General features: G+C 37.8%; 2 protein-coding genes across 2 annotated transcripts; both read left to right on the top strand.

Annotated features, from left to right (window-relative positions):
• The first annotated feature begins 37,474 nt into the window (after window positions 1–37,474).
• Window positions 37,475–41,734, top strand: LOC141605966 (palmitoyl-acyl carrier protein thioesterase, chloroplastic). The gene is made up of 7 exons (XM_074424907.1): window positions 37,475–37,817; window positions 38,306–38,959; window positions 39,065–39,198; window positions 39,922–40,035; window positions 40,141–40,312; window positions 40,440–40,508; window positions 41,246–41,734. Exons 2-7 carry the CDS (start codon window positions 38,453–38,455, stop codon window positions 41,516–41,518), a joined length of 1,269 nt encoding a protein of 422 aa, XP_074281008.1. The 5' UTR covers window positions 37,475–37,817; window positions 38,306–38,452; the 3' UTR covers window positions 41,519–41,734.
• Window positions 41,735–46,242: 4,508 nt separating this feature from the next.
• Window positions 46,243–47,233, top strand: LOC141608245 (uncharacterized). The gene is made up of 2 exons (XM_074427609.1): window positions 46,243–46,310; window positions 46,420–47,233. The coding sequence occupies exons 1-2, from the start codon at window positions 46,243–46,245 to the stop codon at window positions 47,231–47,233; spliced, it is 882 nt and encodes a 293-aa protein (XP_074283710.1).
• Window positions 47,234–68,741: the final 21,508 nt, after the last annotated feature.

The following is a 68,741-nucleotide window of genomic DNA, read 5'->3' on the forward strand; positions in this document are numbered from 1 at the left end:
TGATCCCCGTCTTCTGGGCCTTGTTGAGCAAATGGAGCTGCGCAGGAGCCCAGCTTGTTTATGCTTAGGAGAGATCCTGTTGGGCTTGGATAATAGGAAAGCCAATCGTGACCTACCGTATTTGGGAAGTCCCGTCATTCTGCAGGTAAAAGACATTTCTTTCTTTTCTTTTTGTTTTCTTTTTTTTTGTTTTTTTCGTCTTTTTCTTTTTTTTTCGTTTTTTTTTTCGTCTTTTTTGTTTTTTTGTTTTTTCGATTTTTTGTGATGCCTAATGCCTGCTTTTGGTAGGTTTGGCTTATGGAACGGCTCCGATTGATCGAGCCCCCAGTTCATGTTCCTTCCTATCATGCTCGTTCAATTGCAATGAGGACTAGGCTTTACATGGTGGATTTCACCCGAGTCTGCAATTATTGGGAGAACAAACTGAAGAGCGATGATGGTCCCTTGATTAGGTGGATTGTTCCATGGTGGCACCTCAAATCTGTTACTGGAGTGTCTTCTTTAGATCCTACTCGGTCCGTGCGCATTCCTAGTTTGGAGTTTATGGTGTGCATCTTCCCGGAGAGGCTGATGAGACAGGTGGGACTAAAACAGACAATCCCGAAGCTTGATACTATCCAGCAGACTGCTGTGGCGCTTAGTACGGAAAGCCGAAGATAGTGGGCCATTAAATGGGCTCAAAGAAATGTATGGTTCATGAGCTCTTCTGCAAATGCCTTGTGGGTGTCGGATTCTTATCTGCGATGGAGGAAAGCTACTACTCCGGAAGAGCGCGATAGATTGAGGAAGCGCGAGCCCGTTGACTACAAGGTGCGCGAGATAGAGAAAGAAAAAGAGAAGCATTTGACTGAGGGAGAGGAAGAAGCCGGGTTTCGAGTCGTTCATCCTTCGAAGAAACCGAAGACCTCTCCTATCGTAGAGATGGTGATTGGCAAGAATGGAAAGTCTAGGCCTCGAGAAAGACCTTTGGTGATTAGGTCTGAAGTGGCGCAAGAGCGTCCGGCTCGAGGTCGTGACAAGAAGTATGACAAGAATGACAAGGGCAAAGGGAAGATGGAGGAATAGCCCGAGTCTTTATTTATTATTTGTTATTATTATTATTTATTGTTGTAATAAAAGGTGGGGTTTTTATAATCCTAGCCTATTCTATTTTTATTATGTAGCGTACTATTATTATTAGAATGAATGAAATAAAAAGGTTAAATGGTTATGAAACCGTTATGATTTTTTCTATTGATTATTCTTGTCGAATTCCAAATGCAATGCAAATGTTCTTCTATTTACATTTTAAATATAATGGGTTGTATCCTGTGAAGGATTGCCTACGTATTCACTTAAAAAAAATGAAATCAAACCCTTGCGTGTAGTTCGAGTAAATATAAAAGAATAATTGTTCTAAGCAAGAGCTTGTAATGAACTTTAGAAAATAAGCATGAGCTTTTTGCTTACTCTGCAGGTGCAAATTTAGTTTATTTGATGACATGAGGATGACAAATTTGTCAAAATGCAAGAGCCCAGTGATATTAGCTTATTTCAGCTTGGCCTGGGGCCGTTTATTTAGTGCCACAAGAGCGACACGTGGGGTTACGCGAGGCGCGTTTTTGTTCCTATTCTAGGCATAGTACCGTTTTAGTTGGTCAAGATTTGTTGGGTTTGAAAACTCATTCCCGTCTAGGTCAGTGATTCTAACTGCACCCCCTGGAAGTATGGATTTGACTAGAAATGGTCCGGACCAATTAGGTTTGAATTTTCCCCGCGGGTCGACAGGTAGAAAAGCTCTAACCGATTTAAGTACTAAGTCTCCTTCCTTGATATTTCTTGGCCTAACCCTTTTGTTGAAAGCTCGTTTGATACGTGCTTGATATGTTTGGACATTATGCAAGGCGCGTAGCCTACGTTCATCCAGGAGGATGAGTTCTTCATATCTATCCCTTTTCCAATCAGCTTCCGGGATTTTACTTTCGAGTAGGATACGCAAGGATGGTATCTCTAGCTCGACCGGTTGTACGGCTTTCATGCCGTAGGTCAAATAGAAAGGAGTAGCCCCAGTGGGCGTCCTAACAGATGTACGATACCCCCACAAAGAAAAGGGTATCTTGCTTGGCCAATCTCGGTAGTTGTCAATCATTTTCTTGAGAATCGTGACAACATTCTTGTTTGCCGCCTCTACCACGCCGTTAGTCTGTGGTCTATAGGGCGAAGAGTGGTGGTGCCTAATCTTGTACTTGGCTAGCAATTGCTCAGTCTCAGCTTGGAAATGTGATCCATTATCACTAATGATTTCATGTGGGCAACCGTATCGACAGATGATATTGTTTTGTATGAACTTTGCCACATTTTTGGCCGTGAGACTAGTGTAGGAAGCCGCTTCTACCCATTTGGTGAAATAGTCGATTGCCACTAGGATGAAACAGTGACCTCCTGTTCCGGCTGGGGTTATCTTCCCGATTATGTCAATTCCCCAAGCAGAAAATGGCCAAGGAGATGTCATCGTATTGAGTAATGAAGGAGGGACATGTTGTACATTCCCGAAGATTTGGCAATTGTGGCAATGTCTTACATATTTGATGCAATCGGATTCCATTGTGGTCCAATAATACCCCAAACGTGTTATTTTCTTTGCCATCATGGGCCCACTCATGTGAGGGCCGCATTCTCCATCGTGGACCTCTTCCATCACTTTCCGCGCATGTGAATGATCAAGGCAACGTAGGATTACACCAAGAGGTGTTCTTTTGTATAATTCTCCTTGCATGAGAACGTATTGGGAAGCTAGCAGGCGTATAACACGTTGTCCCCTCTTGTCCATATCGGGTGGATAGGTACCATTGAGCTTGAAATTCAGGATTGCTTGGAACCAGGGTTCCTGCGCGATTTCCTCTTCATCGGTGATTTGGTGAACATAAGCCGGCTCTGACCGTCGTTCGATGCACAAAGGCATTTCCACCATGTGATCTGGCATATTAATCAAAGATGCAAGTTTCGCAAGAGCGTCTACAAATTGATTTTCTTCCCGAGGTAGGTGTAGATATGTCACGTGATCAAAGAATTGGGCAACTTGGTCTATTCTAGCTTGATAAGGTGCTAGGCTTTCGCTTCGAATTTTCCAAGATCCCGTAACTTGGTTGATGATCAAGGATGAATCCCCATGTACTCGGAGGTTTTTAATGCCTAAGCTCACTGTCGCTTGTAGTCCAATGAGACAAGCTTCGTATTCTGCAGCGTTATTTGTCACCTCGAAGTCGAGTTTGACAGCAATTGGTGTATGCTCGCCTTCAGGAGAAATGAGCAACACTCCTATTCCGAATCCTCTTAAGTTTGATGCTCCATCAAAATAAAGGTCCCAGGAGTCTATGTCAGTTTGAAGTATATCCTCGTCTGGAAATGACCAAGTGTCTATCGTTTGTGCGTCGTTGATGGGATTTTCTGCGAAGAATTCGGCAACGGCGCGCCCTTTTATTACTTTCAGAGGCACGTATTTGAGGTCAAATTCTGAGAGCATCAGAGTCCATCTTGCTAGGCGTCCGTTGAGGACGGGTTTCTCGAAGAGGTATTTGACTGGATCCATTTTGGAGTATATTTTGACGGAGTAGCTAAGCATGTAATGGCGTAGCTTCTTCGTTGCCCACACAAGAGCGAGACATGTCTTTTCGAGTTGTGAGTATTTGAACTCGTACTCCAAGAACTTCTTACTAAGGTAGTAGATAGCTCTTTCTTCACTTCCTACGGTTTGAGCTAGCATGGCACCCATGGTCGTTTTTGATTCTTGTGAGATATAAACCAAGAGGTTGATCTCGTTGTGGCGGCATGAGCACTGGTGGTTTAGCCAATATCTCTTTGATTCGGTCAAATGCCTTCTGACAGTCATCATCCCACATGGTGTGATCTGTTTTCTTGAGCTTCTTGAAGATAGGCTCACAAATCATGGTGAGTTTCGATATGAATCGACTTATATATTGCACTTTTCCCAGGAATCCTCTGACTTCTTTTTCTGTTTGAGGTTGTGGCATTTCGATCAGAGCCTTGATCTTGGAAGGGTCTATTTTTATACCTCGTTGGCTAACGACGTATCCCAGGAGTTTGCCAGATGTTACTCCGAATGTGCATTTCTGAGGATTGAGCCTCATGTTGTACTTTCGTGACCTTGTGAAAAATTTGCGAAGGTTCGCAATATGCCCTTCTCTATCCTTGGATTTGACAATCATGTCGTCTACGTATACCTCAACTTCTTTGTGCATCATGTCATGTAAGAGTGTAGTTGCGGTGCGTTGATATGTAGCTCCGGCGTTGATCAATCCGAATGGCATGACTGTATAGCAATAGGTTCCCCATTGAGTGACAAAGACGGTCTTATGCATGTCTTCTATGGCCATCTTAATTTGATTATAACCCGCATACCCATCCATGAAGGATAGTAATGCGTGGTCTGCAGTATTGTCCACCAATATGTCGATGTGTGGTAGAGGGAAGTCATCTTTAGGACTTGCTTTGTTTAAGTCCCTAAAGTCAACACAAACACGGATTCTCCCATCCTTTTTGGGTACGGGTACTATGTTGGCTACCCAGTCAGAATACTCGGAAACTTTGATGAACCCGGCTTTGAATTGCTTGTCAACTTCTTCCTTAATCTTGAGAGCCCATTCTATCCTCATTCGTCGAAGCTTCTGTTTTACAGGTTTGAAACCTGGCTTAATCGGGATTCTATGTTCGGCGATATCCCTGTCGATCTCTGGCATATCTTTGTAGGACCAAGCGAAAACGTCTTTGAATTCATTTAGGAGGTCTATGAAATCGGCCCTTTCGGTAGAGCTCAAGGTAGTCCCTATCCTAAGTTCTTGGGGTTCTAGTTCGGTTCCTACATTGATGGGTTCGGTGTCCTCTATTACTGGTTTTCCTTCCCTTTCCTGTAGTATTTCTTTGGCTACGTAGGGAGGTATTTCGATTGAGTCTGGGTCTTGGTCATCCTCAGTATCATCGTAAACAGAATTGCACTCAAGATAACACAAAGAGTAAGCAGAACCTGATTTATTCATATTAAAATGTGAGTAGAGTTGAAACAAAGAAGCCAACTGATCCATGGTCAGTGGCGGCGAAGGGACAGTGGTTGGGACATTTCCCGAACTACCGTGACTACTCGAGGCTAAGCTAGGAGAAACGAAGGGAGTGGGGATGACGACAGGAGGAGACTCTCTAGTGACTTCTCTAGACTCCGACTCTGACTCCGACTACTCGAACTCATCGTCTTCTGGTTCTCCTTTGAACATCTCTCCTTCTCCAATGGTGAGCTTGAAGAGTCTTCCTTGATTGTTGGTCCACTTGATTGATTTTCTCCATCCTTTCTGCTGACTTGCGTTGGTTTCTGTGATTAACGCGGTGGGGTTGAAGCGATCATCTTGAAGTATCATGGTAATGATCTCATCCTGCGCGGCTCTAACAAATCGATCTTCTCCGAATAATAGATTCATGGTGATGGTTGGAGAAATGGTGGAGTAGTTCCCTTCACTCTCGATTGCATGGATTGCATCTTCTATTGGAGAAATGAGGTGTGAACAATCTAAGGTAGATTCGTCACTTGTAATCACTAGAACTCCAAGAGGATTCTCAGTGTTGTTGGGTTTACCTCCCGGCGGTATTGGTAGTCGACCATCTTCAATCATATCTTGGAGCACATTTTTCAATTTGTAGCATTTTTCTGTGTCATGCCCCTTACCCCTATGGTATTCACAGTACGAGTTCTCGTCCCAAAACTTGGATTTCTTTTCAGGTTCGGGAGTAGGTCCAATGGGTTGGAGTTTGCCTTGCTTCATTAACCTTTTTAGAGCGTTGGAATAAGTGTCCCCAAGATTTGTGAATTTCCTTGGTGGGGTACTTTTCTTGGATGGGTCGAGAAGGTTAACTTCATCTGTCTTGCTAGTGGAGCCGTATGAACGACTTGTTGAGCCCTGATATCCTCGACCTACCGTTTTGGACAAGAGTCCTTTACGGATGTCATCTTCAATCCTTGTCCCTAGTACGGTTAAGTCCTTGGAAGTTTTGATATTTTGGTATCTCAAATGATTGGCATAGATGGGTTTGAGATTGTCCACAAACTTTTCCACAAGGGTAGCCTCATCCGGGCGTTCAACTAGTTGGGTACTAGTCTTCCTCCACCTACTTAAGAAGTCAGTGAATCCTTCTTTGTCATTTTGGGCAAGAACCTCTAGAGTGCGCATGTTAACTTGGATCTCGGCATTATCCGCATATTGTTTAGAAAACGCGATTGCGGCATCTTCCCAAGTAGCGACCTTCTTGTGTTCTAAGGAATAGAACCATTGCTTCGGGATGGTGTCAAGAGATGAAGGAAAGATCCTTAAGAACATCTCGGGTTTGATGTCTTTGATAGACATGTAATCCTTGAAGGCACGGATGTGGTTCAAAGGGTTCTCGTGCCCCTTGAATTTAGGGATATCCGTCATATTGAAGTTGGTTGGCAATTTGGAATTGACGGCTTCATACTTGCAATTGTTCTCCCTATAAATGTCATCCCCTTTAAGGTACATCAATTGCTTTTCTAAGTATTGGAGTCTTTTCTCAGCTACAGTTAGTCCCATGGGAGGATTTTCATCCCTGGATTCATCCGCGGAGTCACCTATTACTTCACTTTCATGGGGAGGCAATCTTCCCTCTACGGCAAAGATCCGTCCCTCGATGGTTTCAAGGCGATCATGGACTTGGTCTTGGGTAATTTGGATTTGGGCTAGCGCGGCTAGGATTCGATCATTACCATCTTGAAGTTGGTGGATGTTTGTTTCGCTGGATCCAGGCATCTTGAAAACTGGATAAGAGATCGATGACGAATCAAAACACGATCGACCGTTCTAACACATTTGCTAAAAGAAGAAATGTTTTGACTCGTGAAGTGGGTGTGTGCCACTTGTGTTGAGTGAGGTTTGAAGAAAGACAAGGTTTTTGAAAATGTGTATCCTAGTCAACGATAGTGTAGTTGTAGGAGTGGACTCAAAGTGAGGTTTTGAAATGGGCTTGTGGCCCGAATTTTGACTCGACAAACGGACAGAGTTTCGACTGGGTTTTGCGCTAATCAAAGGCCTATTTTTTTCGAAATTTTCATTAAAAGAGGGTTTTGATTTTTGCAAAATCATCATGGTTTTGTTTAGAAATGGTGATCACGTAAGGTACAAACATTCATACAAGCATTATAACGGGATGCTGAGTGCATTTAAAAGGGTTTTGGTTTAAAGGGTGGGTTGCCATACCGAACCATCAAACCCGAAGTCTGTGGAGAGGCTCGTACCAAATAAGAGTAAGGCCGATTCCTAGTCCATTTCCTCAAGTAGTGAAGGCCCTTGATACAAACAAGAGTAAGCATCATGGTATGGATGACGTCAATCACTATCCATCCTTAGGCCCAAATAAGAATTAGGACCGTTTATGTAACACCCCCATACTCCAAGTGTCTTACCAGGACCACTCAGGTATAAGGATACTACCATCTCGGTTGCCCGAGGTACTGAATATCATAAGACAATAAAGAAACGTACTTTTAAAGTAATTATAGATTAAGTGATTACATGTTCAAACCAAAACTAATAAAAGGAATTACAAGGTTCTCATACGGTCTACAGCTAAAACTATCAAAGCTACTAGACTTCGTCGACACAAATGAAGACTTCTAACTGCCACGTGATGACTCATCCCAGCTATCCCATACGCGTCATATCACACCTGCTCAATAACTGCTCACCACCCCCGAATGGATCACCACAGTTTTTAAAACATTTAAACGGGGTCAGTACTAATCACACAATTCCATACATATATCAACAATAAGATAAACAGACAGACTTAATCACACACACACACAACCAACCAATTCCAATCATCTCAATCATCGACCGTCCACTTTGGACCCGACCACCGCTGGGGGGACGCAGCCGTTCCCACCTAAGCCCCGCTCATCATACCGAGCGATAACCCTGTCCATTAATGTGCACATCCCCTTCCGTGGCGGGTTCCACGAAGGGCGAAACTAGGGCGTGAAGCCACTCCCGCAAGTGACTCCACTCAGCCGAGAACGCATCTCGAGAACCATAGACAACCAATCACAATCACAATCACAAATAGTCACAATACAATTACTACATCAAACAATCAATCTCAACACATTAACAATCATCCCATTATGGGACTAATACGAGTAGGAAATCCTACCCGAAAGCACAACAATGATCAGACGGTATCAACAAATTTGTATCAAAAAGTCTCTTCTACGAACCCTCCTCCTATCATATAACACATAGAGGCTACACATCACAAACTACACACAAAACCCCAATCTCTAAATTAGGGTTTAACCAAACTTAACAAAACATTATAAAAATTATATTAAAAGCTTACCCTCGACGCAGGGAACTCAACGATACGAATAACGACAAGAACCGACCGCCCAACTCCGGAATTGCTAAGGATGCGATTAGGAAGATGAACTTGTTGCTTTCTCTCTTAAACAGGGTTTTAGGTTTTGTAAAAGTGATTTAAAACAATGACGACTATGTTTAAATACCTTAATCGCATAATTAACAAAACCCGAGAAAACTCCCCGTAAAACCGGACACTCGATCGAGTACCCAAGGTACTCGATCGAGTACCCCCTTACTCGATCGAGTACCCCAGCTACTCGATCGAGTACCCAACAGGTCAGAAACTATTTTATCTCGCAACTTACCCTTACTCGACAGAGTAAGGGCTACTCGATAGAGTACCCCAAGACTTATAAATACGGAGTATTACAGTCTTCCCTCTTTAAAAGGAACTTCGTCCCCGAAGTTCAACCCATACATAAAAACAACCATACAGACTCGACCAAGACACAACAACTTAGCTAAGGACTCAAGAACTCGACCGAACATAGAACATGAACTCTTAACACCCACTCCACCAACTATGTTTACTTCCACAACATGACTCACTATATCGTATCTACCACATATATATCTCTCACGACACCAACTCCATACATAACCAACTACCATCCTCTAATGCTGCTAGCTCCATAATATCATCAACTATCAAATCCAATACCAAGACACTCATAGACATCAAACGGAATGTTACATTCTACCAACCTTAAAAGGAACTTCGTCCTCGAAGTTTACTCACACTCGTAACCTCATCATCCAACTGTCAACACTAGCGAAATATTCTCACACCCCTAAACATCACGCTACTACAAGCACGGTCATGACCTTTAATAAAATCACCCACAACACGAATCGATCTTTTATTCTACATCAAGACTCAACTTCCGAATATATTACCATATGTACAACCATCAAAATCTGTTTTATCGCATCCTACTCCTCTTAAGACAAATGTTACGTTCTCGTAACTCACTAATACCAAACCATATCTATATCTCATTACCCTTTGTACCACCACATGTCAAAGATAACCGTCTATAAACCAAACACTCACCATTCTTATATCCAAGGCTCCCATACATAAACATTTCCCATTCCTCAACTCATTCGGCATAGCACCTAACCTATACCATAAACTCGTAGCAAATCACCATACCCACTCTTCATTATTACTGCCAAACAACATGCCTCTCTATGTAAGGCACTTATCTCCCAGAAGCATAACTCACGATCCGCACTCGTTACGTGCACGCACACTAGATCCTCAAGTTCTTTCTTTCATTACCGCAAAATTCATACACAACTTATCATGACACTAACTTCCCCAACACCCTACACTCACTGTCTCAACAAAAGATTATGAACTACCTGCCGCTTTCAGATCATTACAACACATGTTCCACGAATCATTTTCCATTACCATGTCTACCGATGTCTCATCAACCGATTATCACTATACCATGACAACAACGAAAACATATACAACTCTATTTCATATCATACTCTACCTCATTCCCGACTTAACCTGGTAAAGAAAACATGAATAAACAAGACAACTGTCTATCAGCACAAACTGAAACTCGCAGAGAGCAACATCAAACAAAACAACAATCTATGTATAACTGGTATGTACTTTCGAAACTCGAATCGTAATCATCCCGCCTACTCCACCACAACCGGTGACGGCATCACAACACCGCCACCAAAAGCCACACCGTAGTGCGAAAATACCCGCATCACAGCACTATGTACCGTGCCCGGATCACCACCCGAGGCACCTCAACCACACCGATAGACATCACAACTGCTTACAATTCCCATAAATACTGTCTTAGCATAACTTCTCAGACAAGAAAAACTTACTCAAATCCACTTTATTAAATCACCACGCAACATATTATATGGATAAACAGATAAGCATCTCATGAACATCATCTCTACCATTTCCCGGAATACACATGTGTTATCAATACACATAAAATTACAACTAGCCATGTCAAATCAATCAAATTATTACCTTTTTGGATATCATTCAATTAAATTACCGTGTCCAACATATATATTACCGAACATTCATAAAACAATTTTATAAATATCACACCATACCACTTTTTGTGAGGTCAGAACCTCACACAAACATTTACACATATCACAGACCCGTAATCACAACCAACTAGTCAATCCTGACCACGTAAGTCACCACTCGAAAAAGGTTACCTGCCGCCCGAGTTTAACTCATATGCCCCTCATAACATATTCCCCCATTCGCACAACCATCACTTCCTGCCAAATATAATCACACCTCCACTATTCAACTAATAGCGTCCGCCTCATCTAACCACATCTTATACCCTCTCACAATCATACACAACAATCAGGTCCCTACCAAATCAACCTCTTTAGAATTGCTACCTTTCTAATATTCCATCACTCTTAGCCATTAGTGATAACACCACAATGCCACCGCTGCTCGTATATCAAATCTCTTACACTCATATCAAAATAACATGGTTTTTCTCCTATTTTTGGTTAACATTGCAAATAACGAACATCAAACCCATCCACAAAATTACCTCAACATTATTCCCAATACTATCTTATTTGTATTGTCATCCAACTCTCCACCAAATATCTCGTATCGTGCCAATACTCCACCAACTTTTTACTCCCTTAATTCCTCGAAACTCATTATCAATTATGTTGTCCTGAAATTCCTATATAACCTTTAGCTAACATCCTCGTGATACTATCACACATTTCGATGATTCCTTACCTTTATATCACATAGCTCCGGTGAACATTTTCCTCAGCTTACTTTTATCCTTCTTTTCTCTTTACACTCAATAATACCAATTAATAGTTCAACTCCTTATTCCTTCTAGCTAACTCTTTAGAAATCTGGTTACCCCTTCGTTGCTCCAAAACTTAATTCCGTTATTTTCTACCGACATCATCTCACTCTTTCTTACCATGGATCTTCTCTTATTATGCTATCACTCATACTTGCCACTAATCTATCCATAGAACCAACGTTTAATGTTCAAACAATTGCATCTCCCTTTTTACATCTCTAGAAGTCCGAATTCATTTAATACCGTTAATTACCCAAGGAAATCACACAGTAGTTTCATCTTTTAATAAACCAAACCTCCCAAACTCACTCACTGTCTACAAATACACCTCACGACATGTCTCCACAAAGTTCACTATATATTACTCTTCTCAACCCCTTTAAACGAACTTTCACTACATAAATCCATAACCCACACGACTCCTAACCATTTCCCTCCTTAACTCTTTACACATCTCAAGCTGCCACTATCCACATTCTTACTTTCAATCTTTTCATTCTCACGTTCATTATACTCACATCATCCCTTGTCTATATTCACTTATTTTTACATTACTCAACACACAATCATATCACTCATCCCGTCTCGCAAAACGTGCGCCATGCCTCAATAAACTATACCAATCTTCCTTTTCTTTTTCCACCATCTATCATAATCACATATAACTCATGTCCTCCCCACCGAACTCATACTCATCATAGTGCCACTCTTTACATCATAAGATTGGGTAACTTACGCTTCAGGACCAACCTATACGTAAAACAATGCATAAAGAAGTAATACAACACCTTTGAATTAAACATAATATGCAACGAATGTCAAAAGACAAACTTATGACCCGAAATACGCATATGACCTGCACAGACCCCACTCGATCGAGTACCAGAACCTACTCGATCGAGTTGAGGCTACTCGATCGAGTGCCCAACATGCTCGATCGAGTGCCCCGACACCAACCCAAACAGACCTTGATCTCGACTTACTCGACCGAGTAGTAGCGGCTACTCGATCGAGTGACCCCATACTCGATCGAGTGCCCGAGGTACTCGATCGAGTGCCCAAAAACACGATTCTGGTCAAAATAACGACAAGTACCCACTCGATCGAATCAAACCCACTCGATCGAGTCATGCAGACTCGTGAATACTACCCGAATGTTATCTCACATACCTTAACGTACTATGCATTCATTATTATTTCAACATTATGATTACAACTACGCATTCAAATCTGCGCGACTCCTCATACAATTAACAAAATAATCTACTTCGTGTTATCAAGTGCCACGTTATAAACAACCATCATGCTTTTCATCCAATTCGTTATATAAAACACATATCATTTAACCTCTATTCTTCATGTTACTACTTACCAAAAGTCAAACATTACCATCTATCATGCTCATATAACATTCAACTTTCAATCATGTATTACCCGCATGTTTTAAATTTTCATAACTTTTCATAACACAAACCACACCCATACACTACAAATCCTATTTCCATGTTGCTAATACAACAACATTACAAATCCACTTCATCACACATCATCATATACGAACTACTTTCTTTTTCTACCATATCATTCATCATTCTCATATACTTTTCCAACGATTCCAACCAACATGTCAACCAACTATCATGCAACATGCTTTCAATAAACCATATACAAAGACAATTAACATACACGTCGCACATATACACACGGACTCCACGTTCCCATACCATGTGACTGGCTTAAGTATCATGGGGCCAAGATTTTGAAGTGAGGGCGCCTACTCACCCAAAACCTAGCATCAGCCGGGCTCCCATTACACATACACCAGGTTCATTTTATTAGACTCCCTATGTTCATTATGTTCATTTGTTACAGTTCCAAAATCGTCGCTCTGATACCATTTGTAACACCCCCATACTCCAAGTGCCTTACCAGGACCACTCGGGTATAAGGATACTACCATCTCGGTTGCCCGAGTGTACGAATATCATAAGACAATAAAGAAACGTACTTTTAAAGTAATTATAGATTAAGTGATTACATGTTCAAACCAAAACTAATAAAAGGAATTACAAGGTTCTCATACGGTCTACGACTAAAACTATCAAAGCTACTAGACTTCGTCGACACGAAATGAAGACTTCTAACTGCCACGTGATGACTCATCCCGGCTATCCCATACGCGTCATATCACACTGCTCAATAATCGCTCACCACCCCCCGAATGGATCACCACAGTTTTAAAACATTTAAACGGGGTCGACTAATCACACAATTCCATACATATATCAACAATAAGATAAACAGACGACTTTAACTCACACACACACACAACCAACAATTCCAATCATCTCAATCACGATCGTCCACCGGGACCGGACCACCCCGATGGGGGACCGCACCGTTCCCACCTAAGCCCCGCTCATCATACCGAGCGATAACCCCGTCCATTAATGTGCACATCCCCTTCCGTGGCGGGTTCCACGAAGGGGCGAAACTAGGGCGTGAAGCCACTCCCGCAAGTGACTCCACTCAGCCGAGAACGCATCTCGAGAACCATAGACAACCAATCACAATCACAATCACAGCCGTCACAATACAATTACTACATCAAACAATCAATCTCAACACATTAACAATCATCCCATTATGGGACTAATACTGAGTAGGAAATCCTACCTGGAAAGCACAACAGTCAGACGGTATCAACAGCTGTATCAAAAAGTCTCTTCTACGAACCCTCCTCCTATCATATAACACATAGAGGCTACACATCACAAACTACACACAAAACCCCCAATCTCTAAATTAGGGTTTAACCAAACTTAACAAAACATTATAAAAATTATATTAAAAGCTTACCCTCGACGCAGGGAACTCAACGATACGAATAACGACAAGAACTGACCGCCTGAACTCCGGGAATTGCTAAGGATGCGATTAGGAAGATGAACTGGTTGCTTTCTCTCTTAAACAGGGTTTTAGGTTTTGTAAAAGTGATTTAAAACAATGACGACTATGTTTAAATACCTTAATCGCATAATTAACAAAACCCGAGAAAACTCCCCGTAAAACCGGACACTCGATCGAGTACCAAAGGTACTCGATCGAGTACCCCCTTACTCGATCGAGTACCCCAGCTACTCGATCGAGTACCCAACAGGTCATAAACTATTTTATCTCGCAACTTACCCTTACTCGACAGAGTAAGGGCTACTCGATAGAGTACCCCAAGACTTATAAATACGGAGTATTACAGTTTAGACGGGACGATTGGTCGAATGGGTTGGGTTGAGCCTAGGAAGGCCGAATAAAACGGTCTAGGAAGACCGAGTTATGAAAACCGACAATTGTCTTGTACAAATTATTCCCTAACCTTGTTCAAGTTTCACCCTTGCTACACGTAAGTGTATTATCCCTAGCGGAGTCGCCAAACTGTGGACAGCGGGGGTGCCCACGGGGGCGCTTGGGAGGAAGAGAACAAGCGTTTGCATTTTTGTTGGAGTCGCCACCAATTTTTATGGGAAATTGGAACCGTTCGAATACCTCGTGCCATGTCAAGACACAAAGTAGAGACATGAACACTAAGCAATCGTTACCCTTAGCATTCTATGCCTAGAATGACTCTCGTGGATGCCAATGAACACGGGTGCTCACGGAGATATGGAGTAAGGGGTGAGGGTACGTATTAGGAAGCTCTTTTGATCGAACACCTAATCCCGCCCGCCTCGATAGCGGCCTCTACTAATGATTAGGGAAGTTATTCGTACTCGATATATCGTCGGTTATATGCATGCAATGCAACATCCAAGTTTTAATCTTAGCATGTGAAGATTAGACTAAGTCGGTTGACACGTAATTAGCATACAATTGGGTCGAAGTAGGATTTAATGTTCAATTACATGTGAAAACATACAAATGATACAAGAAATATGATAAAAACAATAAAGAAAATTACAATAAGGAAAAATTACAATAATTACAATGGATTAGGCGATTTATGTCGAAAATACCTTTAAAACGGACAATTTGAGAAAAAGAATAAAAGAAGGAATTAACGAACAGATCAGAAGGTGATAATACGGATAATAGTTGATTATACGCAGACTAATTAAACTAGGTCAAGGCAAAAACGGAGTTCAGGGACAGAATTCAACCCGAACAAAGCGCAGCGAGATTGCGTCCTTGGAATAGGCGCGGCGATTCTTTGCGTCATTTCGATCGAATTCAATTTTGTGAAGCGGAATTGCGTGTTGTTAATACTCGTTGGTAAATTTAATGATTGATTAAATTATTTACTCGGATGAAAGTAATTAACAGATTATTTACATGTGATTAATGGGTCATAAAACAATAAAACATGGATAAGACGAAATAAAGACGGATTAATTACATGAACAAAAGATTGATTAATACATTAAACAAACTAACTAATTAATTAGGTTAAATATGACGAATTGATAACAAATATAATTATGAATGCGACAATAAACAGATGAAAATATATCAAAGATCGAATTCCAGAAACTCAATATGAACAAATCGAATTTCTACAACCCGGATTGAATTTAATGACGAAAACCCGCAAATATGAATTACTTGGGATTTAAGTCGGAACAATGATGAATTATATATGTTAATGAATGATGAATTATACATGTGAAATTGTTATGCAATTACGTCGAAGAATTAACGAACAAACAAATAACAAATCAAAAGAAAACGAGTTTACAGAGGATTTAAGGAAGAAGAAAGGAAGCGGAACTACGGCAGCCTCACGAAGAGGCGCAGGCGAGAATCGCTCCTCCTTCAAGAGGCGCAGCGATTCTTGCGCGTCCTTTCTCGACGTTTGTCTTAAAAATCCGTAAAAAGAGGTTTTAAAGCACGGTTTTAGAAATTGGTTTTAAGATATGTTTTCGACATAAACCTTACAATTGATGATACAAAAAGGTAAATAACAATAAATAAAAGAGAGATTAACACCCTCAGACTTACATGTTTGACGAAACGAGAAGGACTAAGATATCGATTAGTAATGCTCGACGTGAATGTAAAGAAAGTGCCCTCGTAAGAGGAAAACGATTAGATTAATTATATTGATTGATTGTGGAGTTGGTCAAATTGGTCGGTCATGCAAACGAGGCTGGTACTCAGAAGGATCCGAGCTTACGTGGTCGAATGTTCAAGCACGTAGACGCCAAAAAGTAAGAACAAAGGTCTAGAATGCAAAGGGAGAAGAGAAGGGCGGACACTCGCGTGAGAAATATGAGGAGCGAAGGCTCCTATTTATACTAATCACGTGGAGGCATTAGGGTTTCGGAGACTCTTTGGAAGTGAATCTCGGAAAGATACGAAAAAGATACGAGAAATTACGCAGAAAAGGACCTGGGAAGAGGCGCAGCAGCCACTGCGTCTCTTGGAAGAGGCGCAGCACCTGCTGCGTCTGTTCCCAAGTGGTTTCCTCCTGCGGAAGAAAGATTTCCGTGTTTAAGTTATGGTAGGACGGAATAATTTGGTTTTCCTTAATATTTTTGTGTGAATATTTCGGGAAATTGTTTACCAAAGGATAAAGATTATGAAATATTTATAAAATATGGAATAGAAATATCCGGAACATTCCAGAACATTCTGACTCGGGATTTAACGGTTATCAGAAAATGAAGACGGTTTCAGGCCCGGACTCCAAATGTACTCTAATTACTGTCAAAACGACCGTATCGGCACGTAGATGACAACTAAGAGGTAGATATTAATATTTGAGCAATCATTTGACGATAAACTTACGAACTGTCACAAATCGTTCCGCGTACCAAACATGCGGCCCAATCATCACCGGGTGGTTTGCGGGAGATGCAGAAATGAGGTATCTACACTTACTCGGCCGAATAAGTGTGTCGTGTGTTTCTAGACAGACTACTGTCCAGGAATACTCGGCCGAGTATGGGAATACTCGGCCGAGTAGAGGATACTCGGCCGAGTATACTCTATACTCGACCGAGTATCCGGTCTGACAAGGTTTATTTTCGCGGTTTGATTTAGAAATAATTAGAGTTATATAAAACGGGATTTACAGTTCTTAATCATTTTAACAAAACCTAAGCATACAACGTAACTCTAATCCTCTCCAAATCTCTCTCCCAAGTGCGTGGATCGTTCGTGAGTCTAGTTCATCTTTCCTTGCGTCGATTGTGTCGGTAAGCCTCTGATTTCATAAGTTCTATTGATTGTCTTCTAGGGTTTTTGCCCTAGTTATGATTTGGGGAAAAGGGGGATTTTGGCATGTTGTAATTGGTATTATGTGATTGTTGTTATGTGGAGACTTCGTAGAGGAGCCATTTTAGGGTTTTTGCCCTAGTTATGATTTGGGGAAAAGGGGGATTTTGGCATGTTGTGATTGGTATTATGTGATTGTTGTTATGTGGAGACTTCGTAGAGGAGCCATTTTAGCTTGCTTGATTATCTCATTGCAGTTTGTGCTAAGGTAGGGTTTTCCTACTCGGTTTACTGTTTAATTGATTTGAGATTATGTGGTAATTGTTCGTACGATTGATATTGTGATTATCTGCTGTTGATGGATTGGAGTTTGGTGTTGGTGTTGTGATGGTTGTTGGTGATATTCGCGAGGCGCGTCCTCGGCTGAGTGGAGTCACTTGCGGGAGTGACTTCACGCCCTAGTTCCGCCCTTTGTGGAACCCGCCACAGGAGGGGATGTGCACATTAATGAACAAGGTTATCGCTCGTTGATGAGCGGGGATTTGGTGGGTACATCTGCGGTCCCCCACTTGCAGGGCTACACATTTTAGTGTGTAGTCAGTTACATGATGTGATTGGGAGTTGGAGGTGGATGATGATCAGCTGTTTATCTTATCGTACTTGTCTTATTTTGATTATGCAGTAAACTGACCTCATTGTTGTTTTGTAAAATCTGTGGTGATCCATTCGGGGATGGTGAGCAGATTGTGCCAGGTAATGATAATTATTAGCTTTGGGGACGAGATGGGAAGTTATCACTCGAGTCTAGCTTCCGCTGTCATGAGACTTACTTTCATAGTTTCAGTTGTTCAGTTCTAGCAAACAGTATTTTGGTTTTGGATTTTGGAACATGTAAACGTTAATGCCTGATACTTTTATAATTGTTGTTTTGGAATGGTAACTTTGATATACTAGCCTCGGAAAACCGAGATGGCGACGGTCTCTCATGCTAGGGTGGTCCTGGTAAGGCACCTTGGTATGTGGGGTGTCACATCGGTCCCCCACTGGCGGCGTGGATTATCTGTCGCTGCAGTAATCTGGCACGACTATACACTTGAGTGTGTAGTCAGATATGAGGCATGATTGGAATTGGAGGATGGTTGTATAGTTGTTGTCGTGGTTGTTTATTGTACTTTGCTTATCTTGATTATTCAGTGAACTAGCCCCGTTGTTGTTTTACAAAACTGTGGTAATCCATTCGGGGATGGTGAGCAGTTGATTAGCAGGTACTTCTGTTGATAGCTCGCGGGATCTAGCAGGGATGGAGTCATCACTTGTTGAGTCTTTAGTATTCCGCTCACCGTTTATACATCAGTACCTTTGATAGTTTTGGTTGTAAACAGTTTTGGTTAACTTCAGCTGTATCTTGTTCAAACAGTTCTATCTTTTAATATACATTCTTGGATGGTCTATTTGATATACTTACCTCGGGCAACCCAGATGGTAGCATCTCCATATGCTAGGGTGGTCTTGATAAGGCACCTTAGTATATGGGGTGTTACAGTAACAATAGTAAAAATAACTTCTCGTCGTGATTACTTTTAATTAATTTTATTTGTTGTACTTGTAAGGGGTGTTTTAAACTTTTCATTAAAGGTATAATGGACTGACAGAATAATTATGTTATCTTTAAAATTTAAATCAGATTATACTATTTTTTCATTTATCCCTCGGATCTTGTTAAAACACTTGCAAACCTATATATGTAGGAGCCACTCTCTATTCACAACTCACAAGTCACAAGTTGTTGTTCGCGGGTTCTAAGATGGATCTTCAAAGTCGAAGATCCAACTTCATACTTTACGATAGTTTTGTACTGCATCTATAGGCTGAGCATCAAATCCACTTAACCATAATTCTAGAGGTCTAACCTCAAATTGTGATAAAGTCAGGTTAACTCTTTAAGAATTTGATATTATTTCCTTCTCTTGTACTCCCTCTGTCCCGGTCATTTGTTGTCCTTTTCCATTTTGGGGTGTCTCAGTCATTTGTTGTCCTTTCTATTTTAAGAATGAACTTGATGAGTAATTTGATCATTCTCATTCAATTTGTTCCACTTGTCATTTAGTTATTGGCTTTTTCCTCATTCCTTGGTCTTTGTGCCAAAACGAAAGAACAACAATTGACCGGGACGGAGGGAGTATTTTTTTGTTGACTTTTAAAAATTTGACCTTAATACTTCGAATAATATAGAAAATCAAATGTTATGATATGCAATCTTCAACCAAAAATACAATATATAGATATATAATAATAATAAATTCAGTTATGTTATTCAAAAAAAGTCAAGAGGATGAATAATAGATTTTACAATGACGACATTTCTCATTTATTAGCTGGTCTAAAATCATTAATGGTTGTGACATACTCCGTATATTGTTATTGTATGTTTTTTTTATCGTTTTTTTGTTTTGGCTTACCATTTCCCGTCACTTCATCTTCGTTTCTATGTTACGCTAATCCCATCACTCGATTCGCTCCTTTCTAATTTTAATATGAAATTGATATATCATATTGTCAAATTTTTGTTTTTAATTGTCATAAAAGGTAAACTTATACGCAATACTACTCCTTGCGCGTTTTTTTATCCTATGAACTCGTTTACATTAGCTATAGAAATATAGAATGGAGCAAATAAAAGCCAATTGTAAGTCAAAGTAATGATATCCACGGTCGTCAAATTGACTATACAGGTGGACGAATCCACATGTTAGGTGTACAAGCAAGCTACCAATGGTTACAAAGCTATTTAATTAAGTCTCTTCCCAGCCCTTAAATAATTACCCACTTTAGTTTTTGATTATGGCACATATTTAAATATTTACTTTACAATTTATTGTCGTATAATAGTAATATTATTTTTCGATAAAATATTCTTATTCGAAAACACCCTAGTTATTCATATAATTATACGAGTAACATTCGAGAGATTAGAAGGAGTCCAATTATCTTATCTTTTGATGTTTATATTGAATTTAATACATAAACCAGTATTTTTATTCCAACCCTCTACTATCATACTATATAAATTACTCGTTAAATATTTCAAATACGAGGCCAAGGACTCAAATCTCGACTTTGATTATTTACTCTAAAATTTGTCAATGCTCGTATAATTTTATAATAAAAATTTCAGTATAGAGACGATCAGACGGGCACAAATTAAACAAATGTGCAACACCAAAAAGAAAAAATAAAGCCAATTGCAAATGAGAATTTGACCACGTAAGATGTAGCCTTGTGTAGATGAACAGATTTTAACCTAACAAAATAGGCTTGTTGTCATCTTAAGGTTTGCTTTTATTATCTATCATATCATACTCGTATTTAGCTTTCAATTAGGTCCTTTTCGCGTTATTGCAACTTCCAACTGTATTTAACGCACACCAAATATTAATTAAAATGAAAATCCTTAACATGAATTTCTTGCGTAAACTTCACTAGTCGATTTTCCGATAAGACTGCATTGTTATGTTATCGATTCAAATTTTTTGATAATGATTAATTACTTTTCGATGATGTTATTATATGATTGATCAATGTGTTTTTTCCTGTTAAAAGTTGTCAATTTTTTTTTTTTTGATTTTTATTCTTTTTTACCTAGTTGATATTCATGCATGTACGGACTATTAAGCTAAGTAGACATGTGTTGAGCTGAATAGAACTAAATTTAACTGAATTGAGATTAAGTGATCTGAATTGAAGTGAAGTGAGCTAAATAAAGTAGCTGAATGGAGCTAAACTGAATTGGAGTTTGCGGAGATAAATAAAACTGAAATAAGTCGAACTGAAATTATATAAGTTTTTTTTTTTTTTTGTGGAATGTGAGTATGTATTATATATATCAGAAGATAAGTTTAAGTACAAGGAATCAAGCAACCATTACATATAAGCTCTTTTGTCTAAGCCAATTTATCTCTGCCTTGGTTACATGCTGAAAATCTCGTCCTCTAATTCTGGCTTTCACCTCTTCTATAATCTGCTCAGAGCATTTGCCTGGTCTAGTTATGACCCCATCAATCCTACACTTGTTTCTTTCCTGCCATATGTGATACATTGCTCTCCAAACCACAGCTGCCTGTACTCCCATCTGCATCTTGGTATCAGTTCTCTGCAAGCACCAGTCAAGTACATGACTGTCAGGAAATTGGCAATTCAGTTTCTGATTGATGCAACATATAACTTGCTTGCTGTAAGCACACTCAAAAAATAAGTGATTTGCCCCTTCAGTATCTTGAGCACATAAGTAGCAACGATCATCAATGTCCATGCCATACTGAACCAGCTTGTCATTAGTTCTAAGGGCTCCATGTGCAAATAGCCATCCTAAGAACTGATGCTTAGGCACCACCCAGGCATTCCAGATCAATCTTGCCCATGACACCTTTGGTTTGCTTCCTTTAAGCCATTCATAACACCCAGCAGTTGAGAACTCCTTGCCTTGCACATCCCACTGTCAATTAGTATAACCAGGGAGCAATTTCTGCTTAACTCTGCAGATTCTTCTCCAAACCCAGCTAGAGTTTGCAGTAGGTTTGTAGTCCATCCAGTCTTTCCCTTTCAAGTAATTATGTTGCACCCAATTAACCTAGATAGTATTCTTCTGCTCTGCTACCCAGTTCACTAACCTCCCCACCATAGCTTTGTTCATGGTTTCCTGATCCTTAAGACCAAGACCCCCTTCTTCTTTTGGCCTGCAGACCTTGTCCCAAGCCACCAAAGGGACTCTTCTATAGTCTGCACTGCTGTCCCACAAGAAATTCCTGCAGGTTGCCTCTATCCTAGCTATGATCCCCTTAGGTAGGACAAACATGGAAGCCCAGTAAGAATGAAGAGAGGAAAGGACAGCCTGCACCAAGACTAACCTCCCACTATATGAGAATGTCCTTGCTCCATATCCATTAATTCTACTGCAGATTTTCTCCACCAAGCATTCACAGTCTTTCTTTTTTAATCTTGTAGTTTGTATAGGCATTCCCAGGTACGTGAAAGGTAGAATACCTTCTACAAACCCTGACACACTGAGGATATCTTGCTTGATGTGATCTGGTACACCTTTAAAGTAAGCATTTGATTTAGGGGCACTGACTTTCAGACCAGAGGCTTTAGAAAAAGTAGAGAATGACTTGAGCAGCAACATCATAGACTCGGTGTCCCCTCTACTAAAGAGAAGAACATCATCAGCAAACATCAAGCTAGCCAGTTTTTGTTGTTTGCATAAGGGGTGATAATGAAAGTTATATCTAGCAGCAGCATACTTCAGTGTCCTTATCAAATAATCCATGCAAAGAGTAAAGACTAGGGGAGAAAGAGGATCCCCTTGTCTAAGTCCTCTTTTACCATTGAAGTACCCAAACATATCTCCATTAATTAATAAGGAGAAAGTAGCAGTTGTGATGCATTGCATGACCATGGTCTTAAAATCAGCAGGAAACCTGAGCATATCCATCAGTTGATCAACAAAAGCCCATTCAACTGTATCATATGCTTTTTGAAGATCTATTTTGAACATACATCTAGGAGTTGCATTAGGTCTTTCATACAATCTTATTAGATCCTGGCAAATCATGATGTTCTCCTGGATGCTTGTGTTTTGAATAAAAGCCCCTTGGTTCTGGTCAATCAAACTAGGTAGCACCTCAGCAAGTCTAGCACAAAACAATTTAGATATAACTTTGTATAGAACATTGCAGCAGGCAATAGGGCGGTACTGCAAAACATTTTGAGGTCTATCACACTTAGGGATTAGAGTCAAGGTAGTTACATTGATCTGCTTTAATAATTTCCTCTGCTGGAAGAAATCTTGAATAGCATTGATTATGTCCTCCCCTATCACTTCCCATGCATCCTTAAAGAACCTGCTGGTATACCCATCACGACCAGGTGATTTTGTGTCAGGGATACTAAACAAGGCATCCCTAATTTCTTTCCCAGTGACTGGCCTAAGCAGGTAACCACAATGCTCCTTAGTACACTTTGAACCCTGATCAATGATCTTCCTGTGAATCTTCTTAGTTTCCTGACTAGTACCAAGCAAATGTTGATAATAATCCAAGAATGTTGTATGAATTTGATCAGGGCTATTGCACATCTTACCATTCATATCCTCAATCTGTACTATCTTATTCCCATTTCTCCTCTTCTTAAGTAAACCATGGAAGTATGAGCTATTAGTATCTCCCTGCTGAACCCATTGTTGTTTAGCCTTTTGGCTTAAACAACTAGCACGAGCTGCATACTTCTCCCTTAACTCATTAGAAGCTTCATATTCATCATTAATGAGTTGTACATTAGATGGATCCTTACCTAGTTGCTCCTGCATCTCCTGAACTTTCTTCTGCAAGATTTCAGTAGAGTTCTCAATATCACTGAACTTATCTCTATTCAGTTGCTTCAAAATTGGCTTTAATAACTTTAGATTCTTTGCCACTTTGAACATGGGAGTACCTGCAATAGTCCTGTCCCAAGAATTTCTGACTGTAGGTTTAAAATTCTTTGATCCACTCTACATGTTGAAATATTTAAAACATCTATTGCCTTGGGTATGTTTAGAGCTGTTAACAATACAAGGTGTATGATCAAGCATACCCTCAGGTAGGAAATGAGCATATAAATCAGGCAAAAGATCACACTAGGCTTTGTTCACCAAAAATCTATCAATCCTGCTATATATCCTATCCTCGGGTCTTTGTTTATTTTTCCAAGTGAATAGAGATCCTATAGTAGTGATATCTACCACACCACAGTCCTCAACACATCTTCTAAAAGGTTCAATCTCAGTGGGAGTAGTGTTCCCTCTAACTCTCTCAGTGACAGCCAAAACACAATTAAAATCCCCAGTAATGGCCCAAGGTCCTGTAATGTGCATAGCCAACCTTCTCAGATGATCCCAAAGAGGAACTCTCTCATGAATACCATTGAAAGCATAGACCATAGTTAAATGAAAAACACATCTAGTGACCACAGACTCAACCTTCATATGTATATATTGTGCATTATACTCTAGGAATTGGATTCTAAAAGCTTTTGGTTGCCAAAGGATCCAAATCCTCCCACCCTTATGATATCCACTATTGGTAGAAATGCACCAATTATTAAAACTATTCACAACCTTAATATATGATTTATTCTTTATTTTAGTTTCTAATAAACCAATGCCTTTATTTTGTAAGAAATAATTAATATCCTGCTGTTTACCTACTTTATTCATGCCCCTTATGTTCCAAAATCCTAATTTATCCATTTGAGATTTTGGAAGATAAACCATTACCATTTGCTCTGCTAGTCAACTTTGAAGGAGAAATTACAATATCACATTATCCCTATATGAATGAGCACCAAACCCCTCAGTACTATAACCACCCTTCTCAGCATCTTGTCCTTGCATCCTTACCAGACGTTTAATTGGTGTAACAATCCTAGGAGTATTATGAATCTGCCTAAAAGGAGTTACAGCCACTGTGACCTCCTTATGTACAACAGCCTGCTTCACCACTGGCCTCCACACCTGCTTAATAGGCCTGCTCTTTTGTTTTTCCTGCACCACTTTCCTACATTGCTCCATTTCATGCCCCATTTCCAAATAATTTTTACATTTGACTAGCCTCCATTCATATTCAATGGCCACCTCAATGACAAACCCTTTTTCATCCTTAAAAGCAATTTTTGCCGGCAGTTCTTGGTCCACCTCAAGCTCAACCATGACTCTAGCATACCCAAGCCTCGTTTTCTCTTCTGTAGCTAAGTCACTCTTAATGAACTTGCCAACTATGCCTGAAATTTTTGGTAACCCTTTGCCCCAGGATTTCAGTGGCAAATTATGGATTTGTATCCACGCAGGCACAACTTTGACATCTTCCTTCCTCAATTCCAAATCCTTTGTCCATGATTTCACAATCATAGGCTTATTGCCAAACAAATAGTATCCTGATTGCAACACCCTCTCTTTCATCTCCATGGACTTAAATCGTACCAAAAAAATTCCATCTGGTAGAAAAGATATTTTATCAATGTTATACTTTGTCCATATCCGTCTGATGAATCCTTCAACAATCTCCCATGGCGGATTTGCCCCCAAGATGAAGCAAACAACCGCCTAACTCCAGTACTCTATCTCTTCCTCCACATCCTCCATTTGAATCTGCAACATATCAGTTGTCTCTGTTTTAGGACTATCTTCTGCAGGTCTCTGTTCTCCAGTTTTAGGGACAAACTCCTCCTCATCAACTTCATCATCATCCTCCTCCTCTGCTTCATCATCCAATTCATCATCTTCATCCTCTGTTTCCACCACTAGTTCAGGAATACCAGTTATCTCATTAATATTCTTAGTCTTTTCCCCGTCCTCAACATCCGGACCCTTTTGTTTCTCAGTAGGGTTTGCATTCTTCACCCCGTCTGTAAGCATTTTCTCCTCATCTACTAGAACTTCCGTGGACGCATCAGGTTGATTGGCAGGGATACTACGTCCACGTAAAGTCATTTCTCTCTGCCTTTGCAAATTTGATTTCCTAGCCATAGGCGCGGAAATCAAGGTCAAAGTCGCTTTCTCTCTCTATGCAGTCATAGCTTCTCTCTCTAGGGTTTTTTCTAAAAAAAATTAAGCCGAAAAGGATAGTGCTTAAATCATTATTCATTGAAAAAAATTTCATTGGAAACTAAGGTCACGAGTCATAAGTTTAATTAATCATGAAACAATTGTTGATGATATAGTTTTAAGAGTTAGAGGTTTAGAAAAAATTGCAATCAATAAGGAGTTGTGTTTGTTGATTGTTCGGTTAATTAGTCCCAACTCCCAAGTTTCAGTGTATGTACCGGCATCGATACTACAACGACAACAATATTATCTTAATGCTTCAACAACTTCTACAAATTATTGCACGGTATATAATGGACATTAATCACTTCATATATTTGTCACTTTCGTTTCTTACCAATTGACTTATACATTCAATATGCCTATATAAGACAAGTTTATGACGGATTTCTCATTTGTCAAACGCTCATTTTATTCATATAAACTTGTGAGTAGTTGTGACCATGGTAAACTAAGCTAGTATAGTAATAATAATTCACATCAACCAACTGCCCTTCCTAAGGATTCTAACTTGCAAACAAGTTTTGGTTTAAAAAATATAAGACCTAATGGAAAAGTGTACGAAATCACGGATTCGGTTGTTTACGTACAAGATATCAGAACAAAATCATGCTAGAGTTTGGGCATTACACTTTAATTTATGTTATCAAAACATATACCTACAACGATCAACGACTATTACGGCAATTTAAGTCAAACGTCAAATTAATAGAACAACTAATAAATTGACTCCATGTATGTATCGTGGACCTCTTTGAGTAGTATGCGTGTTTTGTTTTCGATTTATGGACTATACAACTAATTGTAGTATAACTAACGGTGTATAACAGAGTTTACCAGTTTTATTTGAAAAACAATGAGCTTTATCTAGTTTATCCAGTTAAACATAATTTTTTTGGAAAAGCGCTCAAAAAAAATCATAACTGAATGTATAATCTTATTTGTGATTTTGGAATAGAATGCATCATGTCTCAAATCACTTAATAATTATTGGTATGACAGTTCTTGTTAGCCTCTAAAAATTAAGACTACCCTAACTTTGTGGCGTTAAAACTAAGATGTTCAAGTCAATTTCATGTCTATTCTTAAATTAATATAATGTAGAAAATTCAAAAGAATGCAAAGCATCTATTTAGATGAATATAGAGATCGTTTGTTACCTGCGTCGATATAGGTTTAGAATCAAGAATCATATAATATGAGATACTTTCTCTATTCTAATCACGTAATCATTTGTTTGATTTTGATTAAAATTAAATACTTCTTATAAAAAATTAAAAGACAACTAATAAATAATTGAGATAAAGAGAATACCAGATAACGAAGAGAATATAGCTAACATAACACCCCTAGAATACGAGGGATGGGCAAAGAAAATGAATTAGTTGCCGCCCTATAGTAGATGATGGACTCCCATCCACCGGGAAAGTCCCCACATTAGCTTCCTCCCACACTAAAGCTACTAAGGCCCTGTTCTTTTGGACTTGAAGTCACTTAATTTAAGTTCACTTCAGATCCTATAAGTTTAGTTCGATTCGATTCGATCCTATAAGTTCGATTCGATTCGATCCTATAAGTTCGATTCGATTCGAGATCTTATAAGTTCGATTCGAATCCTATAAGTTCGATTCGATTCGATTCGATCCTATAAGTTCGATTCGAGATCCTATACCTCACTTAATTTAAGTTTACTTGATCCTATAAGTTCGATTCGATTCGTTCAAATCCTATAAGTTCGATTCGAGATCCTATAAGTTCGATTCGATTCAAATTCTATAAGTTCGATTCGATTCGATTCGATTCGATTCGAGATCCTATAAGTTCAGTTTAGTTCAGATCAGATTAGTTTCAGTCCAAAAGAACAGAGCCTAAATGTAAGAAAGCTGGATAAGGATTGGAATTCAACTCATATTTGGTATTGGTTTTAATTATGGGTGGTATGGGGTGGAGCTCAAACAAATTTAAAAATATTTAAAATATAAATAATTATTTTTAATACTATAAAACCATGAAATAAAAATTTAATAGAGAATTATAAAAGAGATCTTGAATATATAAGTAAAATGCAGTTAGGTAATTAATCAATCGATATAAAAACCAAGTTAAGTTTAATAAATTAAGTAATCGATTGATTTAAATGATGTAAATATGTAATCACAAATTTTTGTTTACAACCGTTGTAAATAATACTCTAAACTAACACTTTTTTTTGGATAATTCACAGAGTAAAGAGTGAAGACGAATGAATTCAGAATAAATTTTTTGAATTTGAAGTTTTAAAATGAGTTGTATATTGAAGATGAATGAATTAAATAAAACAAAATTAAAATTAATGAACATGATCACTAATATACTTAGTTAGACTGAAAGAGGTTTAGGCACCCATTTAATTTGCATAAAATATACCTCCTCCGTACCGGTTATATGTTTACATTTGATTTTGGCAAAGACCACTAAAAGAGAAGGGGTTATTTATTACATAACAAGAGTACTAAATGCAATATAGAGGATCCAATTAGTCATTATAGGCATCGAAAATAAAATAGATAAATAAACGCGAAAGTGGTAATTTAGCCTCATTACTTTGCCTAATCGTGAAATCAAATCCCTTAAGTTTAGATTGTAGCAATTTGGCCCCATAAGTTATTCAAAAGGTGAAATTAAGCCCCTAACCCAAAATCTCATGATAAATTCAATATATCACATTACATAAGTGAAATTAATTATACTTTTTACAATATACAATCAAAATAAAAAGTTAACAATAAAATCAAAATTTAAAAAGAATTAGCATCAATTAGAGAAGATTTTAAATCATTTTATAAGAATCAAAATATTTATGTTTTATTAAATAATTGAATATTTTTCTTAAATTTTTTAACAATTCTTTACGAAATAAAAAATATATATAATGTTTTTTTTTTTGTGAAAAGATGAGAGATACAAAAAAAAACGTGTTTAGTTTTTTTTAGGTAATAAAGATATATTTTAATAAAAGTAATGATTTTCACGAAAAATGTAAAATAAAATCAAAGTTTTCATTTTTTCCAGAATTTTAAATTTTTGTCTTTGTTAACGAACATTTAAAAAAAAAGCATTCTGCTACTTTTTTTTTTAACAAGACATAACCTATTTGAATTTTTTGTGGTATGAGAAAATGAATTTCTCCTGAGATTTTGGGTAAGGGGCTTAATTTCACCTTTTGCATAACTTATGGGGTTAAATTGCAACAAACTAAACCTAAGGGGTTTGATTTCACAATTAGGCAAGTGAGGCTAAATTATCACTTTCGCGGATAAATAAATAATCAAAATAAATGGAGTATTTAATTAACACAAAATCTCCCCTATCCGTTTTGTGATTGACATTACCCGTCACTTACTCCGACCCGTCTTCAACAAGACTAACTGTTTAATTAAACTGAATCGAAGTGAACGAAATCAAGGTAAAACAAAATTGGGTCTACGGAGTTTCTATGGTGAGAACTGAGAAGTCGAAATGACATGAGGTTTGCGCACCCGTGGAGACCTAGAAGCGACTTGCTGACATACTTGTATTTGATTCTAGCAGCCGGCAATAATTAGGCCCCACCAAAAAAATTACCTAGTCTTCTCGTGTGTACCACAATTTTTAACCCAAAAAATCCCCCATAATGTAACTATATTACGGTTTTGCCACTGAAATTCTGGTAAACGATCACATATAGGCCCTTGCGTCAGAATTGTTTGGAGCTTAATAAAACATCAGCAAGTCCCTTGCGTCAGAAACATTAGGAACTTGGGCGTTTTCGTTGGAGTTATTAGAACGGCTTTGGTCCATTTTAATGTTTGATTAATCATGTGAAATATCATATTCACATTTATTTTCTTACAATTAGTCTCACTATAGAAATGGATATATCCGTCTAAAGTGAAAAACGGGTCAAATATGCTTAAAATAGTGACTTTTTTAGGTCCCATCATGCAACTTGTTACTTATCTTATGCTTAAAGTGAGTTGATATTTGGCCCGTCCATAACTATAGACGATCTCCCGTCTATAATGAGAATTTGTGATTTCCTTATTATATAATTTTAAAATGAACCAAACAATCATAAAAAGCTATGAGATTCACGAATGCATACCTTTATGGTATCACATTCAATTCCATTCCGACATTTTGAACCAAACAACACCAAACATTTTTCATAGGGATGCTATGTGTTTTAAGCTAAGACATATTCCCTCTATTCAAATGAATTTCTTACATTTTTTATTCATATGTGAGGTATATTTTAATTTAAGGTATGTAATTCATTTGAAAAAAAAAAAAAGAAGTATTCCCTTTTAGTCACTCATTTCTTCCCCCTTCCACTTTGCACAAGAAATAAGGAATTGATTTTGGTCCACACAAAACACCCTACCCCACATATAATTAAATTTGAATCACATAAAACATTCCAAAAATAAAAAGAGGGAAGAAATGATTGACTAGGAGGGAGTATAATCTTATATATATATATATAAAACTGGGTTGAAACGCTGTGGATGCGACACGTGTCAACCCAGCATTAAATACGAGTATTAATTACAGTTGAACATTAAATATAAACATAATAAATGCAGCATAAATCTTAGTAAATATTAATTATAATTTAATAAATTTTATTATAAAATTATATTAAATAATTACGTTGATTTGATTCTAAATTTATTAAAAAAAATATTTTGATAAAAATTCTAAATTGTAAATAAAAACGTTCATTTCAAAAAATGCTTTCAATCGAGTATACTTTTCATTATATTTATTAACATTATTTGATATGTAGAGATGATTAAAGTGAGCATCTTACAATGTTTCACATTTACGTAAAAAACATTTTGAGAAAGTTATAAAACTTAGACCATTAATTTTATTAAGAAAAATATATTTTAAAGAGTCATTGTATATATTAAAAACAAAATTTTTTTAAAAAAAACTACTAAGATATAAGTTTTTATAGTGTGGGAACGAAAAAACTATATTGCGACGAAATGAATACATATGGGATTTTGAGAGGTTTAAATACTGTGATAACGAGTATGTATGTACACAGTGATCACGAATGAGTTTGAATAATTAAAAGAAAAGTAACGATTATTAAGTAATATAATATTATATAGGGTTTTTCTACGTGATACCCCGTGTTTCTTCGCATTCTACGTGATACCCCTATATTTTTGAAAATATAAGTGGTATCCCTAAATGTAGTAAAATGTTCTAAAAATACCCAATCTACTAAAAATCACGTTTAAATATGTTATATTTTGTAAAGAAAATATGTTTACAATTGAGTAGACGATGTTTATGTTAATGACATGACAAATTATTGCCAAAAAAATCAATAAAAAATGTATAAATTAAACATTCTAAAGAGGCGGATTAGAGCATTTTGGGTATTTTAAGATGTTTTTATCATGTTTAGGGGTACCACGGGTATTTTTTAAAAGCGAAGGGTATCACATAGAATTCGAATAAGTACAAGGGTATCATGTAGAAAAACCCTATTATATAAATAACATGAAAAAGTAAAATACACATTAGATTTTTCTTTAATATCTTTAGTTAAATATGTATACGTCAAGAACAAAACATTAGGTATGACTAACTAGATATTACTTTTATTTAAATATTTTATACGTTATCTTATAAAAATGATATTTGAGAAAATTCAACCTATTTTATTTACGGTAAACTCTTAAACATCGTTATATATAGTTGTTAAAAAAAACAAAAGGTGCAAGTTTCTGATAGATATGTTTGACACATAGCACATGTAAGACACAACCAAAACATTTGAATAAGTTTAGTTTGGGCCATATATGTTTGATACATAAATATCAAACATTATACATACAAAATTAAAAATTGCATAAAATTATATTCAAATCATTTTGAATAAATCTTTTAACTGATTTGGAACATAACGTATCGTGAAATGATATAATTTGATACCTTAATGTTGATTGTTGCATTATTCGAATAAATTTTATTTTAATTAATGTGATAATTTGATCAGTTACAATTTTTTTTTTTTGGAAAACGTTGATCATGCGTAATTAACTATAACTTAGTATTAGTTTTAATTAAATTTATATGTATTTTATTTTAAAACACTGAACTTAAACCTAAAAAAATAAAATTTGAGAAAAAAAATTAATTTATTTTTATTTATAGGTAAAAATATTAAAGGTTATATACGAATTATATTATTTTCCTTCAATTATAATAATAAAATTTTAAAACAGGCCGCGCGAAGCGCGGGATACTACCTAGTATATAATTATTTTTTGATAAAAATAAGAAATTTTTTTATAAAAGGTACCACTAATTTAATGTTAGAAAATCCGTCTCAGTGTGACCATGTGACCACTATGTTAACACTTTATGATGGCATTAGTCTAGATAGTACGGGCACTCCTCTTAACCAGTGTGTCAGTGTCCGAGTTTAATTTTCTTCAACTTTGTGGGCACTTGTCCATGCATTTGGATACATTTTGGATACCCTTCAAATGAAATTGTAACACTCCGTTTTGGTGGTTGATCTTGTTTGGTGGTTTATCTTGGTACTGAGTCCACTAGTGAGCGTTATGGACGTAAGACAGAGTCGGCAACACTTACGATATAGCTATTCGATGGTATTATGGAGTTAAGTGAGTTATTCTACGGTTGATGTTGTGTTCTGAGTTGCGTGGTTTAAATAGGCGTTGTTAAGCGAGTGAGCGTCGAGAATGTAGGATGAGAGTTAAGTGATGTTGGTTGGCTGAGTGGCATGTGTGTATGCTTTGTTTTGTGTATGGTATGAATTTCGGGACGAAGTTCTTTTTAAGGAGGGAAGACCTACGGTTTTCCTAAGCTGGTACTCGGCCGAGTATGGCCTACTCGGTCGAGTAAGGGGTGTCGTGTATCCTGGTTTGGCTACTGCCCAGGAACACTCGGCCGAGTATGTGGAATACTCGACCGAGTAGAGGGTACTCGGCCGAGTATCCGGTCTGACGGGTGTTATTTCCGCGGTTTGATTTGGAAATGATTAGTTATATAAACACGTTAATCAGTTTCTAATTACACTTTTACAAAACCTAATCACTCAACGACGCTCTAATCCTCTCCAAATCTCTCCCTAGTGTGGGTGTGTGATCGTTAGCAAGTGCATTCATCCTTGTTCTATCGTCGGTAAGTTCTTGTTTTCTATAATACGTTGATTAATCTTTAGGGTTTGGCTTTAATCGTGATTTGGGGGAAATGGGGTTTTTGCATATGGTGATTGTTGTTTATGTGATTGTTGTTAGGCGAGGACTTCGTAGAGGAGCCGTTCTAGATCGCTTGCTTGTGTCTCTTGCAGTTGTGCTAAGGTAGGGTTTCCCTACTCGGTTTTCTGTTAATTGATTTAAGATTGTATTGTGAATGTGGTAATTGATATTGTGATTATCTGTTGATCTTGGAGTTGGGTGTTGGAGTTGTGATGGTTATTGATGATGTTCGCGAGGTGCGTCCTTGGCTGAGTGGAGTCACTTGCGGGAGTGGCTTCACGCCCTAGTTTCGCCCTCTGTGGAACCCGCCACAGGAGGGGATGTGCACATTAATGGACAGGGTTATCGCTCGTTGATGAGCGGGGCTTAGGTGGGGATTGGACGCGGTCCCCCACTGGCGGCGAGGATTACCTGTTGCGATGGGTAATCTGGCAGGGCTACACACTTTAATGTGTAGTCGGTTACTGTGTGGGAACGGGAGACGGAAGTGGATGTTGATCAGCTGGTTATCTCTTGTATTTGTCTTACTTTGATTATTCAGTAACTGACCTCGTTGTTGTTTTATAAAATCTGTGGTGATCCATTCGGGGATGGTGAGCAGATTGTGACAGATGATGCAGTTGTTTAGCTATGGGGCAGTCTTGGGGAGTCATCACACGAGTTTAGCTTCCGCTGTCAAGAGACTTAGCTTCTATTTTTTAGTTGTTGGTTGTAATGATAGTACTTTGGTTTTGGATTTTGAGAATATGTAAACTTTAATCTTTCATACTTTAATAAATGTGTTTTGGATTGTTAACTTTGATATACTAACCTCGGGCAACCGAGATGGTAACAGCCTTTCATGCTAAGGTAGTCCTTGATAAGGTACCTTGATATGAGGGGGTGTTACAGAAATTAAGTTAAATTTAAGGTGAATAGTGTTATTTTATGGTGGAAATTGATAACTTTGTTTGTCAATGCAAATGTCAACCTAGATAGTTGAAAACGATTTACTAATTAAGTCATAATGTTCATAGTATGGGTTCTATAAAAAAAAAATTAAAATCTAGCATTCTTATGCCAGACTTAACCAGTTGTTATTTCACTTGCTTATAAATATATATGTACAATGTATTCTATCATTATACTCGACCAGTTTCACTAGTCCATATATAATTATATACTTGTCTTAGTTTTGTCATACAAAAGGTGATATAACCTTTTAAAATTGATCAAGTTATGAGAGACGTTGCTCATTCAAATCTCGTTGTTATTAAATTGTCCTTATTATTAAAAAAAAAAAAAAAAAAAAAAAGCTGAATGGGTTACACTAGCGTTATAAACATTAGTTCTAAACAATATTACCATCCAAAATCATTGTCATGGTCGAATCTTCTACGGATTAACCCTCAAAATGAGAGACACAATCAACGGCTAAATTGGTAATATGTCCCATCACATGATGCATATTTGGCCATGATTTATGGACAAATAGACAATGCACATGTTATCCTATCATATGTTAAAATTCTACGAGTATAATTTACAATAATTATGAGCTACTAACTTTTGAACTCGAGCTAGTATAACTTAATCATCACGCTAGCTAAGGTATGTACAATGATTTCATTTCATGAATGTGATTAGGTAAACTAGACAGTTTGTAGCTCACTAAATTGGGGTTTTGATAGTTCAGTTCGATTTTAATGTTGACAAAGGTTTGAACCCGACTCAAAAATATCATCTCGTATGATTTTATCAATTATGCTAGTTGACATTTGCATTGACTAAGCTATCTCATGTCGATATTTGAAGTGCAATTGTCGAGCAGTTGTCTAAGTCTCATTACATGGTGCGTGCATGTGAGTATGCCTATTACAACATAGGAATTAGGAAGTACACCGTAATACTAATATTACTAGGTAGTATCCCGCGCTTCGCGCGTCCTGTTTTAAAATTTAATTATTATAATTGAAGAAAAATAACATAATTTGTATATGACCTTTAATATTTTTACTTATAAATAAAAATAAATTAATTTTTCTCAAATTTAATTTTTATAAGTTTATTTTTAATATTTTAAAATAAAATACATACAATTTTAATTAAAACTAATAAGTGATGATTATGTTGATCAAAGTTTTATAAATTATTTTGTGACTAATCAAATATCATATTAATTAAAATAAAATTTATTCGAATAATGCAACAATCAACATTAAATTCTCAAATTATATCATTTTACAATACTTTAGGTTCCAAATCAATTAATATTTATTCAAAATGATGTGAATATAATTTTATGTAATTTTTAATTCTTTTTATCTATAACGTCTGATATTTATGTATTAAACATATATAGTTTAAATTCAACTTATTCAAATGTTTTGATTGTGTTTTGCATCTGTTATGTGTCAAACATATCTATAAAAATTGCACCTTTGTATTTTTAAACAACTATATATATATATATATAAATAATGTTTAAGAGTTGACCTGTAAACAAAATAGGTTAAACTTTCTCAAATAATATTTTTTGAGGTTTAACTTCAAAGTATTTAAAATATAACATATAAAATATTTAACTAAAAGTAATATTTAGCTAGACATAATCAATATTTATACTTGACGTATACGTATTTTAATTGAAGATATTAAAGAAAAATGTAACGTTTTTTCTACTTTTTCATGTCTTTTATAATACTATACTCCCTCCCAGTCGTTATATTGTTCCCATTTGATATGGGCACAATAATTTAGGAAAAGTATTAAAATAGGAGTAAAAAAGTTGTGTGGGGTTGGTGATAGGAGAGAGGAATGAATTATTAGTAGTTAAATAAAGAATTGTGGGGCCAAAACATAAATGAAAGTAATAAAATAGGAGTAAAAGAGTTGTGTGGGGTTTGGTGATAGGAGAGAGGAATGAATAAAATAAGAGTAAAAGTTTCTAAAAATAGAAAGGGGAACATTAGTTGAATAATCCGTTTCGGGAAAGAGGGAACATTATAGTGACTGGGAGGGAGTATTATTTAATAATCATTACTTTTGTTTTGATTATTTAAATGCATTCGCGATCACTGTGGTCTGTGTACATACATACTCGCACACTATTTAAACCTATCAAAATCACATATGTATTCAATTTTTCGCAATATAGTTTTTTCATTCCCACATAAAAACTTATCTCTTAGTAGTTTTCTTTAAGTTATGTTTTAAGAAATACAAGGACTCTTCCAAATATATTTTTCTTAGGATTTAACGGTCTAAGTTTTATACCTTTCTCAAAATGTCTTTTTACGTAAACATATATATTATCAGATACTCACTTTAATCATCTCTACAAATCAAAAAATTTCAATAAATATAATGAAAATTATACTCAATTTGAAGCATTTTTCGTAATAAACGTAATTATTTACATTTTAGGATTTTTATCAAAATAATTTTTTAATAAATTTAGAATCAAATCACCGTAATTATTTAATATAATTTTATAATAAAATTTATTAAGCTATAATTAATATTTTGCTGAGAATTATACAACATTTATTATGTTTCTATTTAATCTTCAGCTGTAATTAATACTTGTATTTAAAGTTGGGTTGACATGTGGCGCATCCACAACGCTTCAACCCAGTTATATATATATATATATAATACGTCCACATTAAAATAATTATTAACAATATAATAAAAATTACAAATCTCATAAAAAATATTACAAGTATAATTAAAATGATCCAATAACCCCATACAATAATTCATAATCTTACAATTTAAAACCAACTCAAACACATTAAATTTCCATAGAATTCTTCCCAAATACTCCTTTTCGGTCATTTATTTACCTAATTATTTTATGATAAACAAACGAATGCCACAACCGACGTGACTAATCCACATAAGTTTATAAGATTCGAATGTAACACACCCATACGGCCGTACATGCACCTCATAAACCTCTCCGCGGGTCAACTCCAAACCCCATCCCTTAAATTAACTGAACTCGACCTGATCTAACCCGTACCCGATCTAATTAACAAAGGACCTACAAGATGGTCAAGTTGGAAAGAGGAAACCTTTAAGAAAAAGGAGGCAGGAGGAAGGTGACACAATCCAGGTGGAACTCTATAAAGAACAATCATCCTGGATTCCTCTCTCACTTGCCTCCACCCATTCTCTTTCTTTCTCTCCTCTCCTTCCATCATCCAAACAACATAAAAGATTCAAACTTTCGGACTATCCAAATATTACATTATTTGATTGATTATTCCAAATTTTTCATAAATAAATACAACAAACTCCAATTTAAATTTAAATCAATCAAAAAACAAAAACCCAAAATACCAAAAAACGGGTCAAAAACATATTTTAAGTAACTCAAACGAAACATATTGTTTTTTGACCTGTTTTTTTCTCCTTTTTTTCTTTCTCTGTGTTTTTCCAGAGAACCCAGGTTCCATTTTCTCTCCTTTACCCTTTATTCCCTTTAATTTTTGGGCATTTGATCTTATTTTTTAGGTTATTTTACCTATTTTATTGATATATTATGACAATGATGATCAATTTTCTTATGCAATGTTGTAAACTGATTCATTTCAGTAATTGTTTATCATTGTTGGTATGTTTGAGTTCAGATCTGAATTGGGTTCTTCATAAAGTTATGATCTTTTAGGTTTTTTGTGCTAAATTTGTAAACTTTATTTATATAATTTCAATTATTTCATCTATTTGAAACCCTTGATTAAAAAGTTCGATTTTTTTTTTGTTGTTGTGAGAATTTGTTGTAAATTAGCAAATTTATGTCAATAATGTTATGGGTTTTCTGGGTCTTCCTTAGTTTTGTGGTCCCTTGTTTTTTTCTGCTTCAATTAATTTGGATGATATAAATTTCTGAGTATATTTAATGATTTGATGATGTTTTATTGTTTCTGTTTGGTTCAGGTTCAGGTTCATATAATGTCACTTCCTGAGAATATACAGTGAAAATCCTGACATTAATTTCTGTTTGCAATTGTTGACATTGACATTGTTAAGGAATCTATCAATTTGGGTTGATCTGTTGTTGGGTATTGTGAGTTAGTGTTAACCATGGTTGCCACAGCTGCAACTGCTGCCTTTTTTCCTGCTGCGGCTTTACCTCCTGACTCGGGTTCGAAACCCTCCTCGAATAAGCTTGGGGTCCCGAAACCCGATGCCACGGGCATCAAAACTAAGGGTTTGAAAGTGAAAACCAATGCACAAGCTCCTCCTAAGATCAATGGGACGTCATCGATTGGTCTTTCGTCTATGGACGGCGGAATGAAGAAGAGTGAGGAGAGCTATTACTCGGGATCTCATGCCCCTAGGACCTTCATTAACCAATTGCCTGATTGGAGTATGCTTCTTGCTGCTATCACTACTATTTTTTTGGCTGCTGAGAAGCAATGGATGATGCTTGATTGGAAACCTAAGCGTTCGGACTCACTTGTTGACACGTTTGGTATTGGGAGGATTGTTCAAGATGGGTTTGTTTTCAGACAAAATTTCTCAATTCGGTCCTATGAGATAGGGGCGGATCGTACAGCGTCTATAGAGACGTTAATGAATCATTTACAGGTAGTGTGTGATGCTCTTTGTGGAATACTTGGTGGTTCATAGTCTCACTTGTTTTAGAAACTCGTGAGGTTTTGACATTATTTAATGCGAGATGTATTCTTGCAGGAAACGGCTCTCAATCATGTTAAAACAGCAGGGCTTTTAGGGGATGGCTTTGGTTCAACCCCTGAAATGTGCAAAAAAAATCTAATTTGGGTGGTTACTCGAATGCAAGTTCTTGTCGATCGCTATCCAACTTGGTAAGGGCCAAACTTTTGATTCATGTACATGGATATTAGAGGGGGTTACTAGTGCCACAACCTCACAAGACTAGTTGTGCTAGTGGACTGCAATTGTCAATTTAATCTCTCTTTCGACGGGTAGTAATGTCTATTTCTGATGACATCTTTGTGGTTAAATGTTATTATGCATTTGTCACATGTTCATTACTCTTTACGCTTGGCGAATAGATTTGTGAGTTGAATGGACTGTTCAATTAAAACTAGATAGAGTGAGTGCTTAACTATGTAAAATCATCTAGTTGCTGCTTTTAAGTTCGTTGATTTTTTTCAGAGTTTTTGAAGATATCTCGTAACTTGTCTTTTAAAAACTTCTCGTGATTTTGTCAAGGTTGAAAAAGTAAAACTGTATCTCCATTTCCAAACTTCCAACAGAGCCAAAGCCTCGTTATCTTTTGGCTTTCCTGATGGACTACGTCGAAGTGGCTCATTAAACTAGATGTGCTTTTTGAACTGTAGAGCTGATCTCGAAACAACTATATTTATGGTCATTTAGAAACAATCTCTCCGAGATTTCTAACAGAACTAGAAGGCTCTATTCATCCTGGAAATGCTGTTGTGGAGAAAGCAAACCTATTAAAATATTGGTGCCTGGTTAACTGTTAAGAAATTTGCTGAATAAATAGTGGAACCATTAAAGTTAGATGTTTTGATTGACGGGTTTACCTTTCTTATGTTCTCTAGGGGAGACGTTGTTCAAGTAGATACTTGGGTTAGTTCATCCGGGAAAAATGGAATGCGTCGTGATTGGCTTATTCGTGACTTCAATACAGGAGAAATTCTGACTAGAGCCTCGAGGTCAGAAACTCTTTCTAGATTCATGCAACTCTATATCTTTCCCCATTTCTTTGTAAATCTAAGTCACGGGCTTCTGAAATCTTATCCCGATATTTTACCTTGCAGTGTATGGGTGATGATGAATAAGCTCACGAGGAGATTGTCAAAGATGCCAGATGAAGTGCGTGCTGAAATTGGTCCACACTTTGTGGACACTCCTCCTGTTATTGATGAAGATGGGAGGAAGCTTGCCAAACTCGACGACAACACAGCTGAACATATCCGCAAAGGTCTAACTGTAAGTAACGTGCCATCACCAAATCTTCCTTTTTGTGGCAAAAAATGGCGTGTGTACCGTTTTTCATCACTTGATACTTCTTTTCCTTTGGAATTTTTATTGACTGGAGTCGGTTTTGTCTCTACAGCCTAGATGGAGTGATTTGGATGTGAATCAGCATGTCAACAATGTCAAGTACATTGGTTGGATTCTGGAGGTAATAATTCTATCTTCGTAGTTCATCCTCCGTTTCATTGAATCATCTTCATCTGAGTATTATTCAGTAAAATAGAGGCAATTCAGTTATCCGTTCTTGGTTGTGTCTTGAAGAGTTATCCCATCCTTCTGTCTTAATAATTTGTTTAGTGTAATGCGGGCCGGCCTGTTTCTGCTGATGATAACATTTTATATTTACATACAATTCCAATCACACAGTTTCTTGCACTTTTTGTATTACTTTATCTGCTTGTTCAAGCTGGCTATTGTCCAGCTTTACTCATGTTTCAATATTGGGTGTTTTAATTGGTATTAGTGTGCTTAAACAATCGTCTCTCTCTAGAACATTCATGCCCTTCGAAAATCGCTTTATATTGTTGGACTGGCTGTAATTATGTAATTATATACGGAGTAACATATTAACATGTTACTCTATTAAATATTGCCTATTTGATCTCTGGATTGGTCATTGCCGCCTGATCTTAATCATGGCACTATGTATCCGGCCAATACCACCTCAAAAACGGTTACTGCAACCGCTAAAACCATAATAACCCGATCTTGAAGTCGTCTGGCAACCAATTTTCTAATCCCATGGTTCCAGTAATTAGTTTGCATACTTGGTTCTCTTTTCTTCTTCTTCTTCTGTTTGAAGAGTATCACCCTTGCTTTGATATGATGGTGTTACTGCAATCGTAATATTGATTCGTATATTGCCATGTTTTGCTTGTGGTGTAGAGCGCTCCGCACTCAATCCTGGAGACCCACGAGCTCTCAAGCATGACTTTGGAGTATCGTAGGGAGTGTGGAAGGGACAGTGTGGTTCAATCACTCACATCCGTCTCTGGGACCAGTGTTGGTGGACTCATGGACTCCGGCATCGTCGAATGTCAGCACTTGCTCCGCCTTGAGGATGGGGCCGAAGTTGTTCGTGGTAGGACTGAATGGAGGCCTAAGCATGCCAAATGCTTCGGAAATTTGGGAAACCTTCCCAACGGAAGTGCCGCCTAGTCTTGTAGGCATGTCTCTATAATTCTTGTGCAAAAAATCAAATCTTTATGTTTTTGGATTGAAAAATTGCTTTTTCTTCCTTTTGTTCAATGTAATTATTCTTTGATGTGTATCTTCTTCCTCTCCCCTCTCTCTAAAATTATCGATAGGACGACGATCATAATGGAATAGGGATACTATATATATTTGTTCTTTAATCTCATTTATTTTGGTGAATGCCTTGTTTTAGTGTTAAGAGCTCTCCAATGAATTTTAGCTATAGTTTCGGAAATTTCTCATCGTTTTGTTTTATTCGAAGGCATTGATTAAAACGTGGACCGTATGGTGTGACACACTTGGGAATTACAGCTGAAGTAAGCTAGGGACAAAGTTGTTGGGAATGCATGCTCATAATTTGTAAGGAAAAAGATTGGAAGTTCATATGCATGTTCTACCACATGATTTACGTCAAATCGTCCCATAAACAGCCATTCTCAATTATGACCGTTGTCTCAATAATGGCAACTTTGAAAAGTATTTTTTTGTACAATTGGTCTCCCTTGTGACGGGTTACCATTTGTGGCGGATATTTTGTGAGTTAAAATGGGTTAGTGGAGAAAGGGGACCACATGAATAGTGTTGCAGAGAGAGAAAAAGTGGGTACTTTGTGAGGTAAAATGGTATCCGTCACTCAAGAGTGACGGATATGTGCCGTCACAAACAAGAATTTGTGTTTTTTGTATTACTTTAGAATTTAGATCCTTCTCTCCATTTCCGTCTGATTTTCTTACAACGATTTGAATATTATTTTGGGATGATTCAATGGTGGAAGTTGTTGATAAGGTAAACGAGGAATACTATAAAAATCTCTCAAACGGGTCATTCAGGCTTCGAATCGGTTTAAATTAGTTCGATTATCGATTTGACCTTAGTTTCGTTTTCAGTTTGATATAGATCGACTCCATTTCGGTTAGCCACTTTAATAGGTTTGTGTTATTTTGAGTCGGGTGGAGTTCAGGACGAGTCAATATCAATTCACTTGAATTTCGGGTCATAATTTTATTGCGTAAAAGGTCAAAAAATTAGCTTACCTATGCTTTTCAAATTGAATATAATAGTTCATAGTTAAATATTGAATTAATGGAAAAACACTAATATATGAGTGTTTTTAGGAGAAACGAAATGTTTATGATTCAGGTATATCAGTTTACTTTCTATCGGATGTGTTCAGGTTTGGGTATCATTCGGTTATTATTGAAGTCGGTTCAGATTTGGTTCGATTCAAATTGAGTCGGGTTTGAGATACTATTCAAGTCACTTATAGCAGGTGTCCGGTCGGTTATCAACTCATATATTTTTGATTAGTTTTTCGAGTTTACGTTTATTTTGCGAGGTCTACTATTTAGGATATGGATGCAAAATGGAGAGGATTCTAACTCATTTTTTAGGACATGCATACAAATCCTCTCCATCCCCCTTTTTATTTTACTACTAAGAGAATACAATTCTCTTAGTTTTCCCGCCTAAATAAAATATCCTCTTAATACGGCTTTTTTGGATACTCTAATTACATTGACAAATGGGCTATAAATTGACAATCTTAAATAATGTTTCTTTCCCTATTTTAAAACTACCTCAAATAACATTTTCTTTTCTATTCATTTTTATTATACTATCAAATTTTCTCTTTTTTTTTACTCATTGAAAACAACCGTGTCTTTTACAATTTCCCCACAAACCGAGAAGATGAAATACGTTCAATTGGAATATTAATTACGGCGTTGAAAAGATTTAACTTTATCACATAATAACGATTATAACCACTTTCAAAAAAAAAAAAATAACGATTATAATCCTAATTAAATATATTGCGTTTCTAGAGTTCTATTTGCTCGATTGAAAAATTCAATACCTTTTGTTTTAAGAAAGTTGTATGTTTCAAGATCGTTATTGTTCATGATTAAAGATTCGAACTTTCGACCACCTTAAATATTTGTATGCCCTCTTTAAAATTATAATTTGTTCGTATTTTTTTGTTTCGTTGCAAAAATAAATGGGGAAATATAGCAAATCATCCCCATAAGTTTGATACTATGTGCGATCAAGCCCCTTAACTTATAAATGTAGCAAATCAACCCCATAAGTTTCTATTAATGTGCAATTAACGACATATCTTATTTTTAAGAATAAAATTTGCTAATTAAATATTTTACCATTATTGAAAATCAAAATTATTGATTAGATTTTAATCCTAAAATTCTTGCTTATTAAAAAACATGTTATTTTGGTGAAAAATGTTCATAATATGAAAATTGTTAATGATGTTACAATGAAAAGTTACATGACCAAATTTTTGTTTATACTAAAATTGATTCGCATTTTTCGTTGAATATGTAAATATTCTATTTAATTATTTAATAAATATATTTATAGTAGTTTTTATAATAGAAAACAATAGCTTTTAGTTAAAAATATGGTAAAAAACTTGAGTTTGAGCTTAATTGCACATTTTTGGAAAGTTATGAGGCTAATTCGCTATAAGTGAAATTTAGGGGGTTGATTTGCTCATAGTTCATAAGTTATGGGGGGTAATTTGCTACATCCCCGAAAATAAATGTGTGAAGAATATGAATTTTCTAAACTTTTATTGTTCCTATTACTCCTGAGTTATCATTATTTGAATTCTCCACATTATAAGTTACAACGGCAGTAATTCCTTTAGCAATGTCTTAACGTTAAATATAATTATGGAACTTTTATATTTTATTTTACTTTATAGATGCCAAAACTTAAAATGCCGTGCATTTGCACGGGACATACCCTAGTTACCTATCAATCAGGAAAATTTGATTAGAGAAAAAAACTAAACGTCTAATTTAACAAAATTATGCGAAAATTAAGGGGAAAATCGGTGTTTGGGATGAATCTAAGGTCTTGTTTGGATAGGAAAAAAAGGAGGGAAAGGGAGGGGAGGGGGAAGGAGGGAAGGGAAGGGAAGGGGAGGGAGAATGGGGGAGGTGATTTTCCTTCCAAATCTTGCCTATGTTGGTGGGAAAATAATTTGCCGGAGGAAAATGGAGGGATCCAATTTCTCTCCCCTCCAAATACCTCTACTCTCATTTGGGTAACCAAACAATGGATTTCTCATTATTCCAATTTTCTCCCCTTCCTTTCCCTCCAAATCCCTCAATACAAACACTCCCTAAGTCTTCTAATTTGTTCTCACATGAAGTCATGATCGTTAATAGAAAAACTCGAGCATAAACACTCGTATTTATTTGAGAGACGGATTCAGATACATGGCCATTAATCGATGTCTGGTAATGAGGATGGAGTAAATGGAAAGGATTTTGACAGGACTATCTTGTGATATAGCAGTTCCAAAAACAGAAAAATGTTGAGTAACATCCAACACAAGACTTAATGGTAAGTGTTACATGTATTAATGAAGTATATGTAACATTGTGTAAGTTAAATGAATATTAATTCATTTGTTAACATTAAAAAAAAGGTGAAAAACATATGAATTTGTTTTTAATTCATGTGTTTGTAACGTAAAGTGATTTATGATGGGTAGTTGTAACGTCACTTTTACATGGCTATATAAAGGATGTCAAATCCTTTGTAAAGGTATCTCATCTCACAACAAAATGTAATCAAGCAAGGTGACTTAGCTAGGTAGAAAATAGCAAGTCGGGTTTGAGGGTGAGAGGCAGTATAACGGGTGTTATAATACAATAATTTAGGAGGTTACTCTAGGGGTGATATTAGTGACATTGACTAATATTACCAGAGGTCTAAAGGAGTTGATAGAGGGCGTAGGAGCATGGTGGCCGAAAGGTTGGGGGTAGTCGAAGTGGAGGAACAGGCTCGCTATTTGGGGTTACCCACGGTGATAGGTCGATCAAAAAAAGTAATTACGGATATTATTCGTGATAAACTTTGTAAGAAATTACAAGGATGGCGCGGGAAAATCTTGTCTAGGGCTGGTAAGGAGATTCTCATAAAGGCTGTTGCCAATTCACTCCCTACCTATGTGATGAGTGTGTTTAAAATTCCTGCGAATTTTTGTGATGAGTTACGGTCGATCGTATCGAAGTTCTATTGGGGTCATGATGAGAACAAGCGAGGGATATGTTGGGTGGCCTGGAAAAAGTTGGCTCGGCCGAAGGGAGTTGGGGGGGGCTAGGGTTTCGTGATTTTCGCATGTTTAATCTCGCCCTCTTAGGAAAACAAGCTTGGCGGCTGGTCACTAACTCCACAAGTCTATGGTCTCGGTTAATGCAAGCTAAGTATTTTCCTAATAGTGATTTCATGACGGCATCCCTGGGTCATAATCCGAGCTACACATGGAGGAGTATCTTTGAAGCACGAATCGTCCTTGAGGCTGGCATGCGACGGCGCATTGGTGATGGGTATGATACTAAAGTTTGGGGACAAGCTTGGATCCCGGGTACCCAAACAGGCCGCATCATCTCGCCTTGTGCGCAAGGGAATGAAGGAATGTTGGTGGCTGATTTATTGATCGCGAGTGGAAGGGATTGGGATGAGACGAAATTGGAGCTCCATATTCTTCCTTTTGAGCGGGAACGGGTTCGTAACATCCGCATAAGTTCGAATAGGCCGAGGGATACGTGGTACTGGGGACGCGAGAAGGACGGGAATTACACGGTTCGAAGCGCTTATAAAATGCTCGTTGGGGAAGTTGGAGATATGAAGGGTGGATCGAATTGGGCAAGCGATAAATGGCTCTGGAATCGGCTCTAGAAAGTCTCGGTGTGGCCCCGCGTGAAGCTCTTCTTCTGGCAAATGTGTAGTGAAGCTTTGGCAACACGAGCTAACATTGCAGCCCGAATAGGAGGTGAGTACTCTTTGTGTCCTTTATGTCATTCTAACCTTGAGTCTAGCTTACATCTTTTCAGGGATTGTGGGGTGGCTATGTGGGTCTGGGAGGAGTTGGAGATGGGCGATGTTACGGAGATAGGAGGGGCGGATATACGAAAATGGGTGGAGGCTTGTTGGAATGATTTGTGCCGGGAGGAGTGTGTTAAGTTCATGGTGGGTTGCTGGGCTATTTGGGAGCATCGAAACAAAGTCATTTTTGACAATGTGGAGGTAGAACCGGGTGTGGTGGTGAGTAGGGTGCGGGATGTGATTAGGGAGGAAGTTGGGGAAGTTGATGGGCAGGCCGTGGGAAGGAGGAGCAATGGGGGTGCCTCTCGGCATGAGAGAGAGGAGGGTGAAGGGTGGCGACCTGCGACGGATGGGTATGTCAAAATCAATGTTGACGCGGGAATTAAGGATGGAGACTGGGTGGATACGGGAATTGTTTGCCGTGGAGGGCGAGGGGAAGTGCTATGGGGTGTGTCCATTGCTCGGAATCAGGTCTGGGAAGCGCATATAGCTGAGGCGGTTGCTGTTCTGGACGGTCTGGAGGAAGCTGCTCGAAGAGGAATCCAAAAGGTAGAGGTGGAGAGCGATTGCTTACAAGTCATAGAAGCAATCCGGAAGCATAGCGATGGAAGAAGTATTTTCGCACAGATTATCGATGATATTGTGTCTTTTAGTTCGAATTTTCATTCTGTTTGTTGGTTACATGTTAGTCGGGTTAATAACTGTGTTGCACACGCGTTAGCTCATTGTATTCCACGTACGATTGGTAGAGTTGTGTGGGAGGATGGTTTACCACCGACTGCGAAAACTGCTGCTACGTTTGATCAGTTATTAATAGAATGAGACCTTCGGGTTTTCCCCTAAAAAAAAAAAAATATTACCGGAGGTCTAGAGGTTGTTATCTTATATTATTGTGGGTTTCGAATTGGTATTAATTCGGGACGGTTACGTTGTACTGGTACTATATTATTATAGTGGATTCTAGTCTATTTGACTAGTGGGTTTTACTTCCGGTTAGGAAGGTTTTGCCCTGGATTTGACCCTAAATACTGTCTCATCTTATTATTGCTTACATTTATTTACTTTTACGGTTTACTTGTCGATTGATTGTTTCCGTTGCGCGTGGGAGATTGGCGCTAATTTCCTAACAAAAAACTCCATCATAAACACTCGTATTTATTTCACTTTGGATTTTATTTTGGAAACCTCCAGCATAAATACTTGCAGAAAGCCAGAACTTAGAATTTGAATACATCAGTTCTGGTATCGTTTTAGATTTCTTACACGGCAAATACAACAGCTGCAATTAAGTTAATGAAACCAGCCCACTGCAGGCATTAGCAGCTGTTGCTAGATCGCTTTCGAGACTCTCTGAAAATGAAAATCGACCTAAAACGCAGTCTGTCTCTCTTCAAAGCTGGAGCTTCACTGATCATCTGGTATCTGTCTCAGTAATTGGCCAAAACATCAGCTCATAATATTGATTAATAACAGATCGCATATACATAATACACAATTTAGACAAGTGCTTAAGGTCGTTTACCTACAATTGCCGCATCATTTAATGTTCAGCAAAACGCAATAGTCAAAATTCCATCGCAAAGTAGGTTCGGAAAGAGATCAACTAGTGGGTGTACTATGTATTCTTAGTCGGGTACTTGGGTTTGGTAAGGTTTCGAGTCTACTTTGAATGTGCTATTAGTGGACCATTTATAACATGTCATTTCGGGTAAGTTCAATTTTAGATCTGCGCTTAATTTGGTGAATCAGGTTTGATTTGGGTAAATGCAGCCATGCAGGTCATTCATTATAGATGATTATTACAATTTCCAGTCTTGCAAGTTCGTAAATTAGCAGTCTCCAATAATTTTGGGTCCTTTGGACTCCTGTCACTTTCGAGTCGGTCACTGGGTTACTTTCATGTCCAGCAACATCCGAGTTGAGTTTCGGTTCAGTTAGGTCAGTATGGGAAGTGTAACTCATATGTGCAACATATCAACCTATGATATGAGATTAGAAGCGGAAGTCTTGTCATTTTCATTATAATCAATCGGTTTATATAGTACAAAAGTTTCCGTAAACTAACGAGATATTAGTATAATAAGTATATAATATTATGACGACATATATTATACTATGACGACATTATGACGAGATTATCCCCTACTATGACGACATTATGACGAGATTACCCCTCCTCAAGCTGGAGCATGGAGGTCAAGAATGCCCAACTTGCAAAGGATATATGTAAACTGACTGACACCCAAAGCCTTAGTGAAGATGTCAGGAAGCTGCTCGTTCGTAGGAACATGAGAGGTCGCAATCAAACCGTCCGTAATAGCGTCCCGTACAAAATGACAGTCTATCTCAATGTGTTTCATGCGCTCATGGAAGACGGGGTTCTAAGCTAAGTGAATAGCAGATTGACTATCACAATATAATTGCATAGGACGAGAGAATGACACGCCCAAACTAGCAAGAAGGCCTTTGAGCATTTTTAATTCACACACAACGGAAGCCATGGATCGATATTCCGCCTCAACCGAAGAGAGTGAGACAGTATGCTGCTTCTTGGTCTTCCATGAGATAGGAGTAGTACCGAGAAAAACGAACCAGCTAGTAACTAAGCGACTCCAGACATGAAGGTCACTATCAGATCGCAACAAAATACCTTGACCCGGACTACCTTTAACGAACCATTGTGCTTTACGAGGTTGCTGCAAAAATTGGGACAGAGTATGGACAGCAAAAGAGAGGCCAAGACGGGTCACGACAAGATAAACCAATAGGCCAACCAAGCGTTGATAGCGTTCGACACTTCGACATCATCAAGAAAAGGATTCTCATCAGTATGAAGCGTGTGATGTTGTTCTAATGGTGTAGCAGTAGGCTTGGCTCCTAACAGGCCCGTTTCTAAGATAATATCAAGGGCGTACTTATGCAGATTCGGCAATATACCTTCTGTGCTCCGAGCTACTTTAAGACCGAGGAAATACTTCAAAGGACCCAAGTCCTTCATATGGAAGCAACTACTCAAATAGGACTTAAATGAGGCAATAACGGTCGAATCATTGCCCGCAATAACAAGATCATCTACATATAGTAGAACATGCAAACGTACCTTGTCATGAGTGTAAGTAAAAAGAGGGTAATCCGAATAGGACTGAAGAAACCCATAGTCACGTAGAGCACCAGCAAGCTTAGAAAACCAACAACAAGGATCCTGTCGGAGACCGTATAAAGACTTTTTTAAACGACACACTTTCCCGTTTTGTCCCTGACTAAATCCAGGAGGAAGTTTGATGAAGTCGCCATGTAAAAATGCATTATGCACATCCATTTGATGAAACTCCCATTTTTTTTACAGCAGCTATAGCAAGAAAGGCATGTATAGTTACCATTTTGACTACAGGAGCAAATGTGTCTCCACTTGATGATTGCCAAAGATGACAAGGTGGGCTTTAAATCGTTCAATGGAACCATCGGACTTGTATTTTATTTTACAGACCCAGCGACAGCCAAGGGCCTTTTGATCCGGGGGGAGTTCGGTCAATTTTAAAAGAAGGTGGTTCAACCTCCGTAGTGATAGCTGCAAGAAAGTGTCTGTGTCTGACTCGAAAATTTATCACAATTTACATAATTTTCTAAAGTAAAAGAAGTACCCGAGGGCAATGAAGGCGGACTCGGTGAGCTCGTGGGAGATGGACTTTTAGTTGTGTTGAGAACATATCCACGGAGCCGAGAATTGGGATATTTAATCCTTTGGCCACGACCAAGTTTAGAGGCCGTGTTAGCCGCGCTCGAATATGCAAAAGCTGCCGTGCCACGACCAGAAGAGCAGGACCAGATGAATTAGGCACGGTAGTAGCTGTGGCTGTGGGTTCATTGGGAGACACGGTTGCAGTGGTGAAGTCAGGCACAATGGAACTCGGTGAAGATTAAGGGTGGGCATAATCTGGTCCGGACCGAAAAAATGGACTGGTCCGGACCGGAATCTAGTGGACCGGAACCAGAATTAAAAATTCCGGTCCGGTCCACCATTTTCCAAGATTCCGGTCCACCATTTTCCAAGATTCCGCATTCCGGTCCGGACCGGAATGTCCTGAATTATTGTTATTTACCTTTTTTTTCTTAAAATTGTATTTTTATTCCAGTTCAATCTGGTCCATCTGATCCGATCCGGTCCAATGGACCAGAATTTGAAAAAGTGAGTAATTCCGATCCAATCGGTCTTAGACCGGAATTTTTGTAATCCGGTCCGGCCCTATTTTGGATCGGTGACCAGCCCCAGTGAAGAGCACGGATCGTCATCAAAAATAATATCAGTCGAACCAATAGGAGCAGCCATTGTGTCTGAATTAGCAAAAGGAAATGAGTCTTCGTATTAAAAAGATACAAAAATTGTTTCCGTCTCAAGATCATAAACTCACCACCCTTTTTTTTTATTATTATTGTGAGGGTATCCCAGAAATATGCATTTACGACTTCGTTGTTCAAACTTGTCACCCCGAGTCTTTTGATTGTGGACAAAGCACAGAAAACCGAACACTCGTAAATTTGTATAAGATGGAAAGGCACCTAACAAGACCTCGTATGGCGTTTTATTAGAGAGTAGAGCAGACGGAGTATGGTTGATTAAATATGCGGAAGTAAGTATACATTCACCCTAAAATTTGTTTGGAAGGTGCCCTTGAAAAAGCAGAGCACGAGCAACATTGAGGATGTGACAATGCTTACGTTTTTTTTTTGATAAAATGTAAGTATATATATATATATATATATCAAAAAAAACGTCACCACTGTGTATCGGAAGACATTTTTGTCAATTGGACAAAAACCTCATCCGGACAAGACAAAGGCCAGACAACAACCCATTAATCTCGGCCCAAAGAAACAGACCAAAAAAACAAAAACCAAATACAACAAAACCTAATAACAAAATCAGATTCACATCAAATCCCTTCATTTTCCCCCAAATCCTCAAATCCCGTCATCATCGCCAAATTCCTGCAAAAATCTCGATTAAACTTGAGAATTTATGAGGTTCCTCATCCAACTTACTTCTTGTATGCTGCATTTCTCAGTCCCTCTGCCTTCAGTTTGTTTCTTCATACCAGCAATAATCTCCCGAGCCAGCGATATGGGACGAACAAAGGTAAGATCGTGCTTGCTTTTATTACGTTGCCTCCAGATATGATACATACACGAATTAATCGTTGCATTCAGAATGTTAATTTGCACCTTGGTACCTGATCTAGCTAATCTCCATTGCAGGACACCCCTCGAAGGGAGAGCGATGCCAATCCAAATCCCTACATGCAGAATGGTTTCCTGGCTATACTGACAATCAAAGAATAAATGTTCCTTGCTTTCGGATTCATTGCCACAAATACAGCAGGTATCGTCTTCAGTTATCCCTAATTTTTTCAATTTGTCTTGAGTATTCATATTCCCATGATGGTAGACCCATGCGAAAAAACTATGTTTAGGGATATTCCAGCTATTCCATACCATCTCATGCCATATAACTTCATTCCTTTTAATTCGAATATAATCATATCCTTGAGCTATAAAGTATTGTGGCCATAACTGTTGTTGATAGGCAGCTTGAAAAAGATCCTTTACCTGATACATTTTCCTCCAGTACCAAGAAGAGTAGGAACTAGGAGTATAACTGTGCCAATCAGCCTCTTTCAGATAAGTGTGGTTAACCCATTTGACCCAAAGGAGATCAGCCTTAGTATGTATCCACCATACAAGCTTCCCTATAGCAGCTTGATTCCACAAAGAATCATTCTTTAGCCCTAAGCCCCCTTCAATCTTTGGTCTGCACGCCTTGTCCCAAGCCACCAAAGGTGACCTCATGAAATCAATACCTCCATCCCATAGAAAATTTCTACAGATTCTTACGCAAGAATCATGCTTACGTTCAACGCGCCCATTTGTTGCGGCGCACCGACGCAAGATGTCCGAAAATGAATCCCATGTCGAAAGAAATAACCTGCCATATAATTAAACTCATTACCATAGTCGCTCCGCTCCATCTTAACCTGTTTTGAGAATTGTGTTTGGACCATGGCCATAAAATTCATGAACATTTCAATGACTTAGTCTTATCCATCAATAAATAAACCCAGACGGACCGAGAGCGGTCATCAACAATGGTTAGAAAATACTTGGCACCACAAGATGAATGAATGCGATATGGACCCCATAGATCGCAATGTATTAATTCAAAAACGTCTTCGGCAATATTGTCACTTAAATTAAAACGGTTACGATGTTGTTTAGCGAGGTGGCAGACCTCGTACACCAAGCCTTTATTCAAACTAATATTACGAGCTAAAGGTAATAATTTAACCAATTGATCAGCCGGATGGCCGAGCCTTCGGTGTCACAAATCGAACGTTGCTACTGTGCCCACTTTATAAACTGGCGAGTGCCTAGCCTCCGAATGAAGAAAGTATAGTCCATCCCGCAGCTCACCTACTTCAATCATCGTCCTCGAGAAACGGTCCTGTATATAGCAAGAATCTTTAGCAAAGTGTGATGTATAATTGCTACCTAGAATCAATTGAGACACAGACACTAAGTTACAGGTCAAGCTAGGAACAAATAGAACGCAAAGCACAATTTTATCATTAATATACATCGTTCCCCTAATGGATGCCATGACCTGCTGTCCAACAGGTAGTCCAACAGGATGCGCGGGAATCGTAATTTGTTCTGTAATTAGCAGTAAGTCACCTGTGACATGTTTAGAGGCACAAGTATCAATAATCCAAGTAGTAGACATACCAGATAACACGGTCAGAAGACGAGATAGAGTGAGTAGATATAGACGGGTCAGCACCAGCGAACACTAAATTAGCGTGAACAGAGGACCCACCATTGCTGGACCCCGAGGCAGAGCTGTCAGCCCTCGTGCCTCCCCCCTTTCCACGGTGAAGTTTAGTAAGAGTACGAGGCCTAGTACCCCACCAATCCGGGAATTTCTTTTGCTTAATAAAACACGACTTGAGATCGTGTTCATTCACACTACAATAAGAACGATAAAGCTTACGACGTTCAATCTTTTCTTTCTCACGAATGGCTTTCAAGTCAGTAGGGGTTCAAGTGACTCCAGGTACAGCGAAGGCAACTACATCTGGGACATCAGGCTGCACCAAGACAGGAGCAAGGAGACGTTCAACCTCTGCAGCGTGATATCCGCGGTTAAGGGTAGGTTGTGGGTCAAGTTGGAACTGTTGAGTATGAAGATTGGCATACAGAGTGCTATCAAGACCCATGAAAAATTGATGAAGTCGTTCATTGTCAAGACGTTTAATTGCTTGTGGAGCGATTTCACAAAGGCACCTCCCACACTTGCACGCGAAAGGCGGTTCATGAACCGCAAGAGCATCCCACAAGCCTTTCAATTTGCCATAATAAGTAGTCACAGACATACCTTTCGTTTGCTTGCAATTCCCAAGATCAGATTTAAGAGCGTGGATCGACGTACCATCAACCACAGTAAATCGCTCATCCAAATCAGCCCACAACGAAGCTGCATCCTCAACATAAGGAACACTTTCGAGAATTTTAGAGTCAATTGTATTATGAAGCCATTGAATAATGGTGCAATTGACGACCTCCCATTGTTCAAACATCAATTTTTCAGTACTTTTTTTTATGGTACCATCACAAAAACCAAATTTACGACGGGATTTAAGAGAATTTTCATAGAGCGACTCCAATCTTCATAGTTATCACTCCGGAGTTTGACTTGGGAAATAGTAATTCCGGGTATGTCATGAGACCCGAGAAAGAAAGGGGAAAGAGGATCGAGTTTTGAGTTGTTGATGTGGTTGTGACCACGACATCATCACCAGACATTGTGAAAGATGACGGTAGAGAAGAAAAAAAATAGGGTTTTATTTTTGTGTTTGGCTAGATACCATGATACGAGATTAGAAGCGGAAGTTTTGTCATTCTCATTATAATCAATCGGTTTATATAGCACTAGAGTTTCCGTAAACTGAGATATTCATGTAATAAATCAATATAAATATATATTTGAGGCTTTTTTCGAGCGACGTGGTAGTCTCCAACTTTTTTTAAACACTTAATGAAATTTAAAATTTAATTACTTACAATTTTTCTATTAGAATTAGGAAATAATTAATCATATAGTAGAATTTTCCTATTAGAATTAGAAAATAATTTTTTAATAGTTGTACACTTATTACTTTAAAATTACTTTTTTCAACTTTCTATTAGAATTAGAAGATTATTTCTTAATATTAGTATTTATTAAAAAAAACTTAGATATATTCATAGTCTCCAATTTTATACTGATTATAGAATATATTAATTCACAACATAAAACGTCTATAAGCTCAAAAATTTTAAAACACTTCAAATAAAATTAAAAGTTAACATAAAGAATAATATAGAAATAGAGTTTAGTACTGTAATTAGCTAAACATCATATTTTAAATATTATATTTAATAACTTAATAGTAATTTTAAGTCTTTGTAATCAATCCGTGTGACATAATTTTGTTTAGTATTAACTACTCTCGAGAATGCAAATGAATTCCATAGCAATTTTATCAGTCTAGAAATTTTCTTACCCCCCCCCCCCCCCTTTTCCGTAGCTCCACCATTGAGAGCAAGCATGTCCATTTTATTTCATCATAATAATTTCTCGACCCTCGCTTGAAATTTTCCTATAATAGCGTATTTACTTATATTATTCTATCATCTAGATTTGCACAAATTTCTTGGGATGTCCAACCTCTACTACACACGTAATAATATACTCCGTATTAGACAACGGTTTTTCTTAGGATGTTTGCGTCAAATGTACACGATAAGTTAGCTTCGAAAAAAAAGTTTGACATTACTCACATCCCTTCATTTATTTATCCTTTTAATTTTTATGAGTAATATATTAATCAAATATAAAAAAAACTGATTGGAACAGAGATAGACCTGGAAAACAAGCCAACCGGTGATTAATGAATATGTTATTAATAAACCGTAAGTTTGAACATATTGGTGGATTTTAATTAATCATATAGTAGAATTTTCCAATTAGAATTAGAAAATAATTTTTTAATATTTGTACACTTATTACTTTAAAATTACTTTTTTCAACTTTTCTATTAGAATTGGAAGATTATTTCTTAATATTAGTATTTATTAAAAAAAAATTAGATATATTCATAGTCTCCAATTTTATACGGATTATAGAATATATTAATTCACAACATAGAACATCTATAAGCTCAAAATTTTTAAAACACTTCAAATAAAATTAAAAGTTAACATACAGAATAATATAGAAATAGAGTCTATATATATATATATATATATATATATATATATATATATATATATATATATATATATATAAAAGAGAGTTTTTTCGAGCGATCTGAGAGCGTCCACATCATCAAAAATTAATTTAGGAAAGTATCATAAATAATAATTTTTGATGTAAAAAATAAAGTGGAGAATCTTTTAATTATTATAAAATATATATTTCTTAAATTATATTCAAGTGATATTTCCGATTTTTATATCAAACTTTTACATTTTACTTGACAAAAAAATATTATTAATTTTTTTTTTAAAATAATATAATTAGCTTCGTGGTAAGAAATGATATCATTAGAGTATAGATTTCATATTATTTGCGCATATTAAAACTTCTTAGTATGTAAAATTGTGTAATTTTTAGTATGTTTTGTCCCACATTGGAAAATAACGTAGGTGTAGTAAATATATTACATATAAATAGTAGAATTGTCCCACATCGAAAGATTACTATATGGTGATGTGATCCTATGATTAAAAATAAGAGGCATATTCGAAACTTATGTATCCACCCAAAATTTTTTGAGTCTCATAAATATTGTTTTTGTTCCGGGTGTAATTCCAGAGCAGTTACTTGTTACCACCCGTGCTTGTAGAATGACGTCTTTGATTGAATCCTCCTTTCGGTCTCCTGAAACAATGAACAAACTGAGGGCTCGGTTTTGTACCGAGCGAACTCACTCCGACGCTCAAGTCAGTAAACTTAAAAGGATTAAGTTATGTGTTACTTGGCGAAGTATGTATTGTAGAGAGATAAGGAAGATATTACCAGATTATGAGGTGTTTAGGTTATTTTTTTCGGATCCTTTCCTCAATGAGGGTTGAGGAGTATTTATAGACTTTCACCTTTTGTCACGTAGTGGCCAAGTGGCCAAGTGGCTAGCAGGTGGAAAGACTGATCTACCCTCGGCCGAGGGACCCATGGCAGGCCGACGGGCCCTGTTGGCTCGCCGCTGAGGGGTCTTGGATATGAGTTCGCGGATATGTGCCCTACCGGCTAGTTGTCCTAGCCGAGGTACAAGAGACAGCCGACAGTTTGCGTCGGTTAAATTTGTCTAAGTCGTTGACTTCTTTGTGGATATCTTTGACCTTGCTCAGTATGTTGACTCGGTCAGCGGGTGCAGAATATGCCCCATCAATTTGCCCCCAGCGTAGTCTATGCCGTGGTATGGACCTTCGATGAGTGTTGAGCGTATTCTGCGCAAGCTTGAAAAAATTTCTGCCCCGGCTTCAGCTACCTCGGCTTGGTTCTGCTTAGGCCATACCGTATCATACCCCCCCTCCACATGGATGTGTAATGGACATCAGATGTGGAAAAGAAAGTGGCGCTGGCCGAGACCGAGGTTGTGAGTGCCGTGTGCTTTTGATTGCCCCCAGCCGGTGCTGCCGAGCTTGGTTTCGTCAGCGGGCCGTTGGGTAAGTAGATACCAAGGAGCGTGTTTGAAAAAGATACGTCGATTGGCATTCTGTCAAGGAGCGTGTTGAAGAAGATTTGTAACTGTTTGTCGATTGACATTCCATGGCTGCATGCTTGACATGTGTCTCGTTGCTGATTGGTTGACGCTTCATGGGCTTTGCCCTGATTGGTCGGATTGAGTGGGCTTTGCCCTATAAATGGGAGAGTTAGCCCCTGAATTTTGGCCTTCCAAATTCATTTTATCAAAAATTTTCTTCTTTCTAGCCCTCTTTGACGAAACTTCTCTCTAGCTTTCAGAATCGTTACTCCGGCGTAGCACTTTTTCTTCAAGGTAAACAAACAAATTTTCAACTTTTAATTGTTAAGTTTTTTGTTGTGAACATGTCTTCTGCTGATGCCGGTCCTAGTAAACGTGCGCCGGGGGGTTCTCCGTCGCGTCTTGATGAGGAGGAGATACTAGACGCCATCCCGATAAGGTCTGGGGGCCCTAGGTCTCCTTCTCCCGAAGTTGATCCAAAAGCTTTGGAGGATTGGGAGGATGATGATGATGTTGATGATGACGGTGATGATGACGGTGATGATGCTGAAAGGGCTCATCCTAATGAAGGGAGGCAGTACATCATGGATCACGGCGACGCCTGTAAGGTCTGCCCTGACCGCGCTTGGACCCATAAGTTCGCCAGTTGTTCCGGCGAAACACTTTTCGAGGGCCATTTCTACTTCGGCAGGGGATACAAAATTGTTATCCCTGAGGAGGGTCAGGCGGTCTGTTGCCCTCCTCCGGGCTGCATCGGGCGTATACATCGGACACCGGAGTATGGGCTCGGTTTCCTCGAATGAACACGTTATGGCCATAATTAAAGCCATGAACGTCGCCGTGGACCAACTGCACCCGTTGGCCATTAGGACTATAGTCGGCTTTGTGTGGCTCTGCCTTTTCAAGGGGGAGGTCCCGACGGTGAACTTATTCCGCCGGATTCATTGTCTTCGGCCGTCGGCCCCTGGTCGCGTTGGGTGGTACAGCGTGCAGACGGAGCCGGGTTACGTCTCCGTTGATAAGATTTCTTCCTGCAAGGACTGGAAAGATTGGTGGGTGTACGTTGAGGTTCCGGAGGATTACCCACTGCCCCGGTCCTTCCAGCACCAAGTCAATTTGCGGTGCGAGACTAAGGCGGAGCATGACAAATGGGTCTCCCGGAGTAAGCTTAAGATGGACGCCAGCAAGGTCCTTCTTAATGCGGATGAGAAGCGGGCGATGAGGCTGTTTGAGGCGGAGAAGAATGGGATGCCGAAGGGATGGATTCCCCCGACGCAGATCATTCTCCAGGATGAGCTGCTCTGCCACGTCGGCCTCATACCGGCCCTCGAACGGGGTGAGTGGGGTCGGTGTGAGGCCCATCTCTGCTTTTAATGTTTCTGTTATTTGAACTTTGATTTATTTCTTTCACTTGACTGTTGCTTCGTTTCCTTTGCGAGATCATTTTGGCCCGACTGTCGGAGGATATCCTTAGGAGAATAGGGCTTGCCAAGGACAAGTCGATTGTTGATATGCATCCTAAGGCCCTGGCTCGTGATCGCGAACGCCGCCGAATGATCTCATGGATCGCAGTGAAGGGCTTAAATGTGGCGGCGGCCCAAGCAAAGGTTCTTTGTAACATGCCGCGCCGAACGCGGAAAACAAAGTCTTCGGCGGCGACGGCGTCGACATCGCTTCCACCTCCCATCCCTTCATCCGAGAAAGAGACGGTGGAGGTCGTTGATATTACCGCCGAGGAGGTGGTCACCTTGCGATGGAAACCCCTCTCTTCCGTAAGAGGAATGAGCCTACCGCTGCCGCCGATGCTTCTGCTGCTCTGCTGCCGCGAAGAAATGCGACCTCCGACCAAGAAGGCCAAGCATGGTACAGATCTATCCTGTGGCTCGGACTTAGCCGGTTCATTAGGCGTTTCGATGACAGCTCTGGGTATGTCCATGTATGTTGACACGGATGCTTTAATTGAATTTTTGTAGATCAACCGTCGTCGCTCTACCGGCACGCTTTTGAACGGCGTCTTTGAGAAGAAAACTAACGCGCAGCAAGTGGTCAAGATGCCACCGTTGTCACCTCCTTCCCGAAGCCTACCCCCTTACTGATTAAGTCGGAGGGCCTAAGTTTGGCCAGGTTCTTTGTCGAAGTGGGTGATACGGTGGTGCTCTTATTGTGGAGCAAGAGAAGGCCATTCTTTGAAGCCGCCCACAGCTCGAGCGGCTCGAGCTTGAACTCAACGCTGCGAACAAGGAAGCCGAGAGGGCCAAGGTTGAGGTGAAGAGGCGATCCGTCTTGAGAGAAAACTCGGGAGGACGCCGAACAACGATCCTCGCCGAGAGAGCCAAGGCCGAGGTCTGCGGCGGGCCGAAGCCGCTAAGTCTGCTGGAGGGGCGTGACCACCTTCGAAAAGTCGCCGACTTTAATGCTAAGCGAGAGGGAAGAATGAAGGTCCGGTTTCGGGCCCGGGGAAGGTGGTCCTAATAAGGATGCTATCATCGCCCAGAGGGAGGAGGACATTGAGACGCTCCAACGCGAGATTCTTCCCAACATGTGTGCCCAATACCGGGACCTGGCCGAGGAAGCCGCCAGGGAAGTGATTGGGGAGCTCTTTCCTCTTGATGGCTCCTTTCCGTGGCCAAAATTTGACGAGATGCTTGATGACAAGCTTGAAGCCAAGGAGAAGGCCGCGGAGGAGAAGGCCAAAGAGGAGGCCAGGGGGAAGGAGGAAGAGGAGGCCGCGGAGAAGGCGGCCCTTCTTCCGAGAAGGCTAAGGCGGCCAAGGAGGAAGCCGAGAGGATGAAGGCAAACAGGCCGCCGAGGCCGAGGCCGCCAAGAAAGCCGAGGCGCCAAGACAACCTTCGGGTCGCCCACCAAAGACGATCTTTGCTAACGTTGCGATGGCAAGCGAAACATGCATAGGGAGACGGGCGGTCGTCACCGTGCTCACCCAAAGATCTCGGATAGCTTCAGCTGTTCGGGGCCAATTATTAAGCGCCTTTCCTCCCCGCCATCTTTTGGCGCTTCAACCGATATGTCTGTAACCTTTTGCTTTTCTTTTCCTTGTATTTTGTAAAACTTTGGTAGGTTGTGTTTTGGCTTATCCCTATGGGGACGGCCGTCGTCTGTATTCTCCTTACTTGTAATCTTTTTTAATAAAGCTTGTTTATTGGCCTTCGGCTTTGGCCGGGGCTTTGATCACAATTCTTCACTTGTCTTCTTGCGTTATTAATTGAGCGCTTTTTGTTTTTACCTTTGGCCTGGCCGAGGCAGTTAGAATGCGTATCTCAACTGTGTTTAACGTCTTTTTCTTTGAACATGTTAGCATGTTGGTCGCTTCCTCTTTCACTCTCGGTCTGGCCGAGGCGTCCGATTTGCGTTTCCAACCGCCGTTGTAAACATGTTAGCGTATCGACCGTTGTGTCCCCTGCCAGGCCTTCGGTTGGCCGAGGCGGCTAGAGGTTACGGCTCGACAGCGTTCGTATCTGTAGACATACGTTCCTAAGGCATGTTGGTCGCTTTCGCGAGTATCAACTGCGCTGGTAGTGACTGCCGTGACGTCTACTTCTTGGGGTGACTGCGCGGCTTGGGCCGTGGCGTCTACCTCGATATGACTACGGAGGGGATAAACACTTTGATGGAAAAATTGGGTGATTCTTCATTAGATATAAACATGCGTTAGGGTGCCAACAATTGTTTTGGACACCTCCGCCGCTACACAAAGTATTTCCTGAGATTGTCAGTGTTCCAATGGCTCATCAAAGGCACACCCTCCATGTCGGTCAGCCGGTATGTACCCGGCCTCATTTCTTCAACCACTTTGTAGGGATCCTCCCAGTTAGCCGTCAATTTACCATGAATGTTTCCTTTGTATGATATGGGTGGCAACTTTAGCTTAGTCGGCACCGGGACCTCTAGGACGTAGGGGTTGAGGGGCTGTCTGATCACGTGTCGAATGACACGCGGTGATCGGCTCCTCGCATCCCTAGTACGGCTCCTCTCCCCGTGGCGGGAAGGGCTTCTTCTCCGACTCTGGTGAGTCGGGCTTCTTCTCCGACTCTGGTGAGTCGGACTCCTTCTTCGACTCTGGTGAGTCGGACTTCTTTCACTCCTCTGGGGCATGCCTCGTCGGCGCTGCGGCGACGCCGTCCTTCCGCGAGTGCGGGAAGGACTCAGGTCTACCACTAACACTCTGGGCTCCCCCGACGTCTTGAAAGGGCCAGCTTCCTCCAATGCTCCGTTCAAGTCTCTCAGAGTCACATTCTGGGCCCTGGTCTCCTGGACGGGTGCCGCTGCTCTTGTCGGAGTGACAGTGTGAGCCGGCGTGCTACCTATTAGGTCCAGGAGTAGCTTGATTTTTAGTGCATCAACCACATGTCCCATGATGGTGACTTGGTCGGCGGCGGCGGCGTATCTGTATTATTGGCATCCGTACTCCGGTTGAGTTACTCGGCCGGTGGGGGGTTGCACAACTCCGGAATTGTGGACGGTGTCATCTTGGCAGAATTCGGTTTCGTCGGTCACGAATACTTCTTGTTGTTTCGACATCTTCTTAGCTTTTTGGGTGGGTTTTTGTTTTGTGTGTTTTTTTTTTTTTTGGGAATGAATGTGACTAGCTTCTAGTATCTCTTCCCACAGACGGCGCCAATTGTTACGGGTGTAATTCCAGAGCAGTTACTTGTTACCACCCGTGCTTGTAGAATGACGTCTTTGATTGAATCCTCCTTTCGGTCTCCTGAAACAATGAACAAACTGAGGGCTCGACTTTGTACCGAGCGAACTCACTCCGACGCTCAAGTCAGTAAACTTAAAAGGATTAAGTTATGTGTTACTTGGCGAAGTATGTATTGTAGAGAGATAAGGAAGATATTACCAGATTATGAGGTGTTTAGGTTATTTTTTTCGGATCCTTTCCTCAATGAGGGTTGAGGAGTATTTATAGACTTTCACCTTTTGTCACGTAGTGGCCAAGTGGCCAAGTGGCTAGCAGGTGGAAAGACTGATCTATCCTCGGCCGAGGGACCCATGGCAGGCCGACGGGCCCTGTTGGCTCGCCGCCGAGGGGTCTTGGATATGAGTTCGCGGATATGTGCCCCGGCTAGCTAGTTGTTCTAGCCGAGGTACAAGAGACAGGCCGACAGGCTGCGTCGGTTAGGCTGTCTAAGTCGTTGACTTGCTGTGGATATCTTTGACCTTGCTCAGTATGTTGACTCGGTCAGCGGGTGCAGAATATGCCCCATCAGTTTTAAAGAGCTCTTATGATTTTCTATCATTATCTACGATATGATATAAAAAATAAAGTGAAAATCGTTGGGAACTACCCGGAAAAGAGTTAAGAACATGAACAAAAAAATCAAAAAATACAAAACTAAAGGTTTTACTAATGGTAGTCTTCTGACAAAGTACAAAACTAAAGATTTTACTAATGGTTGTCTTCTGAAAGCAGTAATAGAGCGTTAATGAGTCATTATATGTACGATGTAGAGATCCATATCTAATGATCGAGACTAAGTGGTTTTATCTTCAAAGAAAAATAATATGTATACAATAGTGGTTTTGTTAAGAAGAGACATGTATTTCTTGGTATGTTATATCTTTCACATTGAAAAATAATGTAGGCATGATGAACATACTACGTCTAAATAATTAAATTATGTATCTCATATCGAAAGAATAGTATACGGTAGGGTGATTCTATAAATATAAATAGGAGGCATCCTTGAAACTTAGGTATTAACCCAAAATTTTTTGATATAAAAGGTATGTACTTTTTAGTATGTTATATGTCCCACATTGAAAACTAATGTAGATGTGGTGAATATATTATGTATAAATAACAGAACTGTCCCATATATATATATATATATATATATATATATAGAGTGAGCATCCCATGAGTCTAGCATCTTAGATGAGTCTAGCATATCAATAAGAACCGTTGGATCAACAAGATCCAACAGCCCTCATTCTTCCACGTCACCCTAAACAAATGCTCATAAGAAAACCCATACCAGTGATTTTTCTCATTCACGTTTTCTAAATTTACGAACTTTTTTTCTCTCTCTCCCAAAACCCTAAAAAAAGCTAAAAAAATCCCCAAATTCAAGAAGGAATATGCAAATATCAATCGAAAATCGATTGAAGATGTAAGAATATAATCAAAATCTCTCAAAATCAAACATGCTTCTTATCTTGAAGAAGTAAATCAATCGAAAATCTGCAAAAATTAATCAAATATGCTTCTTATCAAGAATCGCGTTTCTTACACACAAATGAAGAGGTAAGAATCAACGTTCTTTCCGCTATTTTAATTCTTATTTTCTATATATTCGATCTGATATTTTATGTGTTCTTATTGTTATCGTCGATTGTTCATATTATTATTGTCGATTGTATGTATTCATAGTGTTTGTGCGAAAAGTTAGGGTTATGAGATGGTGAAATTGAGCAATAATTTTAATTTGTAGTTATTATTGAAGAATATCAGTTGTTATTATTGAGGAATATCAGTTGTTATTGAATTGAATCTGAAATATTGGTATAAAATTGTTAGAAACTCATAGTTTTAATTTGTTTTTTTTGGTTAATTTACGATTAAATTATGTAATGATTACGATTTTATGAGTTGTTAAATCGTGTTATAATATCATTTTTACTGTTAATTGTCAATTCTAAGTATAAATAGTATTTGACAAAAATTTAGGGTTATGACATTGTGAGATTCATATCTGGATAATTTTCATGAAAATTGGGGCTAAGCAGTGACGATTAAATTATGTTTTGTAAAATTCTCGGCACATGTTACTGTAATACTGTTACTGTAACATTGTTATTGTGGTATTGTTACTCTAATAATATTACTGTAATATTGTTACTGCATTACATAATATAATGGATATTGAGGAATGGTCAATCATTATTGAACTGAACTTGAAATAGTGTTAAAACATTGTATCTTTGATGTTGTGAGATTTAACTCAATTAAATTTGATGGTATAACATTATTGTTGATCACTAATAGAGGGCCACCGGCTTTTGCATATTTTTTTATTATTAATGATCCAATGCTTTGTTTTGAATGTCGGAAATTTGAAGAAGAAGTTTGAGAAATCAAGTTCTGAGAAAAAAAGTCACCAAAAAGATGGTATATAAAAAAAAAGTACCACACTCACAAATCAGTCATGAAGATAGGCGTGAAGAAAACAACGTTATTGAAATTGAAATACTAGTAGAGACTTTTATTATGTATGATTATGATATATACTTGTTGTAGGCTTTTCACATACATTTTAGCATATCGGACGAATCAAGTATTCACTTGCTTTTTATTATTGTAATAATTAAAGTTTGATCGTTTAACATAGTATATGTGTTACTTTGATAAATGAATGATATTACAAGAACACAATTCTCAGATCGTGTTATTTTGTTGCGTAAATGTAATGATGTTACAAGAAACACAATTACTATATCATTGTTACTTTGTTGCGTAAATGATGTTACAAAGAATAACACCGTCACTTTAAAAATGCAAAAAAATCTTTATCATTACACTTCAGAACTACATTATACACCGTCTTATATAATACACGAACTAAATAATAATTATTGTAACATTGTTGTCATGTTAGTTTAATGAATTAATGTTTTACTGATAACATTGTTACAAAGAATATTGATATACCATTGATGAATTAAATGTAACGAAGATGTTACTGATAACAACGTGTAACTTTGATTAATGACTGATATTCTTTGTAGCACTATTCTTTGTGACGTGGTAGAATAAGGATTGGTTGTATTGGAATTAGGAGGAAAGTACAAAGTTATCTAATAAATTAAAACAATAAAGTGGTGTTAACCATACAACAAACAACACAACAATGGTAAAAGTGTCCACTAGCATTCCCACTTCAATAACATTGCTTTCTTCATGCCTATCTCCGTGATTGATTATTCAACGTCTTGCTTTTTTTTTTGTATATATTGTATCCATGTGCGCCTTTTTTTTTATGTTGGTTGATTTCTCAAACCTTCTTCTTTCTTCAATTCTGCTGACAACAAAAACAAAACATTCGACAATTACTAGATAAACCATATGCGAAATTCAATGTCCATTATTAATGATAATTTCACAAGAACAATATTACAAAGAACATCATTACGAATAACATCATTGTGAGTTTGTGACAATGTTAAACCATATTTATTTGAAAAAATCACATAACATCAAATATACAATGTTGTAAGAATATTTTAAGTTCAATTAAATCATCATGCGTTTTAATGTTACTTTAACGCTATTACGAATGCAGTGTCGTTGATTATTTTACGAAAACTAATTGAATCCTCACATTTACCGCAATCATATTTTTACGCTATTAAGTTATACCTTCTATTCATGCCTTGACAAGAAGGAATATGATTTGTCAAACCTGAATATTCCATGAAGTAATAATGTTACAGTAATAATGTTACAGTAATAATATTACAGTCCGCAATGAAATCCGCAACGAACTTGATGAACATGTAAGTAACAGCGCTAAAACTAGTTTAAAAAAATTACACATCAAACAAAACGCGAACAATCAGTAGCATGATTCAAATTCAATAACATAAAGAATGTGCGTATTGTAAACACATTCTAGAGGTTTCAAATTTAATGAAAAAAATCGGGACAATCGAACTAGCGAAGTTATATAAAATCACAAAAATTAGAAGTTTCAAGTTTCCAAGAATCGTCATTGAAAACGCGATCCCTGAAAAATTTATACACATATTTAAAACGCATTCTAAGAACCTCAAAAGTAAAATCATAATAAAATTATTTGTACGCATGTTGTTCTCGATATCATGCATAACAATACAAGTAATGAAAATAAAATACGAGAAACAAAAAGCATCATCGAAAATACGTATCGTAAAAATTATAAGTTGAACATCAATTACGAAAATTAAAAATTCAATAACCAAATCGAGTTGCTGTAATTGAATAAAAATTTAAAAGCAACTACAAAGGTGTAGATCTAGAAAAAAAACCTAAAAATCAGGTGAAGGTATGCGATCTAAATATGCGATTTTAATTAAAGGATATGAAATCGGAAAATGATTAAATTGTTTAAATTATTGAACCGATTCAATCTTGGATTGCTTGAATCATAAATTGCTTGAATTGATTAAACTAATAGAATCACGAATTGCTTGAATTCATAAAATCGACATTCTAAGTTGAACATCAATTAAAAAAATTGAAATTCAATAATAAATCGATTTGTTTTAATTGAATAAGAATTTCGAAAGCAAATATAACTAACCTGAAAATCGATCGATTGAAGATGCGCGATCGAAGGATGCGAAATCAGAGTTTAACTAATCTACTCTGAATTATTGAATCGTAAATTGCAAAAATCGTGGATGAACTGTGAAACACGTGTGAATGTAAAAATCTTTAAAGTTGCAGCGTTAATGGTTGAGATTAATTTTGCTGGAATTGTGAAGGAGATGAATTAATTTACAGAGGAATAATGAGATTTAGAGAGATATGCTTATAGAGAGAGAAAGAAATCTTTAATTATGACGGTAGAAAATGATGATTTGGGGTTTATATAGGTGAGCTAGAATTAATCTCAGCCATTCATTAGGAGTAGATCTAATGGATGAGATTAAAATGCTAGACTCACCTAAGATACCTAGACTCACTTGATGCAATTTCTATATATATATATATATATATATATATATATATATATATATATATATATATATATATATATATATATATATATATATATATATATATATATATATATACATTTTCTATATTATATTAAAGTGATATTTATAATTTTGATATAAAAACTTTATATTTCTTTTGACAAAAAAAGTATCGTATGAAAATTATATAATTAGATTGTGACAAAAAAATGCTATCATTAGAGTATAGATTGTATTGTATTTTCTCATTATTAAATCGGGTTGATGTCAAAGTAGGTGCAAAAAAAAATGGTGTACTTAATATGTTATTTGTCCTACATTGAAAAGTAATGTAAGTGTGGTGAATATACTATGTATAAATATTAGAATTGTCCCACATCGAAAGATTACCATAAGGCAGGGTGATCTTATAATTATAAATAGAAGTCATAACCCAAAATCTTTTGATTCTCTTAAGTATTGTCAGAGAGAGCTCTTAAAAGAGTTTGTATTATTGTCTCTACAATAATGATTTCTAACCTAAGTTAATCTTTGAAAAATCTTTAAGTTATTATAATATATACTCTGTATTTCTTATTTTATATTCAAGTGGTGTTTCTAATTTTTATATAAAAACTCATACATTTTATTTGGCAAAATAATGTCAGTAAAAAAATTATGAAAATAATATTATTAGATTCATGGTAAGAAATGATATCATTAGAGTATATATAGATTTCATATAATTTGCACATATTAAAGATGGTGTATTTCATAGTATGTTATATGTCCCACATTGAAATATAATATAGGTGTGACAAATATACTACATATAAAAAATAGAATTTTGCCACATCGAAGTATAGCATAAGGTGAGTGATTCTATGATTATAAATAGGAGGCATCCTTGGAACTTAGGCATCAACCCAAAATCTTTTGAGTCTCTTAAGTATTGTCTTGGAGAGCTCTTAAAAGTTTATATCATTATATTTTCTACCTACAGATTTTATATGTCCCACATTGAAATAATGTAGGTGTGGTAAATATACTACGTTTAAATAATATAATTATAATTGTGTTAAAAAAAATTCTATCAATAGAATATAGGTTCATATCATTTGCACATATTTTAATTATGATAAAAAAAATAGAAAACAAACGTATGAATATTAATAGATAATATAGTATTTGTTTATTATTAAATCGGGTTGGATGTCGAATTAGGTTCAAAAAATATGGTGTACTTATAAATATGTTATTCGTCTCATGAGAAATATATATACTACGTGTAAATAGTTGAATTGTCCCACATCAGAAGATTATCATAAGGTGGGGTGATCTCATGATTATAAATAAGATTTATCCTTAGAACTTAGGTATCACCCCAAATATATTGAATCTCTCAAAGTATACTTATTATATAAGAGACTTTAAACATAATCTTGAATATAATTAAATGTTACCATGAGAAATTTTCAATATTATAATGATATAGTTAATTAAATTTTCATTTAAAAGAGAGAGATATCCGTACCAATAAAACAATAAATGGGGTATTATTTTTAATTGTTATTTTATTGTCACGCCATCAAACTTAACGTCCATTCAACAGCCTTTACATTAGCGGGTACCATGGGCAAAAAAATGGAACCTCAAGGGTATCATAGGCAGATTCTTAAAAATAGGGGTAACATGGAAAATCTGACAAAACTAAGGGGCACCACGGAAAATTTTCGTATCTCAATTATGATAAAAATTTTTTTGAAGAAAAACAACGTACAAATATTAATGGAGAGTACTTGATCATATTATTAAATTTAAATATAACTATTAGATATAATGAGTAGCAAATT

This window comes from Silene latifolia, chromosome 10, assembly GCF_048544455.1.
Source record: "Silene latifolia isolate original U9 population chromosome 10, ASM4854445v1, whole genome shotgun sequence".
NCBI lineage: Eukaryota > Viridiplantae > Streptophyta > Magnoliopsida > Caryophyllales > Caryophyllaceae > Silene > Silene latifolia.

Excerpts from the sequence above, each read along its gene's own strand:
- LOC141605966 (XM_074424907.1), top strand. The coding sequence starts at position 38,453 with ATGGTTGCCACAGCTGCAACTGCTGCCTTTTTTCCTGCTGCGGCTTTA. Across the intron at positions 40,036-40,140 it reads ATTCTGACTAGAGCCTCGAG|TGTATGGGTGATGATGAATA; the intron begins GTCAGAAACTCT and ends TTTACCTTGCAG. Across the intron at positions 40,313-40,439 it reads ATATCCGCAAAGGTCTAACT|CCTAGATGGAGTGATTTGGA; the intron begins GTAAGTAACGTG and ends TTGTCTCTACAG.
- LOC141608245 (XM_074427609.1), top strand. The coding sequence starts at position 46,243 with ATGGCTCTGGAATCGGCTCTAGAAAGTCTCGGTGTGGCCCCGCGTGAA. Across the intron at positions 46,311-46,419 it reads GCTCTTCTTCTGGCAAATGT|GGATTGTGGGGTGGCTATGT; the intron begins GTAGTGAAGCTT and ends ACATCTTTTCAG.